This window comes from Giraffa tippelskirchi, chromosome 7, assembly GCF_054371585.1.
Source record: "Giraffa tippelskirchi isolate mGirTip1 chromosome 7, T2T-mGirTip1v1.2.pri, whole genome shotgun sequence".
Classification (NCBI taxonomy): domain Eukaryota; kingdom Metazoa; phylum Chordata; class Mammalia; order Artiodactyla; family Giraffidae; genus Giraffa; species Giraffa tippelskirchi.
This window is the reverse complement of record NC_137281.1, coordinates 154,019,075-154,091,163: the sequence shown is the minus strand read 5'-3', so window position 1 is coordinate 154,091,163 and position 72,089 is coordinate 154,019,075. Positions and strand designations below refer to the sequence as shown.

Sequence of the window (72,089 nt, the reverse complement as noted above, 5' to 3'; positions counted from 1 at the left end):
TAGAATTCAATCTAGCAAGGAACCAGAACCTGTACCGCCAATGTCAGACATGAGTGGATGTAATTGAAGCTGGCCCTCAGTCTCCTATTGCTGACGATCCTTCAGCTCTACCATCTCCCACCTCCTCTCCCTTCTCCAGTCAGTAACTCTTCTTGCCTGTTTACTCAAGGCCAGACCCCGTATGCCGGCTTTTGTACTGTACTACTGTACTTTTCAAGGTATTCTACTGTAAGATAAAAAAAAAAAAGAAAATCTCATTTTCTTCTCACTCAAAATGATGGATGTAAAAAGACAATTTTAGAGTAGCTTACAGACACTCACATCTAATTGTTACACATTTGAGCTAAGAGCCATGTATTAAAAATCAATCATTTTTTCCCCAAATGTATATAATCATGGTAATGAATCTCTTTATTTGTTCATACAATGAATACGTGAAAAAGAGTGTTGGGAGCAGCAAGGGAAATTATGGTCAATTAAATGTTCAATTTTATTCACCTTATATGAAAGACACAGACCAAGCTTAACTTGATCATCTAGTCTGTCAGCAGTATGTAATAGACTGAATATCATAATCTCGATTTAGGCAGCTGAATGGCATAATCTATGTACGCAGCAAATACCCATCACGCATGCAGCAGACCACCTCCAAACAGTTCACTGCTTACCCAGGGACAAGCCCAGGTATTGCCAGCCAATCAGAACAACCAGAGATTTTGCTCTCCTAATAGGGGACAGGGACAGTTCAAAGTCTTTCTTTCTCTCAACCTCATTCCCCAGAGCTTTAACTCTCTTCTGCACTGGGCACGCTGCATGACAGCAAAATTTTCCACTCATCACTCAATGGTGAGCCTCATTTTTTTCTCTATGACAAAAGAAAGTGTATCAGTATTTTTTGTGAATCCAAAAATGGGTGGTGGAATTAATAGAGGTGTCAAGGAGAGAAAGAGTTGACAGGAAAGATTTTAAGATAAAATATTGAATCAGTACTGAAGGGCATTTACATTCTATCCTTTATTCTGTTATAAAGGTAGAACAAGAGAAGAGGATTTATGAAACACAAAAGTAAGCCAAGCAACAAGAACATGAGATAGCACTGAGCTTAAAAATTAGACTGATAGGGCAATTATATGAATAAATGCAAAAATGTGATTTATGGCCCTTAGAGACTCTTGGGTTGAGATATTAAATACGATGTGATAGCAATGCCTAAAATTGACACCCTGAGATCATTTTGAGGGTTTAACATAATCACTTTTTAAAATACTAAATCTGTGTACATTTACGCTATTAAAGTATGTTTTAAAAATAATGCATCATATTTGATATATAAATGGATGCACTGTAGGTAAGGGCTGATGTTGTGGATTCTTAGAGCCAAAAATTTTTGTTCTCACGTGAACATATAATATTGCCAAAATGTGTAAGATTCAGAGAAAATTTAAACTAAATCTACAGCAAACGGCCACAAGGCAAGGGGAAGGGCAATTTTACCTAAGGGCATTTTTAAACATGTACAGCCATTCTGATACATTCAGATGAAATAAACTCATTTTATATTTAGATAACTGTAATCATATGTTGAAGTTTTCATGACTCTAACACATTGTTATTGTTGTTCAGTTGCTAGCTTTTGTCTGACTCTTTGCAACCCCATGAACTGCAGCACGCCAGTCTTCCTTGTCCTTCACTATCTCCCGAAGTTTGTTCAAACTCATGTCGATTGAGTTGGTGATGCCATCCAACCATCTCTTCCTCTGTCGTCCCCTTCTCCTCCTGCCTTCAACCTTTCCCAGCATCAGGGTCTTTTCCAATGAGTCAATTCTTCACATCAGGTGGCTTCCCTGATGGATCAGATGGTAAAGAATCTGCTTGCAATGTAGGAGACTTGAGATCAGTCCCTGGGTTGTGAGGATCCCCCGGAGAAAGGAATAGCTCCCCTCCAGTATTCTTGCCTGGAGAATTCCATGGACAGAGGAGCCTGATGAGCTACTGTCCATGGGGTCACAAATAGTTGGACATGACTAACACATTAATTATGGGTTAACAACTTGGTTTGGAAATTCTGGCCCTAGGTCTTCAAAATAAAAGGATAATTCAGTATTGAGATAAATGGGCAAGGGCTGGGGCAGTTATCAGTCAAGTACTCTGTAAGGAGTAGCTAATCATCCCCTGCCATCTATGTAAACTATTTAAATCTCAAGAAAGAAGATGTGATTCCAGTGACCGTATAGTGGTGAAGCATTGCCCCTGTCTTCAAAACATGAAAATCAGTGGGTTGTTAAAAGCGTCCTTATTTCTTTTTTTTTTGAAAACAAAAATTTGTTTATTCTTAATATCTCTCCTATATTATACCATCTTATGTTGTTTTACAGTTTGTTTAAATGAGGGCAGAATAGAAAAACAAAACAAAAAAGAAAATCTTCTGTCAGTCAACATCTTCCATGACCAGAAACCCAGAAAAAAAAAAAACACACACACACAAATAAGATAGAAGATATTCTTGAGATGTCTTTTCAACCCGCCTCCACTTTTAGTAACATTTCATAGTAATTTGAAATCTGAGTTTTGCCAATGACTTTTAAAAATTTCTGCAAACAGTGGTTCCAAAACTCTTTAGATGGACCATTGGTTATTTTCTGTTTCATAATTACAGTGTCATTTTCTTTAATTCTCATTTTTTTTAATTTATTTAATTGGAGGCTAATTACTTTACAATATTGTAGTGGTTTGTTTGTTTTGTTTTGTTAAATTTACTTATTTACTATTATTTTTTGGTTTTTAAATTTTTACAATGCTGTATTGGTTTCTACCATACAACAACGTGGATCAGCCATAATTACACATATATCTCCCTCCCTCTTGAGCCTCCTCCCCCACCCCCCCACCCTCAGCTCATCCCACCCTTTTAGGTCATCACAGAGTAGCAGGTCGGGTCCTGATAGTAACTGGTTATGTTTTTCAGATTTATGTTCCCAAGCTACACAGTCAGTGTAAACTTTTAAACTGTTTCTCACCATTTATCTGCATAAAAAGAAATCATGAGCATAAAAAGACACAAAATGAAGCCAAACAGATGAGTCAAACTCTGGGACTCTTGTGATGGTCACCCAGAATCCTGCCCCAGAAGAAAGAACTTCTCTTAACGTTACAGGTTTTGTATTTTTCTTTCTTTCCCTCTTTTCCAATGTCACTCTTCTCTCTGGAATGTCAGCTTGCCTAGGGTACAGTTGTTGCCTTATTTAGTCCCACAGCCCTATGGCCTGGCTCATGGCAGGAACTCAAAAAGTGTTGGCTGAATGAAAGAATGACATTTCTTATTTTTATGCAGCTTCAACTTAGAGGCATGAGACCTTCTTCAGTCCATCTAGGAGCCACAATAATGAAAGAATGATGAAGCAGTCTGCCTCATCCCCTAGCCTTAGAAATCTCCCTGACAAAATCACCATCACTGGGAGAAAAAAATACCATGATGATAGAAGAAAAACGGGTGATCTGCACCACACACCAAAGGGAAGGGCAAGGTCTTTAATAAATCACCTCTCATGTGAAAGACGGTTAGAGGCAGAATTAGGTGCATTTCCTACAGCCTGGCAGCGGATGTCTAAGCCAACGTAGAGTTATATATTTTATATACAGAGAAGCAGGCTTGGCCCCTGGGAACCATCAACTACTGAATTAAATTTAATCACCTATGTTCATTTATTATAGATCCCCAGAAGGCTTTTCTCCATGGTTCTGGGCAGCTGTGTTGGTTTCCCTTCAGCTTTTCCCGAACTTTTTAACCTTGTGGCTATTTTTCTTCTCTTCAGTTTTATTCATTTCTGCCTAAATGTACCTTCTTTTTTTTTTTTCCTTGAGAAAATAATCAGTCATTGTAAAAAAAACTGAAGAATATCAGTTCTTAGGAGGCAGATATTCTACAATGTCTTACTTTTTGAAGTGAATACTTATTTTTAAAAAAACACCAGATATCGCCATAAAATTTCTGGGCTCTGACGAACATTATTTGTTGAGAAAAATGCAACTTCCTTAAAGAATTAGTAGTAAAGCCTGCAGAATTTGGGGTGTTTAGATACATGCTGACAATAGCTGGACTGTGGCCACTTAACTGTAGGTCAGAGTTTTTCATTAACCTCTTAATAACCAGCACATTCACCATTGCCCTGATTCTTCCCCTTATACAAGAAATTCACTGTTTATTGCTCTCTTACAGATTTCAATGAATAAGCTAAGTTGCTTTCAAATTATTTAAATAATTGTCCTTACTTTCAGCTTGCTCTATCTTGAGACTTTTCATTTTATCCATCAAAGCAATTCTCCTGCCTCACGCAGGGGTAAGACGATTTTGTTCTGTGTCTTAAATATGAACATTGATCACAATAATTTACTCATTCAGTCAATAGAAGCTCTAAGTCCTACTGCAATGCCTGATACATAGTAAGTAAGGCACAGTTCTTGCCATTCCAAAGCATAAAAATCATGAGGTGGTAAAACCTGTGGTGATTAATGTGATATAAAATCATGTTCCTAAAGACAGCAGCTACCCCTATGGTCTGGGGCTTGTGGAAAGATGGCCAGCTCTCATCTAGTCATACAGAGTTTGGGCTCTGATGAATGGTTGAGTACATCCCACTAAAGAGGAAAATAAGTTTATATGTCAGTGTGTGTATGTAGGAAATGGGTAGAAAGTTAGGGGAGAGCACAGGCTTAGGGTTTTTTGTGCTGAAAAATTTTGAATTAGAGAAAAATATGGTGATGTGAAAATACATGGTGTGCTTAGGAAATCTTGAGTAGTTTCATACAACTGGAAGTTAAAGGTAATTTTCCTTTCTCTTTAAGAAGTATCCAAGAGGCAAGAAAGAGACTAGAGAAATCTGTGAAAACAACTCTTATTAGACAATAAAATGTACCTATGCTCCAATTTGAAAAGAACTCAAGGGGCTAGAACTTCCCTGGTGGCTCAGACGGTAAAGCGTCTGCCTACAATGTGGGAGACCCGGGTTCAACTCCTGGGTTGGGGAGATCTCCTGGAGAAGGAAATGGCAACCCACTCCAGTATTCTTGCCTGGAAAATCCAGTATTCTTGCCTGGGCTACAGGCCATGGGACACGGCTGAGCAACTTCACTTTTTTCAAGGGACTAGATAAGGGTTATAACAGGTCTGTTCACTGCATAGAAAAGAGAAAGCATTTAGAAACTGGCCTGAGTAAAGACAGTAGCAGCGTGAGAAATACAAATATGCCACCTAATCATTGTAAAATTTACTTTTAATTTAGTTAGTCACTCAAGGTTATCAATATTACAGGTGAGATAAATTAACATTTACAGAACAAAGTGAAGCATATATATATACATGTAAGTAATGTTTTACAATATTTACCTTAGATTTAAAACCAGGCAAATACTTGTGGAATGACATGGAATATCAGTAACTTAGTATTTCAATTTTTGGAATTGACAAAGTAATTTAACTTCTAGAAATCATTTATAAGTTTATAACCCCAAACCATACTTACTATGAAAAAAATAAGTCTTTTTTTGTTGTTCAGTCACTCAGTCATGTGCAACTCTTTGTGACCCCATGGACAGCAGCACCCCAGGCTTCCCTGTCCTTCACCATCTCCTGGAGTTTGCTCAAACTCATATCCATTTAGTCAGTGATGCCATCCAACCATCTCATCCTCTGTCATCTCCTTCTCCTCCTGCCTTCAATCATTCCCAGCATCAGGGTCTTTTCTAATGAGTTGGGTTTTCGCCTCCGCTAAGCCAAAATACTGGGGCTTCAGTTTCAGCATCAGTCCTTTCAATGAATATTCAGGATTTATTTCCTTTAGGATGGACTGGTTGGATCTCCTTGCTGTCCAAAGGACTCTCAAGAGTCTTCTCCAACACCACAGTTAAAAAACATCAATTCTTCAGTGTTCAGCTTTCTTTATGGTCCAACTCTCACATCCATACATGACCACTGGAAAAACCATAGCCTTGACTAGATGGACCCTTGTTGGCAAAGTAATGTCTCTAATTTTTAACATGCTGTCTAGGTTTGTTTTAGCTTTTCTTCCAAGGAGCAAGCGTCTTTTAATTTCATGGCTGCAGTCATTGTCTGCAGTGATTTTGGAGCCCAAGAAAATAAAGCCTGACACTGTTTCCGTTGTTTCCCCATCTATTTCGCATGAAGTGATGGGACTGGATGCCATGATCTTGGTTTTTTGAATGTTGAGTTTGAAGCCAGCTTTTTCACTCTCCTCTTTCGTCTTCATCAAGAGGCTCTTTAGTTCCCCTTCGCTTTCTGCCATAAAGATGGTGTTGTCTACATATCTGAGGTTATTGGTATTTCTCCCGGTAGTATTAAATCCAACTTGTGCTTCATCCAGTCTGGTATTTCACATGATGTACTCTGCATATAAGTTAAATAAGCAGGGTGACGATATACAACCTTGATGTACTCCTTTCTCAAAAGCCAGTCTGTTTTTCCATGTACAGTTCTAACTGCTTCTTCTTGACCTGCATACAACTTTCTTAGGAGGCAGGTAAGGTGGTCTGGTATCCCCATCTTTTTAAGAATTTTCCACAGTTTGTTTTGATCTACACAGTCAAAGGCTTTAGCATAGTCAATGAATCAGATGTTCTTAAATGCATATATATTATGATCTTGGCTATTGAATACATACCTTTATATTTATATATTCAGTAAACATTTAAAATATATAGAAAATTTGGAAAACAACTACATCAAAATATATCTGTTATTGCCTCCCGTAGGTAAAGTGAACTCATTCAGTTCTTCTAGTTTTTCTATATTGAGGCAATTACAAAATTCACAGAAATAAGGAAAGGGATAAAGAGGAGAGGGAGGCAGACAGAGAGGAGGGGAAGAAGGAAACAGACATTGGGTGTGTCAGTTAGGAGGTCAGATATATATACATACAATGTGTACAATGGAGCACTGGTGGGAACCTGCTGTATAGCACAGGGAGCTCAGCTCAGTGCTTTGTGATGACTTAGAAGTGTAGGATGGAGGGTGGCGGGAGGGAAGTTCAAGAGGGAGGGGATAAATATATAGGGATAGCTGAGCCACATTGCTGTACAGCAGAAACTAACAAACTAATACAACATTGTAAAGCAATTACACTCCAGTCGTGTGAGTGTTTTATTAATCTCTATAATAGTTTTCCACTTAAATCAACTGAAGTGAAAAAAAAAGTAGAAGAAATTAAAAGACAGCGTTATTTCATGATTTTCGAAGTGAAAAAGGAGAATTGAGAAAGAAAACAATCAAGAGAAAGATACCCAAGTGGTAGGCATTCAATGGTTTGTTGAATGTAGAAATATACTTTTGTGAATACTTTAACCATTGTACAAGACCTTGGAATGTGATTATGAATATTGGTCTGTTATTGTTGTGTGATACAATTTATCTTTTTGTCATTGTTGCCAATTAATTGCTTCCATTTCTTGAAAAGATTTAGTGATAGGAAAATGATTTATTTTTTCATTTATTTATTTTTGCCAACAGGTCACTGGAAGATCCACATACTTGCATGTGTATAGATCACACACTGCACTGGCTATCCCACGACTGGGATCTGACATTTCTGACCTTTCCTGTTTGTGACATGTGAAATATAAAGGTACCAGTGTATGCAAACTGCTAACATGGAAATTTAAACATTTATCCCAGGAATGATATAATTTTGTTTAACAGCTTTGTTCACTAATTTTCAAGTTAAATTCTAGTAAAAAGAACTGGGTTCACATGATATTACTGAATTTAATGAACAGAAGAAAGGGTCTATTCATCCAGCCATTTGAACTAATTTTTCCAATGCATTTTTTATTGTTTGCTATCCCCCAAAGGATGAAATTCAGTTTGTAAAATGTTTTTGTTTTTTAAGAGATGAATCAGCTTCTAATGCCAAATTCAATAAACTCAGCCGCTGAATTCACATCACCATTATTACAAGAGGGGAAAAAATAAATGATGCCCCAAATTTCAACCATTTTTTTCTCAGAAGCTTCAAGCTGAAAATTAAGGGTAAGTTATTGAAGTGCTTAGAAACCAAATTGATATTTGGAAAATAAAACTCACATAATGATTTTTCCATCCAGTTTATTTATTCAGAATCCAATAGCCATTAATACACTTTAAACTCCAGGGAACTGAAAGAACCAATGTGGAGTTACTTTATTATCTCATTTATAGGGACTGTATGACTTTAGAAAGAACTGTGATTATGGAAAAAGTGGCTTTACCCCTTCACTGCCTAATGCATAATGTATTTATTTTGAAAATCCTTTCTACCTCCTCTAGCAGAGAACTTCCACAAGCAACACAGAGCTGAGGCAATGATATGAAATATGCCCTTTCGATGCCTTTGACTTTTACCCTGAAAGAACACCATTGTCCAAATTATCACCAGCAAAACCTTCTGATAATGAGAGGGCTTCATAATGGGACATGGCAGAGCTCTGTATGTGATTAACAATGCTAATATTTATGTTGCTGTAGGTTAATCATGATCTGAAACAAGAGAGTAGACTTGAAAATCTGTTGTGATCATAGTGTGCTAAAAACAGAACTCTGAGAGTTAGTCCAGTTCAAAGAAACCAACCCACTGATGGATGATGGATCCTTCCCACTTTACCGTTTGAACATTTCTCTTGTTATTGCCATCTCAGAGAGGTTACACAAGGGTAGCCTGAGCCAGGAGACCTGGGTTATATTTGTCTCTGTCGAAGAGTCCCAAACAAGGTTCTTGGCATCTCTAGATCTCAAGTTGTTCCTCTGAGACATGAGAGATACCCGTTATAGTATAATCTTCATTATCCTTGCAATCCTAGAAATCCATCTTCTAAGAACAAAGGATGCACATTTGAAGTACAAAGACCATACCACTTGATAAAATACAAATGATTTTCAAAACATACAGGTGCTAGAGATGAATTATTTTACTACACAAGAGTTATTGTTTCCCTTTGCTCTTAAATGTGAGTACTAATGTAACCAAAATGTTGAGTGAAATAGGCTACAGAATATACATATGAATTGGTTTTCGTGACATTAAAAAAAAATGCTTCACATAGGTAAAATTTCTACAACTGTTGGATTATTATAAACAATTGACTGATCTAAGGATGCATACCTTTAAAGAGGAATTAATAAAATAAATACACCTGTTTTGCTAATATGAAATATGTATATGTGTTTAATTTACAAAAATTGTTATATTTTCATTAATTTTAATTATGTTTTACAGAGCACAAGATAATTTTATAATCATTTCTCCCATTTTTTTCCATTTTTAAATGGAAATTTATAATAACTATGAACAGCCCAAGAAAATAGTACAATTTATGATTTTTTAACTTTAAAAATAGACATTTAAAATATATTGTGGGCAAAATGAGCTGAGTGCTTATAAAATAATTTAAGCAAAAATAATGATAATAATTACATAAATACTAACATATATGAGTGCTATGTACCATGCACTGCAAGAACTTTTATTACATTATTTTATTAAATCTCCCAAGTATTAGGCAACTTTACTGACCAGAAAATCTGATAATAAACCATAAGTAAATATATAACAGAATGAACCAAGAAATTAATATTTCCATTAGTCATAGTTGGTCAGTGTGACCAGCTCTTTGTTATCCTGTGGACTGTAGCTTGCCAAACTCCTTGGTCCATGAAATTCTCCAGGCAAAAATACTGGAGTGAGTAGTTATTCCCTTTTCTAGAAGATCCTCCTGACCCAGGGATCAAACCTGGGTCTTCTTCATTGCAGGCAGTTTCTTTAATGCCTGAGCCACCAGTGTAGCCCAATATTTCCATTAGTAGGGCAATTTGCATCATTCAACATGCTAGTCAGCACTTGGTAATTTTTTTTTTTATTTCAGCCATATGATGAGTCTAATTGATATATTACTGATCTCATTGAGATTTTAACTTGCACTTTCCTAGTGAAGAATGATTTTGTCAAACTTTACACATACTTACTGAGTACAAAATAAACCAGAGCAAAGGTTAACAGAGTTTCATCAGAAGAATGCACTGGTAATAGCAAACACCCTTTTCGAACAACGCAAACAGATGGACATCACCAGACGGTCAATACCTAAATCACACTGATTATATTCTTTGCAGCCGAAGATGGAGAAGCTCTATACAGTCATCAAAAACAAGACTGAGGGTTGACTGTGGCTCAGATCTTGAACTTCTTATTGCAAAATTCAGACTTAAATTGAAGAAAGTAGGGAAAACCACTAGGCCAATCAGGTGTAACCTAAATCAAATTTCTTAACATTATACAGTGGAAGTGACAAATAGGTTCAAGGCAATAGATTTGATAGTGTGCCCTAAGAACTATGGACAGAGGTTTGTAACATTGTACAGGAGTCAGTGATCAAAAACATCCCCAAGAAAAGAAATGCAAGAAGGCATAACGGTTGTCTGAGGAGGCCTTACAAACAGCTGAAAAGAAGAGAAGCTAAAAGCAAAAGAGAAAAAGAAAGATATATCCATCTGAATGCAGAGTTCCAAAGAAATCAAGAAGAGATACGAAAGCCCTCTTACATGAACAATGCAAAGAAATAAAGAAAAACAATAGAATGGGAAAGACTAGAGATCTCTTCAAGAAAATCAGAGATACCAAGGGAACATTTTTACAAAGATGGGCACAGTAAATGATAGAATTGGCAAGGGCCTAACAGAAGCAGAAGATATTAGGAAGAGGTGGCAAGAATACACAGAAGAACTATCAAAAAAGTCTTAATGGCCCAGATAACCACAATGCTGTGATCACTCACCTGGAGTCAGACATCCTGGAGTGTAAAGTCAAATGGGCATGATGCCCATCGGCAGACGAATGGACAAGGAAGCTGTGGTACATATACACAATGGAATATTACTCAGCCATTAAAAAAATACATTTGAATCGGTTCTACTGAGATGGATGAAACTGGAGCCCATTATACAGAGTGAAGTAAGCCAGAAAGAAAAACAACAATACAGTATACTAATGCATATATATGGAATTTGAAAGATGGTAATGATAACCCTATATGCGAGACAGAATAAGAGACACAGATGCATAGAACAATCTTATGGACTCTGAGGGAGAAGGTGAGGGTGGGACGTTCTGGGAGAATAACATTGAAACATGTATATTATCATATGTGAAACAGAACACCGTTCCATGTTCGATGCATGAGACAAGTGCTCAGGGCCGGGGCAATGGGATGACCCAGAGGGATGGGATGGGGAGGGAGGTGGGAGGGGGGTCCAGGAGGGGGAACACATGTAAACCCATGGCTGATTCATGTCAATGTATGGCAAAAACTATTACAATATTGTAAAGTAATTAGCCCCCAACTAAAATAAATAAATTTATTAAAAAAAAAAAAAAAGGAAGCATTACTATGAACAAAGATAGTGGTGGTGATGGAATTCCAGCTGAGCTATTTCAAATCCTAAAAGATGATGCTGTTAAAGTGCTGACTCAATATGCCACCAAATTTGGAAAAGTCAGCAATAGCCACAGGACTAGAAAAGGTCAGTTTTCATTCAAATCCCCAAGAAGAGCAATGCCAAAGAATGTTCAAACTACGGCTCAATTGCAGTCATTTCACATGCTAGCAAGATAATGATCAAAATCCTTCAAGCTAGGCTTCAACAGTAGGTGAAGCAAGAACTTCCATATATACAAGCTGGATTTAGAAAAGGCAGAAGAACCAGAAATTAAATTGCCAAAATCCGTTAGATCAAAGCAAGAGAATTCCAGTAAAACACCTACTTCTGCTTCATTGACTACACTAAAGCCTTTGGGTGGATCACAACAAATTGTGGAAAATTCTTAAAGAGATGGAACTATCAGACCACCTGACCTGTCTCCTGAGGTCAAGTAGCAACAATAAGAACTGGACATGGAACGATGGATGGGTTCAAAATCAAGAAAGGAGTATGTCAAGACTGTATATTGTCACTCTGCTTATTTGACTTATATACAGAGCACATCATGGAAAATGACAGCTGGATGAAATCTCAACCTGAAATCAAGATTGTCAGTAGAAATATGAATAAGCTCAGATATGCAGATGACACCACCCTTATAGCAGAAAGCAAAGAGGAACTAAAGAGCCTCTTGATGAAAGTGAAAGAGGATAGTGAAAAAGTTGCTTAAAACTCAACATTCAGAAAACTAAGATCATGGCATCTGGTCCCATCACTTCATGGCAAATAGATTGGGAAACAATGGAAACAGTGACAGACTCTTTTTTCTGGGGCACCAAAATCACTGCAGATGGTGACTGCAGCCATGAAAGTAAAAGATGCTTGCTCTTTGGAAGAAAAGTTACAACCAACCTAGACAGCATATTAAAAAGCAGAGACATTACTTTGCCAACAAAGGTCTGACTAGTCAAAGCTATGGTTTGTCCAGTAGTCATGTATGGTTGTGAGAGTTGGACTATAAAAAAAGCTGAGCACCAAAGAAGTGATGTTTTTGAACTGTGCTATTGGAGAAGACTCTTGAGAGTCCCTTGGACTGCAAGGAGATCCAAGCAGTCCATCCTAAAGGAAATCAGTCCTGAAAATTCATTGGAAGGACTGATGCTGAAGCTGAAACTCCAATACTTTGGCCACCTGATGTGAAGAACTGACTCATTGGAAAAAGACCCTGATGCTGGGAATGATTGAAGGTGGGAGGAGAAGGGGACGACAGAGTATGAGATGGTTGGATGGCATCACTGACTCAATGGACATGAGTTTGGGTAAACTCCAGGAGTTGGTGATGGACTGGCATGCTGCAGTCCATGGTGTTGCAAAGAGTCGGACATGATTGAGGGACTCAACTGAACTAAACTGAACTGAACTGATGGAGGTGAAAGAGGAGAGTGAAAAAGCTGGCTTAAAACTCAGCATTCTAAAAACTAAGATTATGGCATCTGGATCCATTACCCCATGTCATACAGATGGGAAAAGAATAGAAACAGTGATAGATTTTATTTTCTTTGGCTCCAAAATCACTGTGGACAGTGACTTCAGCCATGAAATTAAAAGACACTTGCTCCTTGGAAGAAAAACTATGACAAAACTAGACAGCATATTAAAAAGCAGAGATGTCAATTTACTGATAAACATCCATATAGTCAAAGCTGTATTTTTTCCAGTAGTCATGTATGGATATGAGAGTTGGACTATAGAAAAAGCTGAGCGCCAAAGAATGAATGCTTTTGAACTGTGGTGTTGGAGAAAACCCTTGAGAGCCCCTTGGACTGCAAGGAGATCAAACCAGTCAATCCTAAAGGAAATTAACTCTGAAGAGTCACTGGAAGGACTTTTATTGAAGCTGAAGTTCCGATATTTTGGCCCCATGATGCAGAGACGACTCATTAGAAAAGACCCTGATGCTGGAAATGATTGAAAGCAGGAGGAGAAGAGGAGGACAGAGGATGAGATGGTTGGATGGCACCACCCTGACTCAATGGACTGAAGTTTGAACAAACTCTGGGAGATAGCGAAGGACAGGGAAGCCTGGGGTGCTGCAGGCCATGGGGTTGCAGCGTCGGGAACATCTGAGGGACCTAAGAAGAATTGATCATTCAGATATATTATTCTGTGAACTACCTATTGCACTGTTGTTGTTACCTTTTTCCTCTAAAGTATTTGTTCTTTTCTTTTTCTTTGCTGAGATTCTTTATGTATTGTATATACAAGTCCTTTGTCTGATGTATGTGCTGCAGTCATCTTTCCCTGTTTTATGTTTCCTTTATTTTCCTGGTGTATTTCCATGATGAAATCAAATTCTGGATGCTAATGACATTGGCATTAATAAGCATTTCTTTTTCTGAATAGTGCTGTCTTTAAGAATTATTTCATCATGCCATGTGATAAATATATTCTCCTATACTCTCTTCTGAGAGATTTCTAATTTTCACTATTAAATATTGTGACTAAAAGTTTTGCTATTAAATGTTGTGACTATCTATTTATAACATACCTAAACATCTGCAGAAAAGACCATTTTAGTACACAAGACTGATGAAAACTGTAAAACTTCTCCTTCATCTATAGGAAAATTGGGTGAGGATATTTTGCCAGTTACGTTCACTCACATGACAAATAAATCTCCTAGATTTAATCTCTTGCTTCTATTTTATACATATGTAAATACAAGAAGACTATAGGATGGCACATCCTATGGATTACAGGATGTGCCATAATGCAAACTAAGAAGGACAGGAGTGATTGGATCATTCAATGGGGACAGGAAATAACTTTTAGAAAAGAAAGATTGTGGTCTTAAATCAAATAAGCCATTCCACAAGATCAGCAATGGTTTCCTGCAGTAAGTAGATGGTTTGATAAGACAGAAATAAAGAAAATTATTTTTTATGTCTTTTAAAAGATACTCAGGAGTGTAGGTAGACCACAGCAATACAAGAAACCCTAAATACTGGCCTCTATTATTAGACTTATTTGCATTGTTGGGAAATCTGGAAAATGCTAATAGATGCTATTTAATGAAAATTTATGTTTAAGAAAAATCTTTAAGGAGTTTACAAATTGAAATGTTATACAAAAATCTCAAAAATAATAAAAACTAAGAGACCATGTTGAAAATTTGAATGAATCCTGACGTTTTTGAAGCTTGAGCACATTTTTGAAACTCCAAGGGAATATTATTTATACCTACAATGCTTTCAGGGGTATTTGAACAAACAAAACAGATTCAAATAGAATATTTATCTAAATTCAAGTTTCTTGCTGATACAATCAGCATTGTTATTTTTTTTCCTCAATATATCAACAGTTTAGAAGTTCAGTTATTCATATATGTCCATCCCTGGTGGCTCAGATGGTAAAAAATCTGCTTGAAATGCAGGAGATTCGGGTTCAATCCCTTGGTTGGGAAGATTGCCAAGAAGGGAATGGCTACCAACTCCAGTATTCTTGCCTGGAGAATTCCATGGACAGAGGAGCATGGCCGGCTAGAGTCCATGGGGTTGCCAAGAGTTGGACATGACTGAGTGACCAACACTACTACTGTTACTACTATTAACTGCTGTTCTCTCCATGGGGAAAAAGTGAAGAAGAAAATATGTAAAACAGTGTACAGAATGTATGGGAGTTTCAACTCATGAAACATTTTCAAACACAGGAATAGAGAAAGTGCTTGAGGCAGTGAATGCTTACCTCACCACACCATACCATGCATGCACTGTCGGACGCAGAGGATTAGGTTAAATTACCACAGCATTCCACATTAATTCTACTAGAATTAAGTTACAAGGCAGAATCCTTAAAGACCAGACAGAGGACACACAGACTGTATAAAAACAATAAAACACTCCTGACAACACAGGAGGACACAATTTTGAGCAGCTAAACCTATATAGATTCCTCCAGAGGACAGTACTAGAGTAATTAATGAAGAAAATTATGAGGACTTGTGGGCATATGTTATTAGGGTTGAGATCTGTGATGATGAACTCATAGGTTACTCAGTTAACCCAGAAGCAGAATGGTGCGGATCAAGGAATATGAACATACGAACTCTGGGGACAAATCAGTCTGTTTGGATAATAGCTTACCCAGTGATTAGTCTCATATGCATTAGTTTTCTCACATATCACATCACTGTAAAAAGACAAATGCCTAGCTGTTTGGTGAACCAGAGTATGTAAAATGCCTGAAGCATAGTCAATGGAAGAAAGCTATCATTAGGACTTGCCTTTTCATGGGTGTCTTTTGTAGCTATGAAATGGCGACAGATCCTTGAAATTTCTATATAAATGAAGAACTCTGGAGAGAAATAAAATATGTCAGGAGGCTGTCAAATCCTAGAAAAGAACACCTAGCAACTTTCAACTCAAGCGAGAGCCAGCAACCTGCCTGCCATTTGGACTAGGTCTGCGTCAAGAACTTTCAATCCAGACGCTGGCTTTCTGACAAGTGGCAGCCGCTTTATTTTCATTGCTTAGTCAACTGAAGGTTCACCACCTGTACAAATTGCAATTTTGATATTCCAGAGCTGCACTGGAATTGTTCAGCCGATTTCCATAAATTTCCTCTGGCGGTCACAATTGTTCATCCTTATCAGTCATACCCAGAGCTCCATGGAACTGTTGTGAAGCTACAGGTAAAACCCTTTCTCAGACTTCTATATCAATTCCCAGTGACCTTCAGTCTCAAAGTACCGTACAGAATGCTCTGTCTGATGTACTCATAGGCACATGGGCCTCATGAGTAATGATCAACAAGAAAGACATTTCTTTCCGTGTGAATTCCATCATTAACGGTGCTATAAATAATGGCAAACTAGGGGAAACATTTCTAATGGGAAGCACATGGACAAGGATTTTAGGTTTCCTTCCATTTCATTAGGGTGAGTTTGCTCCCAAGACATGTGTTATTGTACCTGACACTGATGGCTTTATAGGTGATTTTATTGGAGGTGGTATAGATGACTTAAACAGGCACAGATTACCGAAAAAACAAGTGACAGTGTCAAGCAGGGAAGTGATCATCATTGCTTAGGCAAGAAAATGAGAAAATGGAGGGAGTCTGGCTTCCACTTACCCATCTTCCCATACATAGGAAATGAGGGCTGAAAAAACCAGGGACGGGGTGCTGGGTGGAGTACATGGGAATAGCATACAGAAAAGGTTATTTCTTCCCCCTTGAAACTTACTTATATCTGAATATTACACAACAATGCAGTGACCAACAGGCCACTTTTCCTGAGAGAACTACGTGGAACTCCAGGAAAAAAGCAAAATGTACCAAGCCAAACTCATTGCCTGCCTCCATGCAATGGCCACCTGTTAGCATGGAATCAGGATTGATTTTTCTGGCATCTCGGCTCTCAATAATTCATAAGTAGATTCATCAGTGTACTGATCGTTGAACCATAAGTAAATATATGTGAAAGAGGTTCTCCTTGTGTAAATATAGAGCTAACCATTAAACATTTAAATTTTATCTTAATGACATAAATGAAACAAGGCAATAATTTTGTGCCTACCCAGACTTGAATAGCCAAATTGTCTTTCATGTGAATGCATTCTTTTATACTTCTCTCTTTCAAGACTTATAGATGCCCTGAGATCCATCTCATTCATGAATCATATATAAATAAAGTTACTTGGCAGTAGGTTATATACAAATCAAATAAGTTGTTTCAAAAATATAGAAATGATAAGAATAAAAGCTAGTTTTTGATAAGTATAGATGTTCATGTAAAACATTCATAATATTATGTTTCCACATACTTACACATTTAGGTGTATTTCATATTGACATAAACAAATGTAGGAGTTGTTACCATTCACATTTTACTAAAGAGTGAATATCATAAATGCCATAAATGTCATCAATTTTTACTGCAAAGGAATAGAAATTTGGAGAGATAATGAGCCCCAAATTATCTGACTGAAAAGCCCATCTTTATAACTACTTCAAACTTGGTAAGAGCCTTTTGCTAGATATTCAGAGGATTGTTGAGGCAAAACAAAACATATCTCACCAAAAAGATCTAAAATACTTGTGTTCTAATATGTTCCTTTTTCAGTTCAGTTCAGTCGTTCAGTCATATCCGACTCTTAGCAACCCAATGGACTGCAGCACGCCAGGCTTCCCTGTTCATCTCCAACTCCTGGAGTTTACTCAAACTCATGTCCATTGAGTCAGATGTCATGATCTTAGTTTTCTGAATGTTGACTTTTAAGCCAACATTTTCACTCTCCTCTTTCACTTTCATCAAGAGGCTCTTCAGTTCTTCTTCACTTTCTGCCATAAGGAGGGTGTCATCTGCATATCTGAGGTTATTGATACTTCTCCCAGCAATCTTGATTCCAGCTTGTGGTTCATCCAGCCCAGCGTTTCTCATGATGTGCTCTGCATAGAAGTTAAATAAGCAGGGTGACAATATACAGCCTTGATGTACTCCTTTCCCAGTTTGGAACCAGTCTGTTGTTCCAGTTGTTCCATGTCCAGTTCTAACTGTTGCTTCCTAACCTGCATACAGATTTCTGAGGAGGCAGGTCAGGAGGTCTGGTATTCCCATCTCTTGAAGAATTTTCCAGTTTGTTGTGATCCACACAGTCAAAGGCTTTGGCATAGTCAATAAAGCAGAAGTAGATGTTTTTTTCTGGAACTCATTTGTTTTTTCAGTGATCCAACGGATGTTGGCAATTTGATCTCTGGTTCCTCTGCCTCTTCTAAAACCAGCTTGAACATCTGGAAGTTCACAATTGACGTACTGTTGAAGCCTGGCTTGGAAAATTTTGAGCATTACTTGCTAGTGTGTGAGATGAGTGCAATTGTGCGGTACTTTGAGCATTCTTTGGCATTGCCTTTCTTTGGGATTGCAACGAAAACTGACCTTTTCCCTTTCTGTGGCCACTGCTGAGTTTTCCAAATTTGCTGGCATATTGCGTGCAGCACTTTCACAGTATCATCTTTTAGGATTTGAAATAGCTCAGCTGGAATTCCATCACCTCTACTAGCTTTGTTCATAGCGATGCTTCCAAAGGCCCACTTGACTTCACATTCCAGGATGTCTGGCTCTAGGTGAGTGATCACACCATCATGATTATATGGGTTGTGAAGATCTTTTTTGTACAGTTCTTCTGTGTATTCTTGCCACCTCTTCTTAATATCTTCTGCTTCTGTTAGGTCCATACCATATCTGTCCTTTATTGTGCCCATCTTTGCGTGAAATGTTCCCTTGGTGTCTCTAATTTTCTTGAAGAGATCTCTCATCTTTCCCATTGTATTGTTTTCCTCTATGTCTTTGCATTGATCACTGAGGAAGGCTTTCTTATCACTCCTTGCTGTTCTTTGGAACTCTTCATTCAAGTGGGTATATCTTTCCTTTTCTCCTTTGTCTTTCACTTCTCTTCTTTTCATAGCTATTTGTAAGGTCTCCTCAGACAAACATTTTGCCTTTTTGCATTTTTTTTTCTTGGGGGTGGTCTTGATCCCTGCCTCCTGTAAAATGTCACCAACCTCCATCCATAGTTTTTCAGGCACTCTGTCTCTTAGATCTAATCCCTTGAATCTATTTCTCACCTCCACTGTATAATTGTAAGGGATTTGATTTAGGTCACACCTGAATGATCTAATGGTCTTCCCTACTTTCTTCAATTTAAGTCTGAATTTGGCAATAAGGAGTTCATGATCTGTTTTCTTTTTATTCCATTTTATTAAAATCCTCTCAGTTGTCAGAAAACCTTTCTATAACTAGACACACATTAACCAAAACTATAACAGAAAATAAAAAAAAAAATTGAAAGATCTAATAGTGTTTTTCAGGCACATTATGTTGCTGCTTCATATTTTATTTCCAATAAAGAATTTGAATCACTATCTAGCTAATACAAACCATGGGAAATCTTCATTTCACTTCAAAACAAAGATCTGTACAATGCCAGGAAATTAGTGATGCTTTGGGGACTTATCTGCAGTTTATAAAGCTATCAGTTTTATTTTTTTGAGGAACAGAGAGTAAGCCTTAATATGCCAAAGATGAATTGTGTAGATATGCAATTAACATTATAATGGCAATAAAGGTACAGTTAAATTCATATTAATATATGAAATTGTAAAAAATGCTAATACACTTAATTGGCATTTAATAAGATAGCTTCAGCAAGTTAATTGGATCTCAATTTACATAGTTCATGAATGTTATCTCTTTTAATAATTAAGCCCATATCCTCAAAATACTGCTCACATAGTTTATCATGGATTATTAAGATATATACACTTTTATGTGTAAAGTGTGTTTGAATCTTCCACATGTAGTTAAACAAACATGTTTTTTTCTTATTTACTCATTCTTGTCCGTTCATGAGCAGAAATATAATCCATTAGTGTTCATCATTAGAGAAGGCAAGGGCAATCCATTCCAGTACTCTTGCCTGGAAAATCCCATGGACAGAGGAGCCTCTGTCACTTTCACTTTTCACTTTCATGCATTGGAGAAGGCAATGGCAACCCACTCCAGTGTTCTTGCCTGGAGAATCCCAGGGACGGGGGAGCCCAGTGGGCTGTTGTCTATGGTGTCACACAGAGTCAGACACAACTGGAGCGACTTAGCAGCAGCAGCAGCAGCAGTATTCATCATCACAACTGAAATCCACTTAGCTGGCAATTTATATCCTTTTTTAAAGTCTGAAGGATACATCCAAATACATTGCATAAATTCTTACCAAGTTCTTTAAAAAGACCTTGGCTTTATGTCTTTCTTTCAAGCTTAGTTAACTTACGTTCACACAGAAGACATTATCTTCTTGTTCTTTCTTTTCTTGGGGTCTTATATTGGAAAACATTATCCTTACAACTGTCCTTTAATTGTATGATCTTGTAGATGCTAGGAAAAGATCATAAAAAAAAGTTGAATCACTCATAAGTAGTTCCTTCTTCAATTTATAATTAGGTAGGGAAAATTTTTAAATACTTAAAGAGTCCTAATTTCATCAGCAACAATCTAATACAAAAAAGGAGAGTGAGGAGAGTGATATTATCTCACAAATTTGGAAAAACTGGAACCATATCTATAGTTCTATCTATTGATCTATCTCAGATCAGCTACCGGAGGCATCAAAAACAATTGCCCCAGTTATTTCAGAATATGTAGTTAATCTGAACTCAGCAGCCCACATTAAGAACAAGATGAAAAATAAACGAGCTGGCAACTCTTCAAACTTTGTCTGAAATAGACAAAGCAAAGGAGTAGAAACAAATTCTGCAAAAGAGATAATCTCCCTGAGATAATAGAATTTGATTAGGATTTGCTGATAATTTGAATTCACTAAAATATTTGTACAGAATGTTTTTTTATGAAAAAAAAATAACATTTAGAAAGCCAGACTGAAGAAATGTACTGGGCATACAATATTCTAATAAATACACTGGAAAAAAAGAGAAACAAAGAATAAAATAGACACAATGAAAAATCAAATTAATGGCATGGAAGAAAAGCTTGAAACAACTTCTGTAAAGGGATAGAGGGAAAAAAAAAAACCTGCCAAATGACTTCCTCTATAGACCCTCTCACAACTTAGCTATTTTATATTATTTCAAAGCCAGCCAGAGAATTTCTCTCATTCTTTAAATGTCTCTGACTTCAGGAAGAAGCCAATACTTTTGAAGGGATCAACACATTAGATCTGGCCCACCTGATAATCTTAGTTTTGAATAATGTAAAACCAATTGAATTAGGACCATAAACTTGTAAAATCTCTTCACTTTGACATCAAACATAGTCTAATTTTGTGTATGTAATCCATCCTATTCACAGCCCTGTCCACACTTAAGTGGAGGACATTATACAGAGCCTGCACAAAGGTGGGAAATTTGTGGACTTCAGAATTCTTCTGACTCCCAATTAAACAATGAGCAGCATGGAGGTGAATAACATTCATATTCATATAAATATTTCCATACGTGAATAAAGCCTTCACACATTTCACCTGCTTTACTACTTAATGTTGCATGAATGGTCCTGTGGACAAACTCAGGCTAGTTGATGACCTTCTAATTCTGTCGGATTGGCCTAACCTCCATGTGTACTTTTGGCTTAGAGGAAGAAAACACATTGATTTCCCCTAAAATACTAGTTACATTTTCTTATAGCCCCTTGTCATTTATTGCATAAACAGTAACACAAATTGCTCACTCCGATCTCACCTCTTGATCTTCTTTTTCCATTTAAAGATTATAATAACATTATGGTTTTTTGATAATTGACAGAAAAATTTCTCTCTTTTTATATCTCTTTAATAGTATGTGTTAGGATTTTATGAAACCAAGTAGATTTTTCACACAATTGCAAACATTAGTGTCTTGTTAAATCTCTACAACCAATAAAAAAAAAAAAAAAATGTCCCTTTGCCTGAGGGAACAAATTTCTACACTCAAATAAGGTTTTCTTCCCTTCTGACCTGGCTGCACTATCCTTTGACTTAACATTATCCTCAAGTATCTTGCATCTTGCATACTGAAGCACAAAAAATTTTATTGCATGCACCTGAGATAAAAACTATCAAAAACTTAACATAAGTCATTTGAGTAATATATACTGTAAAAATTTATTTGTTTTCAAACAATTGTCCTCTTTTTCCCAAAGAAGAAGATTTGTTTCTCTCAGTAACTCTAACTCCACTCCACATTGTGATATTTTGCATTTTTGGAGTCTTCCACCTACTTCTCTTACTGAGATCTGGTAAGGCAACTTCAGTATAAAATCAGCCTTTAATCAGCCAGGAAAAGTTTACTGTCCCCACAGCTTCTTTGGCTTATGGTTGGTTGGGAGGTAAGGTGAGCTCATTCATTAGGGAAGTCACCCCATGACTTCCTGTTGCTTATAATTAACTTGTTTAAGAGTAACATTTTTAGTGATTTGCAATGATTACAAATTTTGAAGTGATTACCAATCTCCAGAGAAAAACTAATTCTAATGAAGATTTGATTTTCATCGTACCTTTTTTTTTTCTTCAATGTCTCTGCTATCCTAATATTTTATACCAAGATGAAATCTAAGAGGAGAATATTTTCATGAATGGTCTGGTGATATTTAAGACCTGGAATAAAACAGTCAAGTGTCCAAGCCAGCAAGAAGGGAAGAAAAGAGGTGGGAGATAAAGATGACAGCAAATTCTGATTAGATTCAGATGATTTTCTAAATGTTGCTGAAAGAATGAAAAACAACAAAAAAAAAGTCCAAACAACGGCAAAGAAAGTATTGCTCAACAGGAACACCAATCTTAACATAAGAAACTAATCTGACAAACATTAAAGGGGATACATGTTCAACATTTTAAAGTTTTTTAATGTTTTTAATTTCAAATCAGAAAAAAATACTGTATTATTTACATTTTCTTAATGATCTATTCTTAATGTCTAGATGGATTTATTTTGGGCACAAAAATAATTTCTTTGGTTCTGGCTTATTTAATGTCCTTTCCAACTTTTCTAGATCTAAGTCTGCTTCCTCATGCCTATTTTGGTAAAGAGAACTCCTCTGCATTTGGTGGGAATTCAACCTCTTGAAACAATGCTTAGTTATAAAACAATGAGATAGTTCTTTGTGAAATAAAAAAAAATATGATGTGATATAATAACTGAGTAAAATGCATTTTCAAACTTGGAAAGACCACAAAAAAATAAACATTAAACAATACAAAATTAATGTATACAGAAGAATATTGCTAATTTTTCCTCTCTAATCTCACTATAACAGTCATTCATTAAGAATACTATAAAGAGAGTAAAATTTCCACATAAATATGATCATTAATTCTTGTAATCCAAAAGTGACCACCTGAGAAATTTAATATAAAAACATTGAAAATTTTCTTTAGCTGTTGTTACTATTCATCTAGCTCTTGAACCAACAGCATCGGTATCATCTGGAAGTTTGTGGGAAATGCTCAAACTCTGACCTTACCTCAGATTTACTAAATTAGAATTAGCCTTGGACAGCAAAAAAAAAAAAAAAAAATCTGCCTGCAATGCAGGAGAACTGGTTCGATCCCTGGGTTGGGAAGATCCCCTGGAGAAAAGAATGGCAACCCACTTTAGTATTCTTGCCCCAAGAATTCCCTGGACAGAGGAGCCTGGTGGACTGCACCCCGTGGGGTCACAAAGAGATGGACTTGACTGAGTGACTTTCACATACAAACCAATTAGAATTGCATCTCAAAAAATCCTCAGATAATTGACACGTATGTTAAAATCAGTAGATAGAAAACAGAAACTGAACAATACTAACTTGATTTTAATTAAAATACAAAGAGCTTAACTCTTATAAAATTTACTTCTTATCAATGGTATGTAGAAATTTGCCCAATGATAAATATGTGTTAGAAACCCAAATAATAACTGCTGACAGTTGACTGAAAATGCTTGTCAAGATGATCTGTTCACTCTATCCATTGAACTGTGCATTTTATGTTTCTATAACTTTTTAAATAGTAATATTATTCTTCTTTACTGTGGAAAGTAGTGCTTAGAGAATTAATGTAGAATATAAATATATATAAATATTTATTCCTCATTATAACCACTTCTGGAGCCTGATATAGGAAACTTTGACTCCTTTCCAGTCTTGGGCATCTACAATAAAATTTATGTTCATGTATCACACGGTGTCACAGTCCAGAGACCAAAGCTAGGGCAAATCTTGTATCAAGTGCCAGTGTGTAAGAATGCCTACTGATACCAAAGATAATCTTTTGTAGTTTCCTCAAATGAGAAATTGAGTTTAGTTTTCTTTATAATAAATCATTTAATTTGATTTGTTTTACATGTCTTAAAATGGAGCAAGCATTTGACTTTTTAGCCGTCATATGACTTTACATTTAGTTACTTTAATTAAGAAGATCATATTCATTTAAGGAATATAATATTTGAAGGAAAATTGTTCAATTTAATGATGTTCAAGCCTTACAGGATCCAGCCTGGGGAGTACTGAGTTTCAACTTCCAAAAGTTACATTAGCCTATTTCCTGACAGTTCAGTATACATCTAACATATAATCCCAGTACCTTTCTACACAGTCTCCCACATCTTTTAAAATGTTTTGAATAAAAAGATTTCTGGCAAGTACAATCTTTTGCATGATTGACATCTAAGGATAGTTATGTATAACAACATACATCTCAAATTAAACACTGATTACAGTAATAACATTCACATATTATAATAGGTATTCAACCTCATTTTCTGTCTCCGTTGATGAGGGAACCGTTGAGGGACTGTTCCCTCATCAACTACATTTACTTTAGTCTTACCAGGTATTACTTGTGAAACTGACATGCTAGCTATTTTCTCACAGGACAATAGAATTTCTGAGATGAAAGAAGCTTTTTTAAAAATCTAGGCAAATACTTCTAGCCTATATGAGGAAATTGAGATTTGGAGACAAAAATTGAATGGCCTATGCCATATACATTGTTTGGAGCTGAACTGGAACTAAAAAAACAACCACCTACAGATGAATATGATGCCATTAAAACTGCATATGTAAAGCTTTTATTATAAATAATTTGATGGTTGGATTTCCCCTAATTAAGAACATCTCAAGTTTCCCATTATTATCAATCCTGACTGAAAGTGGCAGCCAAGGCGATTCTCTGTGACCATCTCAACCAAACAATCTGGAAGTAGATGACAGCAATTTTGATAAAAAGGATTACAGAATGGCAGAGACAGAAAGACACACAGTAATCTTCCTTCACAGATCCATGATAAACTAAATGCAATTACTAAAAAAAAAATAAAAATAAAAGGGCCTGGAAGCAAATGACAAATTGAGAGCCATTTATTCCAGACAGATGACTGAAGTGCAGTTAAGAATGATTCAAGTCTGTAGACTTTTAGCCTGTGGCTACTCCATGCTTTCTCTATACCTTCCCCATCAACCTCCACATAGGCCAAATAGTGTTGAAAACCAAGAGTTTTCTGCGGGAAAGAGCTGTTTGAAACTGGAGAGGAGCTGAAAGACAGCATGCCCTGGGTCTTAGAAACCACGGCAATGCCAATGGGGAATGAATGGAGGAGGCCAGCGCTGCTTCTGTGGTCAGGCTGCAGACTTGACTTGGAAAGATGGAAGCTGGCAGACTAGTCTGAAATTGACCAGGGCATTCAATGAGCCAGGCATACTGTGTCAGCTACACCCTCATCTGTGATCTCTAGCCAACATCTTTTTGTTTGTTTGTTTTAAATAGATGTTTATTTTATTCACTGCCTTGTGTACAATGTTACACCCGTCTGTCCGTAGTTCTTCAGGCACTCTGTCTACCAGCTATAATCCCCTGAATCTATTTGTCACCTCCATTGTATAATCATAGGGGATTTGACTTAGGTCATACTTGGATGGTCTAGTGGTTTTCTCTACTTTCTTCAATTTAAGCCTGAATTTTGGAATAAGGAGCTCATGATCTGAGCCACAGTCAGCTTCAGGTCTTAATTACTCTTTTTAGATGATCCACGAATGTATTTAAAGAATAAATATTTTTGTCTACTTTTATAAGGATCTAAATCTCTTTTATTTATTTATTATTTATTTTAAAAATTTTATTAGAGTATAGTCGCTTTATAATATTGTGTTAGTTTCTACTCTATGTCAAAGTAAATCTGTTATATGTATACCTATATTCCCTCTTTTTTTTTTGGATTTCTTTCCCATTTAGCTCCCCACAGAGCACTGAGTGGAGTTCTCTGTGCAATACAGTTGAGTTGAGTTCAGTCCCTCAGTCGTGTCCGACTCTTTGCGACCCCATGGACTGCAGCACGCCAGGCCTCCCTGTCCATCTCCAACTCCTGGAGTTTTCCCAAACTCATGTCCATTGAGTCAGTGATGCCATACAACCATCTCATCCTCTGCTGTCCCCTTCTCCTCCCACCTTCAATCTTTCCCAGCATCAGGATCTTTTCAAATGAGTCAGCTCTTTGCATCAGGTGGCCAAAGTATTGGAGTTTCAGCTTCAACATCAGTCTTTCCAATGAACACTCAGGACTGAATTCCTTTAGGATGGACTGGTTGGATCTCCTTGTAGTCCAAGGGACTCTCAAAAGTCTTCTAGAACACCACAGTTCAAAAGCATCGATTCTTTGGCACTCAGCTTTCTTTATAGTCCAACTCTCACATCCATACTAAATTTTGATTACAAAGATAAAATGATATATATAAGACCCTTAGATTTGTGTCTGATAAACATTTTAGGGATTATTAAAGTAAATATTAAGATAATGAAGAAATGCTGCTCATAAATCTATGGAATATGGCAATTGTAGACTCAAAACTAAAGGGTCCATTCTTTAAACCAGAATCTACAGTCACTTAACTTGTGGATTTTAAAATTTTATCGTTTTTCGTTCTTTCATATGGCCTTTTAAGATGTCATCATTCTATAGTCATTAGAATTTCTACTGCTTAAATTGTTTGGTTATAATGTCATCTGAGATCACATCAGATGGAAGAGGGTAGAGCATTAGAAAGGAAATCATATTTTGAAGGTACTGACTACTGACTCTTCCAGAAAGCTCGTTTATTAGGTCTATGGTAGTAAGGGAGAACACCTGGCAGAGACTTGCTAGTGTCTCAAAGGTGAAAAAAAGCTAGCAAAAGGTGTTTAATAGGGTTTTTAAATCTGTGCCGAATGATTTTAATATGTGTCTTGGAAAGTAGGGAAATGGTTGAGATTGAGTAGTATTTATCAGTGGGAAAAGTAGAAAGAGTCTTGAAAAGCAATCTGTGATGTTAAAAAAAAAAGTTGTTAGTCATATAGTATTAAATGATAAACTGATTTAGTGGACTCAGTCTAATCTTTCAGAAGCAGATATTTCCTGGATCAAGCAGTTAAGTTAGTTTTTCTTGGTCAAAATATGGTTTAGAACATAACAAGGGAAGTATGCCTGATCCTAGAACTGTTTATCCCAGTTCAGTTCAGTCGCTCAGTCATTTCCGACTCTTTGCAACCCTGTGGACTGCAGCAAGCCAGGCATTCCTGTCCACCACCAACTCCTGGAGTTTACTCAAACTCATACCCATTGAGTCAATGATGCCATCCAACCATCTCATCCTCTGTCGTCCCCTTCTCCTCCTGCCTTCAATCTTTCCCAACATCAGGGTCTTTTCAACTGAGTCAGCTCTTCGCATCAGGTGGCTAAATATTGGAGTTTCAGCTTCAACATCAGTCCTTCCAATGAATATTCACGACTGATTTCCTTTAGGATGGACTGGTTGTATATCTTTGCAGTTCAAGGGACTCTCACCACAGTTGAAAAGCATCAATTCTTTGCTGCTCAGCTTTCTTTATAGTCCAACTCTCACATCCACACATGACTACTGGAAAAACCATAGCCTTGACTAGACGGACCTTTGTTGGCAAAAGAATGTCTCTGCTTTTTAATATGATGTCAAGTTTGGTCATAACTTTTCTTCCAAGGAGTAAGTGTCTTTTAATTTCATTGCAGTCACCATCTGCAGTGATTTTGGAGCACCCCCTCCAAAAAAATATTAAAGTCAGCCACTGTTTCCATTGTTTCTCCATCTATTTGCCATGAAGTGATGGGACCAGATACCATGATCTTTGTTTTCTGAATGTTGAGTTTTAAGCCAACTTTTTCACTCTCCTCTTTCACTTTCATCAAGAGGCTCTTTAGTTCCTCTTCACTTTCTGCCATAAGGGTGGTGTCATCTGCATATCTGAGGTTATTGATATTTCTCCCGGCAATCTTGATTCCAGCTTGTGCTTCTTCCAGCCCAGTGTTTCTCATGATGTACTCTGCATATAAGTGAATATTTCATTCTCAAAGGGAAGCATGTAATCTTGAGAACGAGGCAGAGAAAGCATCCACCTGGGATAAATCCACAATAGCCATATAGAATGGGCATTGTGCAAAGCACAGTCCACTTAACTATCAGTGGGGGTCCCTATGCTGGAGAGCTAGAGAAGGTCCAAGGGTACAAATTCCTGTGGACATGTAGTGAAGAATGGAAGGGCCAAAAATTGAGACAACAGTAAACTGAAAGAGTCCATGTGAAGCAGGTTCATTAGGAAAACAGGTCCTGAAGTGATCACCAGCAACCACTTGAAAGAAGAGGAATTGGCCACGTAAGGGAGAAAAATAAACTCAGATCTTTTTCCATAAAATCGCTTGTCAAAATTAGTCTCCACTTTTATGAACACCTACTGAAGTTAGTCTTGACATCATTTATCAGGAAATTAATCATGCTAAATGCCATGAAAGTGAAAGTCACTCAGTCGTGTCTTTTTGCGACCCCATGGACTATACAGTCCATGGAATTCTCCAAGACAGAATACTGGAGTGGACAGCTTTTCCCTTCTCTAGGGGATCTCCCCAACCCAGGGATCAAACCCAGGTCTCCCACATTGCAGGCAGATTACCATAGCCTTAAGATAAAATCATAACACTTTTTAAGGTTTTATATATTTTTACTTAAGTTTCAGTATCTTTAGAATAAATTTATATTACAAGAACTATGTTATATTTTTGTCTATATAACTATATTTTTGTTATATTATGTCCAATAGAATTTAGCAATGTTTTCTATAGAGCATGTACTAAATATTGATCAGTAGATGGGAAACTAAGAAATTTTCACACACACACAAACACACAAATACATACACCCAAACACACACATGGTGGGGATGCATGAGTTTCTACTGTGCTTCTTTGCCAGTATAGAAGATCTAAGCGTCCATCTCTCCCCGAAAGAGAGTCCACTCATCATGACTGCTCTCAATAAGAAAGGACATTGTCACATAAGTTGCAGAACCCAAATCTGAAACTGAGTTGGGTATGTCAAAGACATTGCTTGCTCTGTTTTCATTGTAAGAACTTCATATAAGTCAATTTCAGTGTTGGGAGAAAACTACAACATAAGAAATTAATCAATCTCACTGTAAGACAGAATTACTACACCTGAGCAAAATCAAGTATCATTTGATGCAAAGATTCTTTGCCCATTTCCAGAAGTTTCACTTATTTAAAGATAGTTACATGCCAATTATTAGGAAATGAGGACATTTTAAATGGGGGAAGACATAAACAATTCTTTCATTAGAAAGTCTTGAAATAAAGCACAGGTATGATATGTTGCTTCAGTCGTGTCCAATTCTTAGAGACCTTATAGACTGTAGCCTGCCAGGCTCCTCTGTCCATGGGATTCTCCAGACAAGTATACTGGAGTAGGTTGCCATTTCCTTCTCCAGGGGATCTTCCCAAATCAGGGATTGAACCTGAGTCTCTTATGTTTCCTTCATTGGCAGGCAGGCTTTTTATCACAAATGCCAACTGGAAAGCCTCTTGGAATAAAGTAGTTTTTATAATTAATTGGATCTAGTTGCTCAATTAGCTAAATTGGCATTTTTCTTTTTTTTACTCATTTAGGTGGTCTAGAATACTGAAGGTCAAAGGTGCACTAAATATAAATCTTAACCTGAATTAAAACATAGCATAATACAGACCATGCTTATTACTTTGCTATTTATCCAGCAGCTATAATGCACTTGTTGATTCTGTCCTCAGTGAAATGGTAATGTAAATATTTTATAACCTATTTTCTTTCTTTAGGGAAATCAGTGAAGTGCCTGTAGGAGAAGACAGGCATGTAGAAACTCTAGAGAACAACAGCATAAATTAATTTTAAATAATTTTAATAATGGTTGTAGATAAAGTGATTAGTCTTTGAAATGAGAAATTCAAGATAGAAAAGTAGCAAGATCATAAGGAAAAGGAAAGGCAGTACTAAAACCTGAAGCTCAGAAAGTTGTAGGTTCAAGGATTTATCACTTTTGGGTGAATTTGGACAAATTTTATGTAAGTCCTCTGAGTCTCAGCATTCCTTATCTTCAAAAGAAAACTGTTTTCTACCAAACCAAAGATGGAAAAGCTATATAAGTCACATACAATGTTATATATGGTACCTAGTACATAGTAGAAACTCAAGAAAAAGTAACAATTATTTAATTACTTATTGAACTCATACTGTGTTAGTGGACTAAACACACTTTAAATGCTTTATCATTTCCTTTTAATTATTGGAGAGTGGTTTCCTATGAGATAGGCATCCTCAATTTACAGATTAGAAAACAGAAACAAAGGAATAGTCATGATGACATAACATCACACATCCAGAAAGAAGCTTTCTTCTAAAAATGGAAGAAGCATTTTTTAAACACAGCGTTTCTTTCTCATTCAAGATCTTGCATTCTTAACTACCAGTCAGCAGCGCCTCTTATTATCATTGCTAAATGAATGGTTGAACCAACTCATAGATGAATATCTACTTACTACATCCTAATACAAGCAAGAAACTGTAGCTTTCCCCATCCAATCTTCAAAGCACAAATAGGTAACTGTGAAATGTATCACACTTTTCATCTTTCATTTTGATGGAACTCATTTCTCAGATTCTGTCTTGCCACATGCCAGCTATCACAAGTTCATCCTACTCTTTTCCTTTTATCTGTCCATTACATATTTGTGACTTATCTTTGTAATTTCTTTGGAGCCTGAAGTCTCATTTTCACTCTATTTGGGTCTTTGGGTTCTAACAATTGTGAAGATCTGAAGACATCTGTAGTATTGAATAATTCAAATCATTATATTTTCTAAATCCAATTTCGCTTTAGTAGAAAAACAAAACAGGAGTTTGCAGACTCATTTCTACTTTACAACCAAATTTTGAATTATTTGCTCAGAAAAAGTTGTATCTGACTGATCAACAAAATATGTAAGCATTATTCTTTTTAAGGAATACTGACAGGTTAATAATCTACTTGTCAGGTTCTATTAACATTCTCCTAACCTGAACTTTCATCCATCCGTGAATCTTCAGAGGACTAAATGGCATTATAATTCTGTAAGCGGCTGAGATTGAGGGTCTTTTAAAATTTGAACTTGGAAAGGTCATCCTCAGTAAAATACTTAAGATTTTAGGAATATTAACAACAACACTTATTTTCTTATGACTAGAATATTTACGGTAGATTTTCTATATCCTTTTTTAAATACAAATTATAAGACTGTGTGGGGAAAAAAAAATATTTACAAGTACATCTGAGAACCAGATAGAGTTTTAGGTGCTTTACAGGTTCCCTTTCCAGGAGGTGCTAGTGGCAAAGAACCTGACTGCCAGTGCAGGGGATGTAAAAGACGTGAGTTTGAACCCCAGGTCAGGAAGATACCCTAGAGTAGGAAATGGCAACTCATTCCAGTACTCTTGCCTGGAAAATCCCATGGACAGAGGAGCCTGGTAGGCTGCAGCCCATGGGGTCGCAAAGAGTTGGACACGACTGAGCGACTTCACTTTCACTTTTCACTTTCATGCATTGGAGAAGGAAATGGCAACCCACTCTAGCGTTCTTGCCTGGAGAATCCCAGGGACGGGGGAGCCTGGTGGGCTGCCGTCTATGGGGTAGCACAGAGTTGGACACGACTGAAGCGACTTAGCAGCAGCAGCAACCGGTATTCTTGCCTGGAAAATTCCAGGGACAGAGGAGCCCGGCAGGCTACAGTCCACAGGTTCACAAAGAGGTGGACATGACTGAAGCCACTTAGCACACACACACAAACGTTTCACTTAATTCTCAGCAATGTCCTCCAAGGTAGATCTTACTTCCCACTGTACAGAAGAGAAAATGGAGACTCACAGGGATTAAGTAACAATTATTAATTTGTAGAGCTGTGACTGACTTGGCTTCCATGGGATTTTTACGCCTGAGTTTCCATTTCACCTCCCCTCATATTATCAATACAGGGAATTTTAAATTGTTCTCTTTGCTAACAGGTAGTTCTTCAATCAAAGTTAGGCAGAGAATTCACCCAGAAAGTTTTCAAAAGTGGATGAGGCAGATTCTAACATAAATAGTATATTTATGTTCAGAATTAAACTTAATCGCTTATGATTCTGATTTTTGCCATGGACATCACCTACCATAGCACCAGGTGCCACTTAAGGAGAAGTGCTGACTTCAAAAACTGCCAGGTAGAATCCACAAATATGCATGTACCAGAAGTAAAAATTAAACCATTTCTATAAGTTGATGTTTGGCCTTCTTTCTATTCTGTTACCTTTTTAACTTTCTCGCTGCACCAGTTTTAACACACCTGACAGTACTTAAATGTTGATGTGAAAGTCACTCAGTGGTGTCCTGCTCTCTGTGACCTCATGAACTATACATACAGTCCATGTAACTCTCCAGGCCCAGAACACTGGAGTGGGTAGCCTTTCCCCTCTCCAGGGGAATCTTCCCAAACCAGGGATTGAACCCAGGTCTCCTGTATTGTGAGCGGATTCTTTTCCAGCTGAGCCACAGAGGAAACCCAAGAATAGTGGAGTGGGTAGCCTATCCCTTCTCCAGCGGATCTTCATGACCTAGGAATCGAACCAGCATCTCCTTCATTGCAGGCAGATTCTTTACCAACTGAGCTATCAGGGAAGCCCAATTAAATGTTAGGCAGCTGAGGAAAAGGCACCTTTGAGAGAAGTCAACAGGGCCATGATTATCTAGATGATTTGACTATCCAGAAGAGAAATCAGCCAATGTTTAGGGCAAAAACTCATCCAGATATTTTCTCCCTTATTTAGCAGGCCTTCCAAAATATTTACATAATTGAATCGTACTATAGAATCAAAGGGCTTCTTCAACGGTTCAACGGTAAAGAAGCCACCTGCAATGCAGACAAAGCAGGAGATGCGGGTTCAGTCCCTGGGTATGGAAGATCCCCTAGAGGAGGAAATGGCAACCCACTCCAGTATTCTTGCCTAAAATAATCCCATGGTCAGAGAAGCGTGGTAGGCTACAATCCAAAGAGTCGCAAAGAGTGTCAGGACTGAGTGGCTAAGCTTGCACAGGTAGAATCGAAAACCCAGTGACCTGAGGCGGTGCTTGGTGCTGCAGAGTGTGGGGCCCACTGCTAGTTGCTCCTTAAACAGGATGTCCTGTTTCCTTGTGAATCTCTTATTCACCTGTGTCAGGAGGAGGCCTACCTGGACAGAAGTATACAGTCAGATCTCCTGAGCATCAGGAGTACTTGGCTTCAAGCCAGACTAGTAATTTAGAAACAGGTTTTATTGGACCAATTAGCATTGCTAATTGATTTTTTTGTTTTTGCAATTTCTTCAGCAAAAAAAAATTCATCAGGGTTCATTTTGAAAATGAGGTAACTGCCTTCTGAAACATTGCCAGCTTGCAGAAAATAAAGTCAATATCAGTTCATTAGCAAATTAATGGGACTCTGACTTCATTGTAAATAGAGTGCCTGTAATTGGGCATACTGAACAGTCATGCTGGAAATGGCAGGTGAAGATGTTAAAAAAAAAAAGTTACATCCACTAATGAAGACCAACTTCAGTCAAATGTTTAAGATTTTACTGGAATATAACAACAACAGAAATAGACGAAATTTGCTTGGGAGGTTTTCAGTACAGCATTTCTCAGCAATTAGGTGTCTTGACAAGGAATACATAAGTATTTCTCAACAAACGCATTTACGGTGACATCCTTCAAGAATATTCAGTAAAACAGAATTGAAGCCAGACCTGCAGCAGAATTCACGACCTTGAGTTTGGAGCAGTTTCCTGGAAGAGACCTCTAAAGAAGTGACTTACAAATCATTAGTTGAGGCTTTGTGGTTTAATGGTAGAGCATAGAATACTTCTTAGCTACATGAACTGGACAATATTATTTAATCTTTGCATGGTCAAGAAACCAACTCTGGCTAAATTAATCTAAAAAGACTTTATTTGAAGTGTACAAGAAATTCATAGAATAAAAACTTAGGAAGACAAATGTGTTTAGAAGAGGCAGGAGAGAGGAAGTGATCTACGTTCTTGACACTAAGAGTCACAATTCCTGTCCAGAGGCCACTAGAAATGATTATTCCAATTATCTTTTCCCCTCTGGCCCACTCCCCTGTTCCTGGTTCTACTGGCGGTTTTGGCAAGCTGGAAAATTCTGTTTCACTTGCTTATGTGACATACCTCTTCCCTGATGTGGCAGTCAGAACAAAATCAGCTGAAAAAAGTCACCAGAGACCCTTCAGATTTTGGTGGTAAGCCTACCACAAAAAGGATTCCCCAAAAGGAAATTGGATACTGCTAAAAAGAGAAAAGAAAGTGGGTGCCATCTCTGCTAACCCATCTCTCCAATACCTAGTGTTCATTAGAAGAGCTAATTTTTATCTCGTTTACTTTTTCTTACAACTCTGTAAAGAGGAAAGATTCTACTCAAGAGAAAACAGAGACTCGGGAAGATTAAGTTGCTTCTTCCCAGTCACAAACGTAGAAAACAACCCTGGAATTAAACTGGTGTAATTAGTTTCCTGATTCTATGATTCTAAATGCTAAGAATTATTGCCTACTTCCACATATATAAGACCAGTAAAAAACCTGCTACAAAGAGTGCTCTGGTAATGTATATTTATTAAAAGATGTCATTAATGCCCACAGAATTTAGGAAAACTTGTGGTTCAGAGTACAGGAGAAGTTTATGAAAAAGCCTCTTCACGGTTTTGAGTCTTATACATGTCTGGTGTTGTTCAGTCGCTAAGCCATGTATGGCTCTGCGACCCCATGAATGGCAGCGCGCCAGGCCTCCCTGTCCATCACCAACTCCCAGAGCTTGCAAACTCATGTGCATTGAGTCGGTGATGCCATCAAAATATCTCATCCGCTGTTGTCCCCTTCTTCTTCTGCATGTACATGTATATATCATTCCAATGTAGACAAACTAAGTAAAAAGAATAGTGAAAAAATCAATAGTAAATTAAACAATTTTGTTTAGATGTAAATTAATAAGGTAAAGAGCATGAAAGCGAAAATGGAATAAAAGAAAACAATACAGATACCAGAGCTATCATACATTTAGATGTATTACACGTCAAAAAATTAGAAAATTACAGAAAAAATGCCTCAAAAAAATTTTTAAAGTATAAAAATATACAAAGTGGACCCAAATATATGTGGAAATTTGCTTTATGATAAATGTTGATGTTAAAGCAGTTGACAGGAAGAACTTACTAACTGATGTTGGAAATCTGAATTGTCATCTGACAAAAAAAGTTAAGGCTTGTATGGTACAGCACGGTGAATTCCATTTTACTTCAAATATCACAAAATTTATATGTAAAAGTGTAATATTAATAAACAACAAGAAAACACCATGGTAATAATTCCTTTATATGTTTTATATAATAATGCCTTTGCTATTATACCTCGATATTGAGAAAACTAAAAGAAGATGATAAGACATGTAACTATATAAATGATAACATAAATATCTATATAAATTATATAAGTGATAACATGGCATAATATCACAAGCAAAATCAAAAGAAAAATTTGACTTGTGAAAAGTATTTGCTACACATTTCACAGTAGGAGATATATAAAGTGATCTTAAAAATATGCAATAAAAAGATAACTCTAATGAAAAATAATGATGACTATTGAACAGCTAGCTCACAGAATGGAAAATAAATATGATATCTTATGAAAGGATGCTCCACCTCCCACTGTGAGGAAAACAATGAAAATTAAAGCTTATTAAAATATCCGTTTAACCTAGGATATTTGCAAAGATCCAAATTTGGAAAAAAAAAAAACACTCTCTTCAAAAATAAATGCTAGGAAGAATGCATTTATGTATTTCAGATGGTAGTTTAAATCCATGCAATACTGACAGTTCAGTTCAGTTCAGTCGCTCAGTCGTGTCCGACTCTCTGCGACCCCATGAATTGCAGCACGCCAGGCCTCTCTGTCCATCACCAACTCCCGGAGTCCACCCAAACCCATGTTCATCGAGTCGGTGATGCCATCCAACCATCTCATCCTCTGTCGTCCCCTTCTCCTCCCGCCCCCAATCCTACCCAGCATTAGGGTCTTTCCAATGAGTCAACCCTTCGCATGAGGTGGCCAAAGTATTGGAGCTTCAGCTTCAACATCAAACCTTCCAATGAACACCCAGGATTGATCTCTTTTAGGATGGATTGATTGGATCTCCTTGCAGTCCAAGGGACTCTCAAGAGTCTTCTCCAACACCACAGTTCAAAAGCATCAATTCTGCGGCACTCAGCTTTCTTTATAGTTCAACTCTCAGAGGGCAACTTAAAAAGGTATCACATTGATGTGTTTACCCTACAAATGTTTCTTCACATTTAAGAAACTGCCCATACACAAAACTATATGCTATTTTATATTTAGAAAATATGCATGTTTGTAATCCAAGAGTTTAAAATAACCAACATGTTCACCAATAGGAGTTATTTGAAAGCTTTATGCTTGTTACACACGTGTGTATGTGCTAGTCACTCCGTCGTGTCCAACTCTTTGTGATCCCGTGGACTGTAGCCTACCAGGCTCCTCTGTCTATGGAATTCTTCAGGCAAGAATACAGGAGTGGGTTGCTACTTCCTTCTCCTGAGATCTTCCCAACTGAGGGATTAAACCATGGTCTACTGCATTGCAGGCAAATTCTTTAGCATCTGAGCCACATACTGCATATGTATATCAGTTCAGTTCAGTTGCTCAGTCTTGTCTGAATCTTTGCAATCCCATGGACTGCAGCACGCCAGGCCTCCCTGTCCATCACCAACTACTGGAGCTTACTCAAACTCATGTTGATTGAGTCGGTGATGCCATCCAACCATCTCATCCTCTGTCATTCCCTTTTCCTCCTGCCTTCAACCTTCCCCAGCATCAGGGTCTTTTCCAATGAGTCAGTTCTTCAAATCAGGTGGCCAAAGTACTGGAGTTTCAGCTTCAACATCAATCTTTCCAATGAATATTCAGGACTGATTTCCTTTAGGATGGACTGGTTCGATCTCCTTGCAGTCCAAGGGACTCTCAAGAACCTTCTCCAACACCACAGTTCAAAAGCATCAATTCTGCGGTGCTCAGTTTTCCTTAGAATCCAACTCTCACATCCATACATGACTACTGCAGAAACCATAGCTTTGACTAGACATACCTTTTTTGGCAAAGCAGTGTCTGTGTTTTTCAGTATGCTGTCTAGTTTGGTCATGACTTTTCTTCCAAGGAGTAAGTGTCTTTTAATTTCATGGCTGCACTCACCATCTGCAGTGATTTTGGGGCCTCAAAAAATAAAATCTGCCACTGTTTCCACTGTTTCCCTATCTATTTGCCATGAAGTGATGGGACCAGATGTCATGATTTTAGTTTTCTGAATGTTGAGTTTTAAGCCAACTTTTTCACTCTCCTTTTTCACTTTCATCAAAAGGCTCTTTAGTTCTTCTTCACTTTCTGCCATAAGGGTGGTGTCATCTGCATATCTGAGGTTATTGATATTTCTCCCAGCAATCTTGATTCCAGCTTGTGTTTCTTCCAGTCCAGCATTTCTCATGATGTACCCTGCATATAAGTTAAATAAACAGAGTGACAATATACAGCCTTGACGTACTCGTTTTCCTATTCGGAACCAGTCTGTTGTTCCACGTCCAGTTCTGACTGTTGCTTCCTGACCTGCATACAGGTTTCTCAAGAGGCAGGTCAGGTGGTCTGGTATTCCCATCTCTTGAAGAATTTTCCACAGTTTGCTGTGATCCACACAGTCAAAGGATTTGGCATAGTCAGTAGAGAAGAAGTAGATGTTTTTATGGAACTCTCTTGTTTCTTTGATGATCCAATGGATGTTGGCAATTTGATCTTGGTTCCTCTGCCTTTTCCAAATCCAGCTTGAACATCTGGAAGTTCACGGTTCATGTACTTTTGAAGCCTGGCTTGGAGAATTTTGAATATTACTCTATTAGTGTGTGAGATGAGTGCAATTTTGCAGTAGTTTGAGCATTCTTTGACATTGCCTTTCTTAGGGATTGGAATCCAAACTGAACTTTTCCAGTCCTGTGGCCACTGCTGAGTTTTCAAAATTTGCTGGCATATTGAGAGCAGCACTTTCACAGCATCATCTTTTTTTTGTTGTTTTCTTTTTTTTTTTAATTTTTTTACTTTACAATATTGTATTGGTTTTGCCATACATTGACATGAATCCGCCATGGATATACATGTGTTCCCCTTCCAGAACCCCATCCCACCTCCCTCCCCATCCCATCCCTCTTGGTCATCCCGGTGCGCCAACCCCGAACACCCTGTGTAATGCACTGAAGCTGGACTGGTGATTCTTTTCACATATGATAATTTACATGCTTCAATGCCATTCTCCCATATCATCCTGCCCTCACCCTCTCCCATAGAGTCCAAAAGACTGTTCTATACATCTGTGTCTCTTTTGCTGTCTTGCATACAGTGTTATCATTACCATCTTTCTAAATTCCATATATATGCATTAGTATACTCTATTGGTGTTTTTCTTTCTGGCTTACTTCACTCTGTATAATAGGCTCCAGTTTCATCCACCTCATTAGAATGGAGTCAAATGTATTATTTTTAATGGCTGAGTAATATTCCATGTGTATATGTACCATAGCTTCCTTATCCATTCATCTGCTGATGGACACCTAGGTTGCTTCCATGTCCTGGCTATTATAAACAGTGCTGCAATGAACATTGGGGTACACGTGTCTCTTTCAATTCTGGTTTCCTCAGTGTGTATGCCCAGCAGTGGGATTGCTGGGTCATATGGCAGTTCTATTTCCAGTTTTTTAAGGAATCTCCACACTGTTCTCCATAGTGGCTGTACTAGTTTGCATTCCCACCAGCAGTGTAAGAGGGTTCCCTTTTCTCCACACCTTCTCCAGCATTTATTGCTTGTAGACTTTTGGATAGCAGCCATTTGGATTGGCGTGAGATGGTACCTCATTGTGGTTTTGATTTGCATTTCTTTGATAATGAGTGATGTTGAGCATCTTTTCATGTGTTTGTTAGCCATCTGTATGTCTTCTTTGGAGAAATGTCTATTTAGTTCTTTGGCCCACTTTTGATTGTGTCATTTATTTTTCTGGAATTGAGCTGCAGGAGTTGCTTGCATATTTTTGAGATTAATTCTTTGTCCGTTGCTTCGTTTGCTCTTATTTTCTCCCATTCTGAAGGCTGTCTTTTCACCTTGCTCATAGTTTCCTTTTTTGTGCAGAAGCTTTTAATTTTAATTGGGTCCCATTTTTTTATTTTTCCTTTCATTTCCATTAATCTGGGAGATGGGTCATAGAGGATCCTGCTGTGGTTTATGTCGGAGAGTGTTTTGTCTATGTTTTCCTCTAGGAGTTTTATAGTTTCTGGTCTTACATTTAGATCTTTAATCCATTTTGAGTTTATTTTTGTGTATGGGGTTAGAAAGTGTTCTAATTTCATTCTTTTACAAGTGGTTGACCAGTTTTCCCAGCACCACTTGTTAAAGAGATTGTCTTTTCTCCATTGTATATTCTTGCCGCCTTTGTCAAAGATAAGGTGTCCATAGGTGTGTGGATTTATCTCTGGGCTTTCTATTTTGTTCCATTGATCTATATTTCTGTCTTTGTGCCAGTACCATACTGTCTTGATGACTGTGGCTTTGTAGTAGAGCCTGAAGTCAGGCAGGCTGATTCCTCCAGTTCCATTCTTCATTCTCAAGATTGCTTTGGCTATTCGACGTTTTTTGTATTTCCATACATATTGTGAAATTATTTAATCTAGTTCTCTGAAAAATACCATTGGTAGCTTGATAGGGATTGCATTTAATCTATAGATTGCTTTGGGTAGTATACTCATTTTCACTATATTGATTCTTCCGATCCATAGCATCATCTTTTAGGATCTGAAATAGTTCAGCTGGAATTCCATCACCTCCTCTAGCTTTGTTTGTAGTGATGCTTCCTAAGGCACACATAACTTCACATTCCAGGATGTCTGGCTCTCGGCGAGTGATCACACCATTGTGATTATCTGGGTTGTGAAGATCTTTTCTATACAGTTCTTCTGTGTATTCTTGCCACCTCTTCTTAATATCTTCTGTTTCTGTTAGGTCCATACCATTTCTGTCCCTTATTGTGCCCATCTTTGCATGAAATGTTTCCTTGGTATCTCTAATTTTCTTGAAGAGATCTCCAGTTTTTCCCATTCTCTTGTTTTCCTCTATTTCTTTGCACTGATCACTGAGGAAGGCTTTCTTTACACTCCTTGCTCTTCTTTGGAACTCTGTGTTCAAATGGGTATATCTTCCCTTTTTTCCTTTGCTTTTCACTTCTCTTCTTTTCACAGTTATTTGTAAGGACTCTTCAGACAGCCATTTTGCTTTTTTACATTTCTTTTTCTTGGGGATGTCCTCATTCCCTATCTCCTGTACAATGTCAAGAAATACGTATATAGACATATTGTATACAGACATACTGCATATATGTATAGACAGTTGAATAACATTCAGATTAAAAGGTGAATGAGGGATTCCTCTATGCAGTGGTATAAAAAGGTCCTAAAAGTGTGTCATCAGGTGAAAACAAGAATGACAACAAGTTTCCCTTGTATAAAATAGATACATGTATATATTTACTTATATTGTCATAAGCAATCTTTGGACCATTACCCAAAGTAATGAATAGCTGCATGGAGAGAGAAAAAGAGAGAGGGAAAGAGAGAGAGAGAGAGGATGAGTGTCAGGTTAGGTCAGGAGTAGCATATGGAGGATTGCTGCAAGACCTACCATTTCTATGCCTTTCTCTCATTTCTACTTTTTGAAACAGGTATTTACCTAATCAATGATCTTAAAGGGTAGGAAATTCTATCAGCATATCTAATAGTTGTATTTTTGTCATTCTCCTATTCTGCCATGCCAATGAAATTAAATACGGGTTTCACCTTTAATAGGAGTCTTGTAACATCAAAATTTGCTGCCCTAACAATTATAAGCAAATACTAATGGTAATGAATTTTACCCTAAGAGGCTAGGAAATTCACATGCTATTCAGCTGTTAAATGTCTTGCTAATAAAGACAAAAATCCTTACTTATATAAAAACTTACCTTTCATGATACAAATATAATTTAAACTGTATTTAATTATTATCTTCTTTTCAATATTAGCATCACCAATGTTCAACTAAGAGACTATGGTAGGGAGCACATTATTACTCAACTTTGTATTCCCAGGCCCTAACATTGTGAAATGTTATATATGTGACATGTATGTGAAATGATTAAACATTTAAAATAAAGCTATCATTTACTCCTTATTTGAAACCTACTGCATGATTTGACTTACTGAAGTGGTTTTCATTAGCCATATCAATGGTATACTTAAAGTATTTAGAAATATGGAAACTGTGCATTTTTTTCCATTCCTGGGCCTATTTAATAAAGTCTTAAATATGTTTTTGGTATACTATTATATGATTCCCTCATTGCAGCTTCATTACTTAACTCAATAAGCCCAACATTAAGTTAGGAACTCTACGGTAGGTTAGACACACAGCTAATTGTGATTGCCTACATGTGGATTTCCATTTTTAATCTAAACTTATTTCCCTTGCTTCCATAGTAATCTACAATCAAATATGAGTGGTTCTTACATTATTCTGTTTGGGATTATCTTTCCAGGCACTAGTATAATTACAATAATGAATAATAATGATAAATAAACCCAATGTTCATACACAGCAGGGAATAGCAAGTGCAAATTCATATATAAGATCTTGTTTACACTTTATTACAAAGTGCTGTTATTTGCTTTAAGATACATGCATTAAAGCAGCAGTGTCATAGCGTGTTGGAATTCCTAACAATTCAGAGTATGGACAAGAGCTAATTAGGGCAATTTCAATGTACTTCATGTTCTCTAGTATAATCCAGTTTATATAAAGTGAAATGGAGGCACGTCAGGTGAGACATTTTGCCTTTAAGCAGTGAGCAATGCCATTTGCTCACTGACCCTGAAGCAAAAGTTCCTGGGTTGGAATCACTATTATAGGACCTCTGTTAGTTATCCACTGGATTCTAAATGTCAGTTTGTTAGAAAAGTTTGATTAGTAAATGAGAGAAGCATAAAATAAGAAACATTTGCTCATACTTTCCTAAATTAAATTCATTCTTTCTATTTTTTTCTGTTCTATGATATTCTCTACCCTTATTTTTAACAGTTTTGTTGAAGAATAACTGACATATGATGACACATATTTTAAGTGTACAGTTTAACAATCTATGTTCTATCAGTATTAACTATCATCATCCCCTCCAAAAGAGATAGTTAACATTTCTGTAAAGCCCAGAAGTCTCCTCGTGCCTTTCAGAATCCATCATTACTAACATTTATGATCAACATTGCTATTTTATAGTGAAGATTTATGCAGTTTGAAGACTTTTATTTATGATTACTTGGCAAACCAGAAATTATACTACTTTGCTCAATAAATATTTATCGAAGTCTTACTATAAAGACACTATTCTAGGCTCAGAGAACACAACAGGAAGAAAAATAAGACAGCTGCCCTCATTTGGTTTCTATTTTCATAGTGAGTTGAGCCAACCATTAAACAGGATGAGTGTAATAAAGGAAAATAAAGCAAGATAAAGGAATATAAACAACTGTAGAAGAGAGAGGCATATTTACATATTATATCGGCAGAAACTCTCTGTCAAAGTGATGTCAAATACTTGATACTCTGCTCTCTACTGCTCCCACTTCCCCCACAATTATTTTCTTTTCATCAACTTTTTATTTCGGAGAAACTAATGACCAACTCCCTAAGCTTTGTAACCTTTAAAATGTGTCCAGTAGTAGTAATCACTGCATAAAATTAGGTGCTAAGTTGTGTCTGACTCTTTTGCAACTCCTATGGACCGTAGCCCACCAGGCTCCTCTGTCCTGGGACTCCCCAGGCAAGAATACTGGGCATGGTTGCCATTTCCTTCTCCAGGGGAAATTCCTGGCCCAGGGATCGAACCTGGATCTCCTGCATTGGCAGGCAGACTTTTTACCACTGCACCACTTGAGATGCCCCTTTAATAAGGAGTCTTACATAAGATAACCCAATGACAGTGATTAGATTAGTGTCTGGGACATGGTGAATATTTAAGGTAAAAACTGACTTTGTTATCATTACCCAAGATCTTAGAGCAGGTAAACATGAGATTCCAAGGCAGCTCTCACTTTCTCTTGCTGCCTCCAAATATTAAAACCACTAATTAAAATTTAAAATTTCAGTTGATCCAAGACAAGTATAAACAAAAGCTGATTGACTTGTACATGCTTAAGCATTGAAATTACCAGATGATAAGTCATAACATGTTATGTTTTGCTGTCTATTTTTCATTGCATAAAGTTCACCCTTGATAGTTTAACTTGCTAATAACATTGTTACTGTTTGCTGTGAGATGATAGGGATTTAAAAATCATCAAGGAATAGCCATGATGTTCACTATCTAAAACAGCTGGCATATTACATGTCTTTTTCTATAATTAATACATTCTATTCAGCAAAGCCCAATGCCATTTATAAAATGGGAGCAATTTATACAAAGTTTTCACAAATAGATGGCCATTTTTTTGAATCTCAAAGTTAATGTCTGCAAACTTCACTGTAGGCATAACAGCTGATAGAATGTTACAAAGTCATTTCAATCAACTACCTAAGGGAAGTCATCAAATAATGCAGCATTTTGAACAGTCAAAAGAAAATACCCAACAATTCACAATGTTTCATGCTTCTTTTTATTTATTCTCTCTCCATACTCAGTTTTCATTGAAGGACTGTTGACTGAAGCTACATACTTGCTCAGACTCTTCAGTCATGTCCAATTCTTTGCAACCCTATGGACTGTACCCCAGCAGGATCCTCTGTCCATGGGATTCTCCAGGCAGGTTCTTTACCACTAGTGCCATCTGGGAAGCCCCTTACTGAAAGTACCTTGTGCTATTTCTTGACGTCTTAACAATGGTTTACCTGGGGTGGCTCCTTCACTTCAGTTTCCAGTGAGTTATCTGTTAGATACAATGCTAATACTGGGCTCACCATGTGACGCAGTGGTAAAGAATAAGTCTGCCATGCAGGAGACCTAGGAGGCGTGGGTTCGATCCCTGGGTTGGGAAGATTCCCTGGAGTAGGAGCTGGCAACACTCCAGTATTCTTGCCTGGAAAATTCCATGGACAGAGGAGCCAGCAGGCAACAGTCCATGGGATCCTAAAGAGTCAGACAGGACTGAGCACACACACAGTGCTTAATTGTGCTTGTCTCAGTAGCTGAAAAGTTTTCATTCTTAGTAAACAATTGTACACTCATTTCTATGGTCTAAGTACTAAGCATTTTATATTCTCAAGACCTCAAAGGCAGAACTTTACTAGAATGAGCCACTTAAACAATGCAACATGTTTCTGGAGAGACCTCCATAAGCAGGTCCAAGTATTACATACTGAAAACGATTTATAATTATTTTTAAAAAAGTATTTTGTTGCTGGGGGAACAAAGTATTCTTGTTTAATTTAATTTTCTGTGTAAGGTTTAACCAAATTTAATCTTTCTATGACAAAAAAAAGTTGAATAACTTTATTTAGTCCTTAAAATTTTCTACTCTAAAGCAGAAGAGAAAGAGCACATATATTTATGATCATGTACATGTTTGGCTGAGTCCCTTTGCTGTCCACCTGAAACTATCAGAACATTGTTAAATGAATATACTTCAATGTAAAATAAAAAGTTTTAAAAAATTTAAAAATTTGTAAAAAGAGCACATACTTCCAATGGATATGTATGTGTACTGAGGGTGGAGACATATTGGTATGTGTGTTCTTAACCTCGATCAACACTTTATATTGTTGGAAATACATATGGGAATGTCATGAAAGTTTAACAATTACCTTCAATTAAACTTAGAGCGCAGTGAAGGAGAAAAGGAACAAGAGCTAAGAGCCAACTACACATACTTTGTGCAGAAAGAATCCCAACTAAAGAGCTAGATGACATTTATCAAGATGACATGGATGGAAAGGACTGATATTTTATAAACTTGCTATATACATATATCTGCACATTTTAAAACATATTCTCTATTTCTGGAAGACAATTTAGAAATAGTTGGATCGAATTATTTTACAGGTGGGGACAAAAGCCTGAGAACCTTAGTAATATGTCCATAACGTCATAGCTAGAGAAAGCCAGAGCTGGAATAATATCCCAAATTATCGAATGAAAGAAAATAAAATAAAAAAACATTGAACTTGTACAAGTCAGAAAACTCAGAGAACCTTTCATAAGGTCTGTGGAGAAAAGTAAGGTTTATATATATATATACATATATATATAATTCTCATGTTTTTGGAGATTGGAACTGGGGAAATGTTTTGCAGGATACTTAACATCGAGAACAGGCTCTAACATGGCTGTTTGGACCCTACTGGGTTAGTTGTTCTGCCCACAAAGACAAGAGTAGACTGAACTTAATATTGTGGGGTTTAGAAGTTGTACTGCATGTTAGAGATGTGTTATCTCTAGCCTATTGCCTGGTGCTAAATAAATGAGTTTTAAATCTATAAACTTGTTTATCTTCCTACGGGTTTGGGCATATATCCCTGTCTTTGCAAATTGCTTACAAGAAGTCTGCTAGAAGCTTCTGAAAAAAGATTTGCTATCTAATTAGACAGAATGAGTATTAGTTAAAAACCAGCTACTTTAAGAAATAAATTCCAAACAATACGGTGTAAAGTCCAAACTTACATTGTTGATACGCTAGAACAAATTCCTCGCTCACGCAGTACCGTACTTCTATTTCTGGATTGCAACTGGATTTCCACCTGGAATTTCAGATATTCAGATTCTCCATCTGCATCTCAAGTATTCACTAGTGCTTCTACAGTGGAAAAAAAAAAAAAAAAAGTGAAAGGGCTAGTCGCTCTGTCATGTCTGACTTTTTGCAACCAATTGGACTGGAGCCCACCAGATTCCACTGTCCATGGGATTCTCCAGCCAAGAATACTGGAGTGGGTAGCCATCCCCTTCTCCAGGGGATCTTCCTGACCCAGGGGTCAAGCCTGGGTCTCCTGCATTGCAGGCAGATGCTTTACCATCTGAGACACTGAGGAGGCTCCCATTGTATGTTATGCCATCTAGGGTTGTGAATAGGAAATAGGAGTACGGCAATATGGAGCAGGCATACTTCCAACACTTAAGCCTGGAAGTAATGCAAATGAGGGAGTAAGACATGAGGGGGGTCAGGCGGGGAAGAGGAAATTACTGAAAGCAGGGAGAAGAGAATGAGCCGTTGGCTGGGCAGCCATTCCCTAGCAAATATTCTGTTAATGTCCCAGGAGCACGAGCTTTTGGGGAACATCAACCTATCTCTCCCACTACACCTGTGAGACATACTGCTTTCTATTGGGTTTAAACTTATCCTGTCACCCTACATAGTAATTGGTATAAAAACCATAAGGACCAAGATAACCTGCTTATTATATAATTCTAATTGCAACAGAGAGCAACTTGGGACAGACTTTACTCAAAGGTAAAGAGGTAACACAAGCAGTGATAAGACTAAAGACTTCAAAACCTGGTAGGGAAATAAGAATACCCAATCAAAATGGACACTGACCATCAGCTCTGAGCATCTATTAAAAACACTTTTTGAATGTAAAATTATATTATTATTAATTGTTTGTAAATGAAGAAGAACTAAAGAGCCTCTTGATGGAAGTGAAAGAGGAGAGTGAAAAAGTTCGCTTAAAATTCAGCATTCAGAAAACGAAGATCATGGCATTCAATCCCATCACTTCATGACAAATAGATGGGGAACTAATGGAAACAGTGACAGACTGTATTTGGAGGGGCTCCAAAATCGCTGCAGATGGTGACTGCAGCCATGAAATTAAAAGACTCTTGCTCTTTGGAAGAAAAGCTATGACAAACATAGACATCATATTAAAAAGCATAGACATTACTTTGATGACAAAGGTCCATCTAGTCAAAGCTATGGTTTTTCCAGTAGTCATGTATGGATGTGAGAGTTGGACCATAAAGAAAGCTGAGCACTGAAGAACTAATGCTTTTGAACTGTGGTGTTGCAGAAGACTCTTGGGAGTCCCTTGGACAGCAAGGAGATCCAACCAGTCCATCCTAAAGGAAATCAGTCCCGGATATTCATTGGAAGGACTGATGCTGAACCTGACACTCCAATACTTTGACCACCTGATGGGAAGAACTGACTCATTGGAAAAGACCCTGATGCTGGGAAAGATTGAAGGTGGAAGGAGAAGGGGATGACAGAGGATGAGATCATTAGATGGCATCATCGAATTGATGGACATGACTTTGAGTAAGCTCCAGGAGTTGGTGATGGACAAGGAAGCCTGGCGTGCTGCAGTCCATGGTGTTGCAAAGAGTCGTACACAACTGAGCAACTGAACTGAACTTATCATTAGGCATATATATAGTATTTGATTGTAAAGAATCCACCCATAATGCAGGAGACCCGGGTTCGATCCCCGGGTTGGGAAGATCCCCTGGAGAATGGAACAGCTACCCACTCCAGTATTCTGGTCTGGAGGATCCCATGGACAGAGGAGCCTGGCAGGCCACAGTCCATGAGGTCACAAAGAATTGGACATGACTGAGCGACTTTCACTTTCTTTCTTTCACATTCATAGTACTAAGTGACTCCTCTGGGGTCCATGTGCCTATACCTATCCTTTTCTTATTTACAATTCCCCAACTTGGGGTCTGCCTGCCATGTGGGTTTTTATTGCACGCTGATTCAGCTTCTTCTATTGATACTTCTATTCATTCTGCTGTGGTGTTTTTTATGTTGTGTGACTGGGACTCTAAGCACTAGAGCCTTTCAAATTGTATGAATGGACTTGCAATGACTGTCTTCAAGAGTGACATGAACGTGAAAGTATGTGACTTTTAATTTGACTGCTCAGAGTCTGTTTTTACTTTTATTCAGGTTCCTGGTTTTATTATTATTATTATTATTATTATTTTTAAATTTATTTATTTATTTTAATTGGAGACTAATTACTTTACAATATTGTAGTGGTTTTTGCCATACATTGACATGAATCAGCCATGGGTGTCCATGTGTCCCCCACCCTGAACCACCCTCCTACCTCCCTCCCCATCCCATCCCTCAGGGTCTTAATTTGGGTAATATCTCTTCTGTATAAGGAAAGAGCAACTGAAAGCTGTTAAGACCCTTCAAACATGTGTTCTTTCATAACATAAATATAGTATATATAGTTGCATTTACAAACTGTACCTTCTTACCACATTGGTTCCTTTTAAGAAATGCCAAAATAAAGATCAGACTAGCTCACATATAATTATCTTGAAGCCATGAATATGTAAAATCACAGCTAATGATATTTACCATAATTAGGGAAGCAAATTTGAAGAGTATTAAAGCCTTCATATTGCAGTATTCATAGACTTCTAGGTAAATTACAAAATAAAATTGTCACTAATGAAGTTTTTCACAAAAAACTAATACAATCAGCAATATTTTTGTGTAAGAAATCATTTGACACATTTTGGAAAAAAATAGCTTTTATCTGTGACTATTTTGTCTTGGTGAAATAAATGGAGATTGCAGAAACTTAAGAAAAATGTTTATACCAAAGCAATTTTTCCTTTGTTAACAACAGAAATAAAGTTCTTATGTTATCCTAAGTACAGATATTTTGGATGATATTTATATTTATGAAAGAAAATAAAAGATATTCCATTACATCTGCTCAAACAATAAATTACAAAATGAAAATTCTGCTGTGGATTTAATGGGGTACTAATCAAGCAGAGGAAAACATGGAATGTCAATTTCTGACCTTGTCCATAGAAAGCTTGCAATCTATTTTGCAGAATAAAATGCACCAATACAACAACAGTTTATAATTAAGAGTCTAATGATATAGTTGAGAACACAAGGATATGAAAAGCATAACAACATTTTAATAGTAGGTAACTGACGTTCAGAAAGTTTCTCTAGAGAATATACCACACAGTATCATATTTTTAGATATTTAGGGCTCTCTAACACTACTCAATAAGCATCCTCTGTAGGATTCACAGTATCTACAGGAAATATATAAGGAGTGGCAAACAGGAATGTCACAAAGAGTCTACCTCAAAAGATTGCATGCTTACTCTCAGGCGTGCTGTTGGGGGCTAGAAGTCTAGTGGAGGAGTCACAGTAGACATACGTAACAACACATTCACATTGAGGCTTCGGAGTATATGATGCTCTGGGAATACAGGGACAGGGCATCAAACCCATCTTAGAAAGGGGTCACAATGAGACAGATTTTAAAAGACAGACAGATGTAGCTGAGAGGTGGAAGATGCTCCATGCAGAGGGAACAGAAAGATGAAGTTGAAGAGAAAAAAATGGATATTTGCAAATAATACCTTTTACTGGGAGGTGGGGGTAGTGATTGTATGTGCTAAAAGTAACATTAAAATTTCCATCATTGCTATGACATCCGAAATTTTTTTTTTTTAATTCTCTCCTTTTTTAGATACTTTTTTTTTTCATGATATCTACTGGGAAACTATTTGTGCAGTGAATATTGACTAGCAGATGAATTCTGTCTATGACTCTGAAGACTTTGAACCCAAATCCTAATAGAAGTCCTTTCTCATGCAGTTTGACCAACTTAGAAAAATCTTTTTGACTGAGAGATGGCTTGTTCTGCAGAATGAAAGGCAACCTATTACCTTCTTTTTCTCCTGTGTCTTTGAGGCATGTTGGGTTCCTCAGGAAACAGACTCTGAGAAAGCGAGTCTGGATAGAGTGCTGGATTTGGGACAGCATGGCAGAGTGGTGTGAGATACCAGGTGTGAGATATCTCACACCCAACTGGTGTGAGATACTAGGCCTCCATCCCCATGTCAACCAGTCACTGGATCAGGCCTGACCTTAGGCAAAATATCTCTCTCAAACTCAGATAATCTCCAGAAGGAGACCCTCTGGGCCTAGACCCATGCTTGCGGGCATCAACCCTCTCAGCAGCTGCAGAAATCAGTGCTTCAGTCCCAAAATGAGAGTCTGAGTGTTGGAATACAATGTTTCACACAACCCTGAAACCACCACCAAAATAGTTCTTAACTTCCCAACATGAATCAAGTCAGGTCTAGATTTTGCTAGTCTATGGGACGAGACAAGTATAATTCCCAGTTACAGACCTCTTACCTGCTTGTCTAGAGGGGCTAGTGGAAGTCACCCTCCTGAAACCTTCCTCTCAGGGGAGGTGGGAGTAGCCCCCCAACATGCCCAGTACATTTACAAATTAATGAGGCTCTCTAAAGAGGGGTTACTTCAGTCACAGAGCTGCCTTTACCAGGCCTTCTTAGACTAGTAGACATAATAAAGTGCGCAACCCACTCCAGTATTCTTGCCTGGAGAATCCCAGGGACGGCGGAGCCTGGTGGGCTGCTGTCTGTGGGGTCGCACAGAGTCAGACACGACTGATGCAACTTAGCAGCATAGACACCTAGGAACCAAGAGTGAACTGTGTTACCTTCACTCTACTCACTCTGAAGTAATATGTGGAAACTAATCACAGGCAACTTGCTCAAACAATATTTTTATAACACTCTTCAATATAAAGTTATTTAATAAATCTTGATTAATCCTTCTATTAATAACCCCTCCCAAACACATTATTTTGGGATAGCAGTAAGGATAAATGGCCACAAAACTTTAATCTTGAGCTATGGCCTCACAATGACCCATCAACTGCTTGGTAGGTCCACTGATGACATTGTATTTGTGGATGATTTTTCTTTACCAAGAAACCTCCTAGACCAATACAGCTGACTGGATCTTTGGGCAGAAAAGAAAAATCCAGAGGATTCATTGGATTAAATCTTGAAATTTTAAGAGAGTACAGAAGCAACCTAAGATCCTGCAGTGGGGACAGTAACACAAGACATCAAAAGCTCATGGCTCTCACACATTGCATGGTGGGAAATTCTTTTCTGTGACTAGTTTTTCTAGAAATGTTGATATTCTCCTTCTGCATGCAAATGATAAGCAAATCAAAATACATTGATTTGATATGAATCATGCATTTGCTCTTTCTGCTAATCCTACCTATTCGACTGTAAATTTTATGGTTACATAAGTGTGACAACACTAATACATTAATGCTAAATGAAAAAATGTGGAGACTCTCAGTGGGATTCGAGGCAGACTTCATGTGTGCTCAGAATTGGAATTAGTCTTAAATTATATACACTTATGCTCTAATGTGAGAAGTTTTCAGATTATATAAGGAGAGAGAAAAAAAAATTACAACAAAAATTGGCATTTCATTTCTGTTACATTCCAGCCTTACATAAACAGGGACATATATCTGAAACAATGGAGATTCAGTATAATATGTAACGGTACCACTATAGCACATCTTGAAAAGGAAGAAGCTGAGGGACCAGGGGGTAGGTGCAGAAAGAGCAGGGATAATGGCTTACTATGCACAATAGTGTAGGACATGTTTTCAGTATTTGCCAAGAGAAAATGCATCTAATTTCATTTAATTATTTGTTTATGAAACTTATCTACATATAGAAACATTTAGTAAGTTATATCAATTTAAATCTCTTGAAGTAGCTTGGGAATAGGTATGCTAATACAATACAAAAACCCCCAGTACCGCATGGTCATTGAGAACGTGGACTTTGAACTGGATAACCGTATGCTGCGTCATGAATCTTCCACTCAGTATCTCTGTAAACTTGTTGGTTAATGTGCTTGACTGTACTTCTTCATCTGTAAAATGAACTGTAATAAATGCATCAGTCTCCTGTGTTAAATACAGTAATGTACTTAAAACACGGTAGTATCTAAAAAATAGGTCTTAACACGTGATTTTACCATTGAAACATTCTTATTATCATAGTCCTTATTGTCTCAGAAAACTTAGTCTGTGCTTTTCCCACTTTCTCAATAATAAGTATTGAAGCCTTGCAATGTGCTATGTATTATGAGGGATGCTACTGACGTAATGGTGGGCTGAAAAAAAAAAAGAAAAACATAGTTCTTGCTCTCAAGGAGTTTAGAGTCTAGTGAAGGAAATAAGCAAAAAATCAACCAGTTACTATATACTAATAAGAGAAGCAAATTGATCAACAAATAAACAGTGAAAATATTCTTGGGATATTCCTACTGAAATTCAACACCACTGATACCTTCTGATTTGCTATAAGATGCAAATTTTAAATTTATAAAAATAATTTCAGTATCAGAGAAAGAAAGGATGCTTGATATGAGTTACCTCATTATGGGGAACTCTGGAAAAGTCTAAGCGTACAACATACGATTGTTTAAGTACGTGTGTGTGTGCTCTGTGTGTGTTTGTGCTGCCATGTCCAGATCTCTGTGACCCCATGGACTATAGCCCACCAGGCTCCTCTGTCCATGGGATTTCCCAGACAAAAATACAGAGGTAGGCTGCCATTTCCTTCTCCAAGCGATCTTCCCGTCCCAGAGATTGAACCCATATTTCTTGCATCTCCTGCATTGACAGGCGGATTCTTTACCACTAGAGCTACCTGGGAAGCTGTATGTGTGTGTGTGTGTGTGTATGCATGTGTGTAGTGAGTATCCATTAAAAACCATGTGATCAACTGGTATTCATGAACTTGGGCCTTCTCATGTAAATAAGAAAAACAAAATACAAAACAATATGTACTTGAGTTTTTTTACATACAAGCTATCACACAGTGAAACTCATTTACATGGAAGTACAATAGGTAAAAGACTGAAGTCAAATTAAAAAATATTATAAACAGGTCCCTCTAGGTAATGATATTATAAACTTTTTTTTCCATTTGGAGCTTTTCAGCATTTTCAGAGATTATTTATTACTTTAGAAATTAAAGAAGTGCATGTAAGAAATAACTTTTGTTTTTATAGTAATGGCAAAAGTATATTTCAAGTCATAAGTATTGTTCTCATTTCCAAGGGCATTAATTTATCTTGGATGTGTGAACACTTTAGCAATTATACTTGAAGGCTTTTATAGAATGTTCCCACGTGGCCTTAAATTCAGAAACTTTCTATCAAACAACTAACACGATGACAGTGCTGAAGCATCTCAGGCAGATGCTGGCACATTGTTGCTTCATCTTAAAGAAATACGCAATGTACTGCCTTCCCTGTGGTTCTTGTACTTTGTATTAAGAGCTTCTGGAATTATTGAAACTGCTAAGGCATCAAATATTTAACCTGAGTCACAGAAATGGGATAATTTCCAAAGGGCAAGTAGAGATTTTTCTTTTCTTTTTAGGAGAATTACCTTAAGATTCCTGTTTCTTTTAGATCTATACTGATTATCCTTCAGGTGCATTTCACCTGAAGTATGTTTGTGTTGTATAGAACTAACTTTTTTTTCCTTTAGAATCCCATCATATTCCAATTTCAAGCATAGGAAAAAAGGGGCAATTTAATTTCAAGGCTACCACTGCAAATGGTGATTGCAGCCATGAAATTAAAAGACGCTTACTCCTTGGAAGGAAAGTTATGACCAATCTAGACAGCATATTAAAAAGTGGAGACATTAGTTTGCCAACCAAGGTCCATCTAGTGAAGGTTATGGTTTTTCCAGTAGTCATGTATGGATGTGAGAGTTGGACTATAAAGAAAGCTGAGAGCCGAAAAATTGATGCTTTTGAACTGTGGTGTTGGAGAAGGCTCTTGAGAGTCCCTTGCACTGCAAGGAGATCCAACCAGTCCATCCTAAAGGAGATCAGTCCTTGGTGTTCATTGGAAGGACTGATGTTGAAGCTGAAACTCCAATACTTTGGCCACCTGATGCGAAGAGCTGACTCAATGGAAAAGACCCTGATGCTGGGAAGGATTGGGGGCAGGAGGAAAAGGGGACGACAGAGGATGAGATGGTTGGATGGCATCACTGACTCAATGGACATGAGTTTGGGTAAACTCTGGGAGTTGGTGATGGACAGGGAGGCCTGACGTGCTGCGGTTCATGGGGTCACAAATAGTCAGACACAACTGAACGACTGAACTGAACTGAACTAAACATTTTGTGAAGACTGTTGAACTCTAATGATGCTTTGGTTCCTAGGACTGAAGCTGGCAATAAGTGTATGATTCAATCCTTTTCCACCTAGGCACAGTTGTCACTATTAGAGTTTTGGGAATTCTAGGTGAATATGAGGAAAGACAAGAGAATTTAATATGTGCGTACATGCTAAGTCATTTCAGTCATGTCTGACTCTTTGCAATTCCATGGACCTGGGGAAGTGGGTATGGCAACCAACTCCAGGATTCTTGCCTGGAGAATCCCATGGACAGAGGAGCCTGGCAGGTTATGGTCCATGGAGTTGCAAAGACTCAGACACAATTGAAGTGACTTAGCACATAAGCACATATTAAATTCTCTTGTCTTTCCTCATATTCACCTAGCATTCCCACTTAGTGATCTTCCACTAAGAACCTATAAGCAGTCTCTTCAACCAAATATATTCCATGAGTTTATAAATATAAGCAACACCTACTACATATCCAGTTTGGCAGATTCTAAAATCACCTACTTATTGTCATTTCTTTCTTTGAATGGGGAGAAATGTTTTCTCATAAGAGTTCCTTATAAATGTTTGCAAATGTAAGTTATTGCTATGCTTTTGATGTAGAACTCTTAATAAAAAATTGAATTATGTCTTTGAATGTTCTCAAAATTGATGGCGAAATCTTTAATAAATAGTTCTAGTGATAATATAACTGAGAAATAAAATTGTAAAAACTATAATTTGTCTATTCTGAACAGACAACCTGAAAGAAATGGAATAACAAGATTCGAGTATCTCAGAATGACAGCCACTTATCTAAAATATTCAACAATTACTTTTTATTAGAGGTGGAAGAATCATCAGGTACAATGAAATTTGCCTTGATGGATAAACACACATTTATCCAACCTGTAAGTAACTTTAGTTTCCTTATTTTATGAGTTAAGATTACTTATTTCTAACCAGAATACAGACACACTGCAAACTCTTGATGATTTAGGGAAAAAAACAATCCTAATTCAAGTAGGTGAAAATCAAAAGGATCTTGGTTCAGGGCTCTAGGACTTAGGTTCTAAGCCACTAGGACTTAGGTTCTCCTGAGTTGGCCTTCTCTCTATTGACTCTGTTCTCAGGCTTCACTTGGCTGTTCCCCAGTGCCATTGACTATTGCTATCTGATGACCATATGTCTGTAATAGCCTCAGTCTCATACCCTTTCATATTTAGTATCATCAGTAAAAGATATTTCTGCTTTCAAGATAAGCCTACAAAATTCCTAGTCATTCTCATAGAAGCTGGATATATCCCTACCATGCCTAAGCCCCAATCACTGGCCAGGAAAATGCAATGCACTTCCTGACCTGACCAGGTCATGTGGGAACGAAGTCCATTTGGACAGCATGAGTTAAGGGTTAAATAGGGTAGATTTCTCAAGTGAAAATTGAGGTTCTTGCTAACAAAGTGGCAATGGATGTTGGGAACATTAACTATCAATTCATTTACTATACTTTTTAATAGCCTCTCTGTACAAATTGATGACTATTTAAAACAAAACAAATAATACAGACTACTGTTAATCTTTTTACTTCATAAAGGACTCTTATTGACCCTACTGAGCCACTGTACGGAGAAGGCAATGGCACCCCACTCCAGTACTCTTGCCTGGGAAATCCCATGGACAGAGGAGCCTGGTAGGCTATAGTCCATGGGGTCGCTAAGAGTCAGTCGGACACGACTGAGCGACTTCACTTTCACTTTTCCCTTTCATGCACTGGAGAAGGAAATGGCAATCCACTCCAGTATTCTTGCCTGGAGAATCCCAGGGACGGCGGAGCCTGGTGGGCTGCCGTCTATGGGGTCGCACAGAGTCGGACACGACTGAAGCGACTTAGCAGCAGCAGCAGCAGAGCCACTGTAAGATCATCACAGTTAATGCCTTGTTTCTCAGCTAATGAACATTACAACATTCTCCAGGAAAATAACAAGCTTGCACTTTACAAACACAAAACAGTGAACAAACAAAGTGTGCATAAGAATGCTAACTTTTCTAAGTAGAGAAAGAATTAGAAGGCCATGCCACATTGCCTAGACTTGAACTGTAGAAAAAGGGTAGGGACCTAAATCAGGAAGCTCTTAGGGGTATAATCTTCATTGGTTGGTAATAAAAATTCCTTAATGAAATGACTGAATAGGATACAGAATGAACTTCCCTGAATGCATGAATTTTCTCTGGCCAAATGGGTAGTTTGACTTGATTAAACGTTGATGTTCAGGAAGATACAGAAGGCTCTAACTACATCTTAAGAGATATTGCCAACTCTGTCTCTTGTTAGCTATATGACCTTGTACCAAACTCATCATATTTCAGACTCAGCTTCTTTAGTTGTATATTAATTAAAAATTATTTCTGGCCCTGGTTCAGCATACCTGTACTTTTAAAATATGTGAAATTCCTGTATTTGTGGAAAGTGAAAGACTTGGCTTCAGTAGTCTCCCAGATTCAGTATCAGAGGAGTTGGCAGTGAAACAGGTCCTGAAAATCCAAGTTGCCATGATGAACCAGAGAATAGTCCTGTTACATGGGTAATGAAGCACAGTGGAAAACAGAAGTGATCAGCAAGAGTCTTATGTTTGAGCTAAACTGCACATGTAATTTCTTACCTCCCTCTGTTTAAATTGGTTCCTTGTTTTGACCTTGAAAATGTACAGTTGTCTTACCTACTTTATAACCACCATTGCTATTCCTTTTGGGGAGAGTAAAAGGTATACTCATGCAAAAGAAGGGAATATTTCTGAATTAATCCTAGAAATAATCCTGGAATATGAAGACATAGCATCTTTGTCTTTCAATCAGAAAAATGTTACATAAAGATCTATTATGTACTGTGAAAACATTTGTGATCTACAATTAAAGTTTTGAGTTTCAAACCCAGCCCAACCATCTGCTAGCTGGGTGAGAATGGGCAATTTATTGGTCTCTCTAAGTTATAATTCATTTGTATTACCATGACAACACTATTGCATTCACTATAGGACTGCAAATGTTGGGAAAAAAATCAAGGTTTTCACCAGAAATTTGTGGAAAATCAATGGCCATCAGCCTCAGGAATCTGTGAATAAGAATGGAGTTCCTACATTAGATACCACAAGCTTTCACTTGTCCATGAAGATGAAGCCTCATCAGGCATTTATGAGAAGCCCAGGCTTGTCTCACACACGCTAGTGGCCAGATACATTGCCCCACATCCTTTCTCTTGCTGGACAGTTCACAGCTGGTGCTGCTCTTCAAGGAAACACTGTGTGTCCTCCCATCTAGAGGACTGTTTCCCATGGCCACCAAAGCTGCAATGCTATAGCTGTTAAATGCGTCATGGCTATTTTCCATTCTCACTGTGATTCTGAATCCCATACATAAATGTCATAAAGTGTCTCTCTCTAGAAAGCAATGTGTTGTACCATTTACCTCTGTCTCAAAGTAATATTGCCTTTTCCTCTGAGTCATATATGGATTCTAGAGAATGGAGACCCCTTACATTTATTCCAGAAGCACTTTTCTTTCTGTGAGACATGGGTTCTATTACTTGCAGTTGGACTAGAGAACAATATCCATACTGTACTCCACTTCAGTATGTCTCCCCTGCCTTCTCTCCCCAGGCAACCACATAAAATTTCCACTCCATAGACCATAAGTAAATCCCTCCTGTCAATAAGTACCCTGAGTTTCAAAAACTCAGAAAAATCCACTTAAGCTCTTTCTACATTCCTTTCTTTACGGATAACCAATAAAATGCAGGGGAAAAAACAAATATGCTTTCATTCACCTGTGACATTATATTATTTAGACCTAGCTGATCTATACTGAATGAGGTCTGTTGAATCCGTATCGAACTCGGATGTCTGGTTCAAGGCCGTGGTGTTGGGTCTCTGCACAAGTCATCCAGCTGATGGACAAGTCCCATTGAACTAGTTGATCTCAGGGTAACATGTCTGCCTCTCCTCCCAACCTTGCTTCAGGATACAGGCCCTGAGGTATCTTTCTAGCCTCCTCCGACCTGGAGGTGCTCAGTCCCACAGAGTAGGTCTCTGGGCTTTGGGTAGGAGGTTCCTTAGGGATGGACATCTTCGTTCTCCTTTTCCGCCTCCCTTTTGTGTAATGTAACAAATCATGTTGGATTTTTAAATTCAAAATATTCAGTCTTTAATGTTTTTTTTTTGTTGTTGTTTGTTTGTTCTTTTCCTGGTTATAATTGAGTTGTTTTCTAGTTATGTGTCAGTATGTAAATATTCTCCCTACAGAAGAGGATTTTAACATCCTTAAGATGCTAATTTAGTAGTGTTTTAAGAGTACTTCCAGAGAAGGCAATGGCAACCCACTCCAGTCCTCTTGCCTGGAAAATCTCATGGACAGAGGAGCCTGGTGGGCTGCAGTCCATGGGGTCGCAAAGAGTCGGACACTACTGAGCGAATTCACTTTCACTTTTCACTTTCATGCATCGGAGAAGGAAATGGCAACCCACTCCAGTATTCTTGCCTGGAGAATTCCAGGGATGGGGGAGCCTGGTGGGCTGCCATCTATGGGGTCGCACAGAGTTGGACACGACTGAAGCGACTTAGCAGCAGTAGCAGCAGCAGCTGATCTATAGGCTGGGCTTCCCAGGTGGTGCTAGACGTAAAGAACACACCTGCCAACCCAGGAGACATAAGAGATGTGAGTTTGATCCCTGGGTTGGGAAGATCCCCTGGAGGAGGGCATGGCAACGCACTCCAGTATTCTTGCTTGGAGAATCCCATGGACAGAGGAGTCTGGCAGGCTACAGCCCATAGGGTCGCAAAGAGTCGGACACAACTGAAGTGACTTAGCATGCACACATGCATGACCTACAGGCTAACATATTTTTTTTTAATCACTCAGTAAAAAATGGTAATTCTTTATTATGAATTATTATTTATAGATTGATGCCACTTGTAATTTTTGTTAGGAAATGTGTTTAAACATTTTGGAACACTGACTACACAAACTGTATTATTAACCTAAAGCCATTATTACGCAGTATGGTTTTCTTAGCAGGAAATTGATTTGTTTCTAAGTCTCAGACACAGAGAGCTTCAGAGATATATTCATAATGATCTAAGATAAATAGATGGATTTTTAAAAGGAAGGATAAAAGAGAAGAGGCAGAGAGTTGCCTACATATCCTTGGGAAGTGAGGATGGATCTAGAGAAGCTTGTAACTTGTCATGAGTCTCTGATTGTACCTTGGCAGGAAGCCTTGCATTGATTATATTTGGTAGCCAAGTTTAATTTTTCTATTTGACCAAGATCAGTGAAATATGTATCTCTCCAGCTACAGTTGTCATTTATTTACTGAGGAAGAGACAGAATTTATTAGATTCAGAAGCTGGATTTCAACATGAGAAGCTTCCTTCCACAGTAGGGTATAATTAGTAAATAGTTCAAATGTCCTTGAATAAGGACTGTTGTTTTAAAAAACAAACAAACAAGGTTCAATTTCAGCAAGCCCTGATTTTAAAATATTGTATACCTCAGTGAAGGAGGTGTGTTTGGAAATAACAGTGAGATTCCCAGGAATCAAGATGAGACTTCTAATCATGAAGAAAGACATAGAAAGTCCTAAGAAAAACAGCTTATTAGATAAAACAAGATTTTGAGGAGCCTGAAAAGAAGCTCCTTCCTCTCCCAAATTAGGCATGGCTAAGGGAGTGAGGACTTTTAAAATAATATATCCACTATGCTTGTCCTAAAGATAGCTGAGGAGTTTGGCAGAAAGGTGACTATTTCAGTGAAAGAGTGAAGAACTTATCATCAGGAAAATCCCTCCTTCTGGAGAACATCAGCAAATTGGCTGGTTTTAGAATATCTGTTTAATCAAGTGATTCATTCTTCAACATAAAGATGATCTTCCTTTCCTCTGGAATTTTTGGAAGATATTCTCAAATACTACAGAGAAGATAACAGTAGTCATGCAAAATCTCACTACCCAGGGAGGCCTTATTGTTAACTGAAAGACGTTTTGATCCAGGTTTTTCTTTATCCATGTATTTGATGTCATAATGTATTTGCCATTCAGAATCCTGCTTTATTACTCAGAATTATAGCCTATGTATTTTCCTATCATTAAAAGGTCAATGTACATCATTTTAAGGATAAAATTTTGTCTTGCCAGAATTAGCCATTCAGTTGTGGTTGAACATTTACTGTGTTGGATGTTTGCTGTTAGAAATAATGCTGTTATACGTGTGCTTCACCTTGAAAGTTTTTTCTAAAATATTTTTGAATTGCCATAGAAAAGGAGAGATTAAGGAAAGGACCCTAATTTTGTTGAGCCTGTACAATGTGTCATCCACTGCTCTAGAGTCTTCATATATGTCATTGGACTCACAGCTTATATCCAATTTGTGTCCACCACTGAGATTCAGAGATATGTGTCTAACAGTCTTTCAGCAGCCAAGCCTTACCTGCTAGACAACTTAAAAGAAGCACAAAGGAAGCTACAACAGGAAAATTCATCCTTAGGGACTGCTGGGGAGCAACGATGATTCTGAATAAAGCTTAATATTTATTGCTCAAATATATATCCTGGCCCAGTTCCACAGCCTGTGGAAAGGGGAAGAGAATAAATGAAAGCAAAGTTATTATTTCTCTGAAATTATGCAAATAGCATAATTTTATTTGAAAACCATTTTAATAGCATTAATATAAAAGGGAGAGAGGCACTTATCCCAGTTTCTGAGCAAACTCCCAGCACTGGCACTTAAGAAGCTCTGTGCAAGAGGAAGCCAACGTGTCACCTGCTTGACCAGGGCAACACTGATGCCCAGTAGTCTGCCTCAGTTGCTATCCACAAACTTATTCTTAAAGGCATTCACTTTTGAAAATGAGCTTTGATGTTTCCTTCCTTGTAGATGCAACTGACTAGAACAGATAGGCTACACAGATTGATAAGCATTTCATTAATTTTCAATTTCCAGTCTTTGTACGTCAGCAATACCCTAGCTACTCTTTAGCAAACTCAAAGCCTAAAAAAACAAAATTCTTATTTTTTAGCAAAGTCCATCTCATTTGGATTTACTTATGCATTTTACTAACACCCCAAAATCCCATCTGTATCAGCCTCCCAATGTAGCATGAGCTAGACCTGTGGTCTTCAAACAGTTTAGGTTGGCATTTTAACAATTTTCATGAGATTGTAATTAATAAAATATGAATTCTCCCATGAATAGTCTGCATATTAATTTAAATATACCTTCATCAAAATTTGAAGGGGCTGATTGAGTTAATTCCCTTTATGGAGAATGTGTGTTGCCACATAATTTCAATAGTAAGTTAGACCTCATCATTAAGTCATTAGATCAGACTTTCTGTAGAAAATACACCCTTATGAGCTTTTCTTTCAAGTTCAATAAATGAGCTAATACAGTTCTATGTGACAATCATTTCACTTTTAAAATATAAATCTAATGGATGGATGGATCGATGGATGGATAGATAGAAAGAAAAATAAAGAGAACTGACATAATTGCCATGAGTGTTTCTTGCATAAAACCAGTTACTATTTCTACAGAATCTCTCTTTGCTTTTGCTTTATTTCCAGGAACTCTCACTCAGGAGCTCTATCCTCTTAAACAGCACTTTTTGTGTGTGTCTACACCAGCCCAATGCACTGTGAAAGCAAGATTCAGGCCATGTGGGAGGTTGACTCTCTTTAATACAATAAGAGAATTGGTGTGAAAGGAGAAGTGGCACATTGTGGGTACCATTCTCTCGAAGATACATTTTAGGGAAAAATGTATGTGGAAACTGGCAGTCTGAGAAATTATTTTCTAAAGACTGTCTGTCTGAAAAGTCTTTGTGTACTTTCAGAAGTGTGTGTGTCCCAGTTGGAAGACTACCGAGCTAGATATATTAAATTGCTCTTAGTTTTTATGGATCCCTGTAGTCTTATTTACTATAAATCATTGTATTTGGATAACATTGAGAAAGGATTCTCATAACTTAGTCATCAGAGCCCGAGAACTTGTTCTTGATTTGTCTCACCTTTAGAACTGCATAGAAAACATCTTACCTTCTCCCTAGAGCTTCCCTAGTGGCTCAGTTGGTAAAGAATCTGCCTGCAATGCTAGAGACCTGGGTTTGATCCCTGGGTTAGGAAGATCCCTTGGAGGTGGAAATGGTAACCCACTCCAGTATTCTTGCCTGGACGGAGGAGCCTGGTGGGCTACAATCCATGGGTTCGTAAGAGTCAGACACAACTTAGTGACAAATCCACCACATTCTCCCTATGTCTTCCTGGATTCACTGAGTTCATATATTTTAGAATATGTTAAATATCTTTGATAAAAGCATTACTCAAAAGTGGACACATAAATTACAATGTAATTTTCAGTTGTGTGTGCACTCATGGAAAAATCATTCTTCTTATTCCAAAGATTATAAACCCTGTCTTCATATTAAAAGCTTCTAGGGAACTTTAAAAAATACTAATATCTGGTCCTATCTGTAGAATTTCTTATTTGACTGGTATGGAGTAAAGAGTAGATATGAGCACTGTTCAAAAATAATAATAATAATAAAGTGATCTGATGTGCATCTAGAGTTCAGAAGTACTACTTTTTAATCAAGAGAAATCCTAGAAAAAGAATTTGTAAAAAAGACCTAACACTACAAGCTAAATTATTAAGAGGTTTCTGAGATACCAAACTTGTATTTTTGTTTGCCAAAGCAGTTCAAAAATACAGATTAAGTACTCATTTCAAGAATTGCTTGGCAATGGGATTAGCCCCATCTATGTATTAGAAGTGGTATGGAACTAAGAGAAGCAGAAGATATTAAAAAAACGTGACAAGACTCTTGAGAGTCCCTTGGACTGCAAGGAGATCCAACCAGTCCATCCTAAAGGAGATCAGCCCTGGGTGTTCATTGGAAGGACTGATGTTAAAGCTGAAACTCCAATACTTTGGCCACCTCATGCGAAGAGTTGACCCATTGGAAAAGACCCTGATGCTGGGAAGGATTGGGGGCAGGAGGAGAAGGGGATGACAGAGGATGAGATGGCTGGATGGCATCACTGACTCGATGGACATGGGTTTGGGTAAACTCCTGGAGTTGGTGATGGACAAGGAGGCCTGGCGTGCTGTGATTCATGGGGTCGCAAAGAGTCGGACACGACTGAGCGACTGAACTGAACTGAACTGAAAGATTACTACTTCAAGTTTCCAAGCCGATTTAAAAATCTATTCTAAACCAGAGTTACTAAGGTTTCAAGGGAAGACCTAAGAAATAAAGTAATGTTGCAGGATTTTTAAGAAGCTTTGATTTACTCATTGTCATGTAGTGTTGAGTTTACTGGGAAGAACATTTCCAAAAATGTATAGGTGGGTAAGAAGAGGCAGAATCTAGATCTCTCTAAATATCCACATTTCCTCAAAGTATTGCATGCAACATTGTAACTGTCACTCTTTAAAATCGTTTTGATAATATCTTAAACCAAAAGTCATGGTGCAACCTATATACCCTTCTAGTAAATTGATTCTTAGCCAAGAGTCTTCTTCTCTGTGCAAATCAGCACAAATGAACTCCTAATGCATATTCTTCAGTGGAAATACTAATTAATCTCACAGGGCAAAGTTTATAAGGGCCAAAATGGAGGCACTTCAAAAAACAAAAAAATCAGTGTCCCCTCCATTTGGAATGAAAGTCAGTTTGAAGGTACAGGACTTGAGGGATAACAAAGGTTAGTTGCCTATTATGCAGAAAAATTATGCAAAAGCATGAATAAAAAGCTCTTTAATGCACTATTGCCTTTTCTTTTATTTGTGTTACAGTGCTATTTTTTTTTTTAACATTGTCCCAAATTGGTTTGGTCTATATCACTGTTATTTAGATTCAGAATGTCCCGCAAAATATAAAACAATAATAGTTACCCTGACCTGAGAATCAGATCAAAAGAAATGTCTCAGGGAGAAGAGGGACAAACTGAAAATGAAGTTAGCATTTTCCAGAACTCTCCTGAAGGCAATCAGAACTAGGAAACTAAAATACTCCTCCTTGTGTGTAAATGCTGTTCCGACTACTTAGAAATGAAAAATTTAAAACAGGTCTTTAGAATTTGGGGAACATTAAAATGTATACGTTTAATTCTGGTCATATGTACCTGGTATAGGACATAGTAGAAGTTCATATCATTCATATGGTCCAACTAGTCCTTTCTCATTTTCAGTTATCAATGTATCTGCATTCAGTTGTATTCCATTTGGATGTTTCTTAGGGAATATTCAAATAAATAAAAATTATGTATTTATTTCTGCACACTCATCTATCAAAGTTGATAGATGTATAGTTGTTATACTCTGTGAAAGTGTGAAAGTGTTAGTTGCTTAGTTGTGTCCGACTCTTTGTGACCCCATGGACTGTAGCCCACCAGGCTCTTCTGTCCATGGAATTCTCCAAGCAAGAATACTGGAGTGGGTAGCCATTCCATTCTCCAGGGGATCTTCCCTACCCGGGATCGAACTTGGTTCTCCTGTATAAGAGGCAGATTCTTTACTGTCTTAGCCACCAGGAAAGCCCCTCTCATACTTTGAGGTGAAACCAATTAAACACCAGCCACCTCCTAGAACATCCCGGAACCCTACTTTCAGTCAAAGGGGTTGTGAATTCAGATTGATATGGGTTTCAGACAATGATAATGGTTTGAGGATGTGTTTGAAAAAATTACCTGATTTTAGTAAGTGTTTATATAGAGAAACCATAAAAATTCTGACTGATTTTGATTTATGTCGAAAAATAGGACTGTAACAAGCTGCTTAAAATCAAGCCGGGAAAACATTCAAAATGACCACTTTTACCATACTTCACTGGGCTTCCCAGGTGGCACTAGAGGTAAAGAAACCCCCTGCCAATGCAGGTAGACGTAAGAGAAACAGGTTCGATTCGTGGATCAGGAAGATCCCCTGGAGGGGGGCACAGAGGAACCTGGGGGTCTATAGTCCATAGGGTCTCATAGAGTTGGACACGACTGAAGCAACTAATCATGCCTCATATTTCACTGTCCAAAATCTCAGCAAAATTAGCAGTTTCAATATATGTTTGCAATATGTAAGCTATCTTTAGTGTAGTATAGTAGTATTGTTAGTTGCTCAGTAGTGTCCCACTCTATGCAACCCCAGGTACCATGCCCTGCCAGGCACCTCTGTCCATGGAATTCTCCAGGCAAGAATACTGGAGTGGGTTGCCATTCCCTTCTCCAGGGGATGTTCCTGACCCAGGGATCGAACCCAGGTCTCCTGAATTGCAAGCAGATTCTTTACCATCTGAGCCATCAGGGAAGCCCAAAGTTATCTTTGGCATAAGCGAATTACCACAAGAGTAATATTCATTCATTCATTCTTCTTCATTGTTGTTGCTTTTCAACAAATATCCACTGGATACTATACTAGGTGATAGAAATACGGAGAAAATGGTACGTGATTTCTTCATTTTATTATTTCACAGGGTACAAAGTGCGATCAGCAGAATTTGAAGACCACCAAGATTACACACACACTGTATAACCTCCTCCCTTTGAATGTAGACTGGATTTTTTTAATTTAATGGAATATCACTCCCATGATTGTGATAACTGGCAAACATTTTGCAGATTTAATTAAGGCCCTATATCAGTTGCCTTCAGGTTAATCAAAATGGAGATGATTCTGGGTGGGTCTGACCTAATTAGAGGAAGAAGACAAGCAAGAGCAGCAGACACTAGTTTGCTGCCATTAAAGGAGTGAACTGTCATGTTACAAGAGAAGGAGACCACATGACAAGGACCTGGGAGTGACCTCTAAAAACTGACAGCAGCTCCTCACCAAGAGCTAGCATGAAAACGGATCAGAGCGTTGGCCACACAATGGTATGTTAATGAATTCTGCCAAAACGCAAAGGAGCTTGGAGACGACTGCTGAGCCTCAGATGAGCCTGTGGCCATGCTTAACACCTTGATTTCAGTGCAGTGAGACCTGACTAGAGGATTCAGCTCACCTCCACCCAAACTCCCAGCATTCAGAAACTGAGACCTAAGAAACTCATGTCGACTTAAGCTCCTAAACATGGGATAATTTGCTACACTGCAACAGAAAGCTAGTAAACTGACAAATAATCAGTTCCTGGGTTGGGAAAATCCCCTGGAGGAGGGAATGGTAACCCACTCCAGTATTCTTGCCTAGAGAATTCCATGGACAGAAGAACCTGGCGGGCTATAGTCCACGGGGTCGCAAAGAGTTGGACACGACTGAGAGACTAATACTTTCACTAAAGTGTTAAAAGTACTTTGAGACAGCAGTGTGGCAAACAGGGTGGGCACAGAAGAAGTTGTAAAATCTCCCTGGTAGGATGAAGAAGTCACTGTAGATGGGTCCATGTAATTTGACTGTAGATGAATCCATGAAATTTGATTGCATCTGAAACATGTATTTCCTAAGTGACTGTTACAGGCTAACACAAGGTGTTGGACACACAAATGCAGAAAAACCATTTTCCCAGATCTTGAGTTGCTAAAATACTGACAGTGTACAATGTAGGACAGTGCATGCATCAGGGGGTACTCAGAGCAAAGGCAGGCTAGTAATAGCTAAGAGCTACTGGGAGCTCACTATAAAAAAACCATGATTTTAAATGGTTCGCAAGTATTAACTTGTTTAATATTCAAAACAACATAATGGTATAGCTGCTATTATCATCCCCAGGTGAGTGCTGAGAAATCTGATGTATAGATAAAGTAAATTACACAGTGTGATGCACCCATTAAGTAGTATAGTTTGGATTCACCCCTATAACTCTGACTGCAGAATTCCTACTCATAACTGCATGGTGTAAGAGTCCATGGTAGCCTAAAACATGTTAACATGTTCTGAGAAGTATTTTTTGCTTTGAATTTTTTACAATCAACTGGATGAAGAGTACTAGCCACATCTGTTCCTTCTTGGTTAATGTATGATTGGTCTATCTGCCTTAAACTATCAAATGATGATTAAAAAAATACGTGGGAGCAAAATTGTGATTATATTCTGGGACTATGGTGGACACAGCATTAATAAAAGGGATAAAAGGATTACTAAATGAGAAGTTTAGGGTGGAGCCAGGGTGGTTAAGAAAAGAATTAACAAAAATTAAAATAAAATCTGGGACAAATATCTTGAAATTATTCTAGATGTTTTATCTAAATACGTAATAAAGATACTTAATTTAATGTTGCACTAGCTTTTTCATGAAATAAATAAGTGTCTAAATGATGAAACCCAGCGTTCCAAATCTGCCATTAAAAAAATCAGTTGAACTTTCAAAAGTTTTCTCCAATGGAGCAGAGCAGTAAAGGGTTAAACATGCAATTATACTCCAATCATACTCTGAGTTTTGAAAAGGCTTAATTTTACCTGAATTAAGTACTGTTTTAAACAAAGGTTTACTATTAGAGTTTGTGACCTGATTTTATACATTCAGTTTTATGATATGTATTATGATTGCATGCAGATTTCCATTCTAATGGAGAATGGGGTGAACGCCTTAATTTTCTAAAACCAATTGTATCACTGCTGGTGTATGCATATATATTTTTACAGAAATCCATTAATCAATACTCTTGCAGTTAAAATACTTCCTATTAGCAAAGAAGAAAATAACACTATATGTGCTTTATTTTTTTCACTTATTTCACAGAGTCTATTCTCCTATTAAGTTAATATAAAAATTCTAATTCATAAGATCAAACTAAAGCATCTCATTCCTGGTTTTTAAAGAATATTTTATAATTTTAATGGTTCTGTTACATACAGTTGGAAAGTGGAGTTCTATGCTTGTCACTTTTGTTTTTTTCTTTTATTGAAGGAGAGAAGGGAACATTTTGCTTCTACACATGAAATGGAACAGAGGAAGTAATTGCCGTCTTCTGATATCATTGACATATGATTTTCTCTATTTCTAATCCTCTACTTGTAATTAAGTTCTTTTAGAAACCCTTTTTTAATGATTTCCAATATAATCAAGAAACAAACAACAAGACCAAGAAATATTAAGCTGTGTTCTTGATTCTACCATAAAGAGACAAACTCTGTTATGTCAAATATGGTTTCATTACTGGTGAACTACAAGAAAAGTTTCTGAAGTGTTTTCTCAGGACTTTACACAGGCATCTTCAATGTTCCAGGTGCTAAGGATGTGAATAAAATCGTATGGGTCTTGCCTTCAAAGAGCTTAGTCTAAGGAATGAGTCTCAAAAATACAGGGGATATTATCAGCAGATGATTCCAAAGTAGAATAATAAATTTCAAGATGATTTAGATGTATGGTAGAGTGAGAGAACCTTGGATAAATGACACACGATGAGACGATACAGTAGTAGGAAAAGTAATCCTCTTCTTATCAATGAATCGTGAAACGATGCTCACGTTAAAGTCTCTCAAAATTGCTGAGGTGAGATCATGAGTTTGTATTTAGGCTAAACAACAAAATATGTCCACGAGGCTTCCCTGGTGGCTTAGTGGTAAAGATTTCGCCTGCCAGTGCGGGAGATACGAGTTCAGTCCCTGGTCCGGGAGGATCTCCCATGTCATGCAGCGGTTAAAGCCATGTTCCAACCGTTCTCAAGTCCAGGAACCACGACTACCGAGTCCACGCGCCGCCAACTACCAAAGTCCACGTGCCCTAGAGCTCATCTTTGCAACTAGAGGAGCCACCGTAGTGAGAAGCCTGTGCCCCGCAACTGCGGAGCAGCCCCCGCAACTAAAGAAAAGCTTGCAAGGAAGCTTGCAAGGAAGACCGGTGTGGACAAAAACAAATTAATAAATAATATTAAAAAAACATATCTACCAACACACATTATAGTCCAGGTATACTATAACATCTAGGTTAATTCTTGTGACATTTTTGAGGACAATTTTGTTTTGGAAAACAATGATAATGGAGCTTCATTCAAATGTTTTTCAAGATGTAAAACCAAATTCAATTCTGGTTTCCTCGGTGTATATGCCCAGCAGTGGGATTGCTGGGTCATATGGCAGTTCTATTCCCAGTTTTTTAAGGAATCTCCACACTGTTCTCCATAGTGGCTGTACTAGTTTGCATTCCCACCAACAGTGTAAGAGGGTTCCCTTTTCTCCACACCCTCTCCAGCATTTATTGCTTGTAGACTTTTGGATAGCAGCCATTCTGACTGGTGTGAAATGATACCTCATTGTGGTTTTGATTTGCATTTCTCTAATAATGAGTGATGTTGAGCATCTTTTCATGTGTTTGTTAGCCATCTGTATGTCTTCTTTGGAGAAATGTCTGTTTAGTTCTTTGGCCCATTTTTTGATTGGGTCGTTTATTTTTCGGGAATTCAGCTGCAGAAGTTGCTTGTATATTTTTGATATTAATTGTTTGTCTGTTGCTTCATTTGCTATTATTTTCTCCCATTCTGAAGGCTGTCTTTTCACCTTGTTTATAGTTTCCTTTGTTGTGCAAAAGCTTTTAATTTTAATTAGGTCCCATTTGTTTATTTTTGCTTTTATTTCCAATATTCTGGGAGGTGGGTCATGGAGGATCCTGCTGTGATTTATGTCGGAGAGTGTTTTGCCTATGTTTTCCTCTAGGATAAGGAAGCTGTGGTACATATACACAATGGAATATTACTCAGCCATTAAAAAAAATACATTTGAATCGGTTCTACTGAGATGGATGAAACTGGAGCCCATTATACAGAGTGAAGTAAGCCAGAAAGAAAAACAACAATACAGTATACTAATGCATATATATGGAATTTGAAAGATGGTAACGATAACCCTATATGCGAGACAGAATAAGAGACACAGATGCATGGAACAATTTTATGGACTCTGAGGGAGAAGGTGAGGGTGGGACGTTCTGGGAGAATAGCATTGAAACATGTATATTATCATATGTGAAACAGAACACCATTCCATGTTCGATGCATGTGACAAGGGCTCAGGGCCGGGGCAATGGGATGATCCAGAAGGATGGGATGGGGAGGGAGGTGGGTGGGGGGTCCAGGAAGGGGAACACATGTAAACCCATGGCTGATTCATGTCAATGTATGGCAAAAACTATTACAATATTGTAAAGTAATTAGCCCCCAACTAAAATAAATAAATTTATAAGAAAAAAAAAAACAAAAAAAAACCAAATTCAGACTTTTAGAAGATATTAATACAGTATAGACACACTCCTCGGAAATATTGAGCGTTAAGTTCCAAATCACTGTAATAAAGCACATAACAGACACAGGCAGGGCAATAGAGCGTTTCCCCACAAGTGAGACAGAGAAACTTCATGAATGCCACAGATGTGGGCAGAGTACTTATAAGGATTTTGCCAAGTAGTGGGAAAAAATTAGCCCTAGATTAAACACGGCTTTTGTTCTCAAACTCCTTGTAAGTAATTTAACAATGATGAAAAAATATAAAACAAACCAAAATATCCAGCACCCAACAAGATAAATTTGAAATATCTGGTATCTAATCAAAGATTATGAGGAATGATAAGAAGGAAAATTTGATCCCTAATGAGAGAAATAAGTGAACTGAAACTTAGAACTGATATATATATATATACATATATATATATTAAAATTAGCAAATAAGGAATTTATATGGTTGTTATGATACAGTTCTTATAACATGGAAGATGTTATAACTACATGAAAAATTGAGAGATGAAAACTACAATGTCTGATATAAAAATATGATGGATGGAATTAATGAACAATTAGATATGGCAAAAGTAAATATTAGTGAGCTTGAAGACGTAATAATGGGAAGTACAAAATAAAAATTCAATAACATTGAAAGCGCATCTGTGAGCAGCAGAACATCTAAAATTGTCTAATACAGATGTAACTGCAGTCAGCAAGTTAGAGGAGACAAAGAAGATGATAGAAGAAATATTTTTAAAATAATTAAGAATTGGAGAGAGAAGGAGAGACAGGAAATATGCAAGGAGATTCTACAAATGAAAGAGGCAAGGCAAACGTTAACTGACTGCAATTTATGGACTTTGTTTGGATTCTGATGCAATTAAACATTATTTGATGATATTTAGACATTTTTTGTAAAAATGGTTTTTTAGTTTTGTTTTAAGAAGGACTCAATATATGTTGAGTTTTATAATACACACTGAAATATTCTCAGTTGAAATTAAGAATATCTGCTGCTTTGCTGCTAAGTCGCTTCAGTCATGTCCCACTCTTAGCGACCCCATGGCCTGTAGCCCACCAGGCTCCGCCGTCCCTGGGATTTTCTAGGCAAGAGTACTAGAGTAGGGTGCCATTGCCTTCTCCATAAGAATGTCTAGTATTTGCTATAAAATAGTTTGAAGAGAGAGAAATATTCAGGGTTATAGATTAAATCAGATTGGTAATGAGTTGATAATATTTGGAGCTGGTGATGAATATATGGGATTCTCGTTACATCATTCTTTTCCAAGAAGATGATGGAGAGACAATGCAAAGTGGGAATTTGCATCATGTTCTTTGAAGCCAAATGACCTGGGTTCAAGCATATTTAACCTCTCTAGACCCAATCTTAATCATTATAGCAAGGTACTAATTTTAGTGGTAACTTTAAAATGACTATGGTGTAAATGATACTTCTTTATA

At 37.5% G+C, this 72,089-nt stretch overlaps 1 long non-coding RNA gene across 1 annotated transcript; it reads right to left on the bottom strand.

Moving 5' to 3' along the window:
- Positions 1–19,316: 19,316 nt before the first annotated feature.
- Positions 19,317–69,080, bottom strand: LOC145513675 (uncharacterized). The gene is made up of 5 exons (XR_014059689.1): positions 68,270–69,080; positions 60,919–61,057; positions 56,869–57,013; positions 52,066–52,193; positions 19,317–20,384 (listed from the first exon to the last, which is right to left on the bottom strand). It is a non-coding gene; the product is annotated as an uncharacterized LOC145513675 (long non-coding RNA).
- Between the last annotated feature and the right edge of the window lie 3,009 nt (positions 69,081–72,089).